Genomic DNA, 72,089 nt, shown 5'->3' with positions numbered 1-72,089 from the left:
TAGGACACTTGCTTTGTATATAAAGGAGTGATCCACCGTGAAGTAAAGGGGGACAGAATCTTTGCAACAGTGGACTAAGCAGACCGTGATCTAACTGAACCACTATACTTCTCTTGTGTTATTTATTTTTCCAGTCTTTTACTAAGTATTTGTGTTCTCGGTTTGAGTACTCGTCCTTCTGGGTTGAATACTCGCACTTGTTCAATATTTCTTATTATTATTATAATTCATTCTTGGTGTTGTAAAATTCCTTCAACAACATAGCGGCTGGCTAAAGACCAGTAAAAAAAATGGGATGGACCCGTTTATTTATTAAAGACCATTGGATTTAAATCAGTGGTTTTGATTTTTTCTTAAATCCTCAGATATTTTTTAAAAGTAATAAAATTTGGGTATTAATGTCTTTTGTTTAGCTATACCTGTAATACCCAGAATTAAGAAAATGATTAGCAAAATCCTAATTAGATAATTATGAGTTAATTGAGGAATTATATTATTATTTAGTTCAATATATGTGAAATTAGATGAAATTTAACATGTTAAAGACCCCGTTGGTGAGCCAGGGGCATTTTGGTAATTATGACCCGAGAAGGGTAAATTGTTGAGATTAATTTAATTACGTGCTTAATAAAACTATATTATTATATAGTATGCCTGTGTTGTCTTTTCAGGTGTGTTCTGACAGGTTGGCGCGGTATAGTCACACCCGGGAATTTCGGGCCGAACCGGGTTCGGGCCTGAAATGTAAATTGAATTGATTATTTGGTATTTTATTTGATATGTGATAATCTGAAATTTATTTGGCAATATTTGAGTGTGAAATGGCATTTATGCCCTTGAAAGTGAATAGGTATGTTTTATAAGCCCTAGGGGCAAAATGGTCATTTGACCATAAGGGGTTTACTTTGAATTAAATGATTTTTGGAAGGAAAAGGATTTATTTTTCTGGTTTAATCTCTCTCTCACCCGAACCCTCTCTTTCCCTAAAGCCCTTTTGGTTTTCAAAGTTAAATTGTTGAGAATTGCTTGAAGTTGGGTGTGAATTGGAGCTTTGGATTGTGGTTTCTTGAGCTTGAAGTCTAGGTAACTTCTTGCTGAGTTTTTATTGAATTTTAATTAGTGGAATCTTGCTGAAATTGTTATGGAAAAACATGATTTAAGTTGTATCTTGCCTTGTGATTGCATGTTCTTAAGTGTGATTATAATCTTGATGAATTGAGGGTGTTAATCTTTGGATTTAAGTTCCTGAGCATGGATTTTGTTCTAGGGTTTTTTTCTAGCATTGAATCATGTGTTATTGTGATGTTGTGTTGGCTGGAAAAATTATAGAGATAGTTGAAGGTGATGCTCTTGTTCAAAGAGTTGGATGTGCCATGTTTGTGCTTGATTTGAGTTGGTTTTTGGCAATTTGAAATCTGGAATTTTAATGCATGTAATATGTTAAAATGAGTATCTTTTATGTGTGAATAATCCTATAGGTCAATTTGTGAATTGGTTGAGAATTTGGGGTGATTAGGTTGAGATTTCTTGCTGAAAATTCGAAGTTTGCTTGCTGGTTTCTGGGTTCTGCACCCAGATGCCGCGGCCTGCCCCTTGTTGTTGGAACCTGGGTTTTGTCCCAGGTGTCGCGACATGGTCTGGGCATGCCGCGACCCGCCCTCGTGTTTTTGGGCAGTTTGTGTTGAATTTTCAAATATGCATAACTTTGTGATCCGAACTCCGATTCGGGAGTTCTTTATATCGTTGGAAAGCTCGTTCCAAGCTCTGTATGATTATCTGAGTTATAAATGCCATGCTTGAATTTTTTATGAGTTGAAAATCAGGGGTTAACCCTAAGTGTGAATTATCCCGGATTTGTGTGACTAGGATTACCGGCACCTGATCAGGAGCACTCGGGGATTCAGAATCTCCTTCTATAGCTGGACAACAGGTAAGACAGTAGTTTGCACGTAGAGTATGCGCAGTGGCGCTTATGTGAATATGATATACGTTAGTTATGATAACCGGGATTAGGGTTATTACCCTAATAGGAACGGTTCGTTAGCCTAGGGTTATTACCTTAGTGGAATATGTGTATAAATTCCATGCATGTTAATTAAAATGAAATTTAAGGATTATGCGCTCAAGGCATAATCAGGTTGGACTCGGTACTCATAATCGAGATGAACCACTTCTAAAGCCTTAATGTATTTAGACGTGTGAGAGCAACACGTGGGTCTACGTCACGTAGATTTAATTATATGTGTGAGGGCAACACATAGGTCTACGCCACGTAGACATAAATGGGCATGTTGATATAGTGATCAGGTATGTGCTATACAGACATATATGTGATTGAGCATATTATATTTGTTATGATTTATACTGTCTTGCTGGGCTTGGATCACGGGTGCTCTACTTGCAGGAAAGGGTAAGGCATTAGCTGATCAGCCATGAGTTTCAGGAGCAGACGAAGAATGTACATGTTCACGCCACTTCAGACCAAGCGGGTTATGGGTCTAACAGGGTTGACTTTTGTATTCGGTTTTACCGCTTAGGTCGGCTAGTAAGAAAGAACTTGTAATAATTTTGTAAATATTTTTGGGATCCCAACTATGTTTGAAAAGTTTAAATATATTACAAGTTTATTTTCAGTCTGTTTAATATAAAAGTTTAAATTCTGCGCTATTTTAATTAGTAATCCCGGTTAGGGGATTAGGGTTTCATAAGCATTCTTGGGTAGCGTGCCTAATTATTTAGGGCGTTACAATTTAGTATCAGAGTGCCAAGGTTTTTAAACTTCCTGTAGACCGGCCGAACATGTACATTCGTCGTCAGAGATAAGCTCGACTCATGGTGCAGTAAGTATTGAGAGTAAATACTTGACTGTATGTGTGATCATCTGTTTACTGCTTTCCATTTTAGGCAGTATGCAAGCATCTAGAGTATGTATGTGTTATGTGATGCCATGCTATAAATGCTAATTGTTTATGTAATTATGTATGAGGATAATAGATGAGTTAGGGTTTAAGGCATTAAGTGCGTAAGAGTGGTATCGGTGCTTAACTCGCTGGGGTTGTTGATTTCAGGGGTACTACTAATGGACCCTCTGCAATCATCCAGACCATAGGGCGAGCAAGTAGAGCCCGGGGCTACCCGAACCGATCCACCAGCACCGCCTCCACCTCCGCAAAATCTGGGGGATAATGCGGAGGCTGTTAATGCTAATCCTCCTGCTGATTGGCAGCAGATGTTTCATGAAATGCGGAGTGTGATACTTCGTCAAGAAGAAGAGTTGCAACGTTTGAGGCAACAAGCTGTCCCAGGTAATCAAGGGTTACCACCAGCTCCTGTGCCAGTGGTGGGTAATCAAGGGTTTGTTATGCCGCATCGGGACTCTGTGTTCGAGCAGTTTGTGAAGCTGCAACCTCTGGTTTTTCTGGGAGGTATCGACATTATTAAGGCCGATCAGTGGATGAGCACGGTTACCCGGATCCTCGATAATATGGGGGTGACGGGAACTGAGAGGGTAAATTGTGCGGCTTTTATGTTTCAAGATCATGCCCGCGTCTGGTGGGACATAGTGAATCAAACCCGGGATGTCAGTGTGATGACATGGGATGAGTTTAAGAAACTTTTTGAGGAAAAGTTCTATAATGTGGCTGTACGGACTTCACACCAGGAAGACTTTGTGAAGTTGACTCAAGGGAAGATGTCGGTGGCTGAATATACTCTTGAATTTGACCGGTTATCTAAATTTGCTGGTGATTTGGTGCCTACCGATTTTACCAGGAAGCAAAAGTATGTTCGAGGACTGAATGCTACAATCAGTCGAGACTTGAAAATTACCACATCCCATGACACTCTGTATAAGAGAGTGGTAGACTTGGCCTTAATCGCTGAAGAGGCCGAGCAGCAAGTGATGAAAGAGCAGGCTCTAAAGGATGCCGCCATGGCATCAAACCCTCCTGCTGGTGGTAATGTCAGTAAGGGGATCGACAGTAGCAACCCTGAGCACAAGCGGAAGGCTGAGGCTTCCAGAGCTTCAGGAGGAAATAGAAAGTTTTGGGAAACCAGAGGTGGCCGTCAAGGCCGCGGGTCCTCATTCCGGTCATACCCCGAGTGCCCTAAATGTAAGAAGCATCATCCTGGTGAGTGCCGAGCCAAGGCATGTTTCCAGTGTGGCGTGGTGGGCCACTTTATCAGGGACTATCCCCAAGCTAAGAGAGAAGAGCCTAAGAAGAATGTTCCTCAGAACCCGGGGCGACTTTTCACTATAACTCAGGCAGATGCTGATGCTAGTCCGTCAGTTGTGACAGGTCAGTTATCTATTAATGGTTGTGCTTATACTGTGTTATTTGATTCGGGAGCTACTCATTCGTATGTATCGAGTAGAGTGATAGAAAGTTTACATAAGCCATGTGATATTTATGCTTCCGGGTTTGGAACCCTGTTACCCTCGGGAGACCTGATAGTATCCACAAGGTGGATTCGGTCCTTGTCTTTTTGGATTGACGGTTGTGAATTGACCGTCAATCTAATTGAACTGCAATTATCTGATTTTGACATAATCCTAGGAATGGATTTTCTGTCTAAGTATGGAGCAATGATCGACTGTAAACGGAAGATGGTGGTGTTTGAGCCCGAGAGTGCTAACCCAGCATCCCACGAAGATGCCAAAAGAATTCTCAACATCACATTGTCCAACCATCCCACGAAGGATTCTTGGCTATGGCTTCCGGAACCTAATGGAAAAGTTAGTATAAGATCAGCCTATACGACGATTAAAAATCTTCATGTTAATGCACACAACAATGAGAAGTGGAGAATCATATCGGGAGCTAAAATTCATAATCGATTGAAAATGCTATGGTGGAAGATTCTTTCCGATATCCTCCTCACAAGAGGTAAACTACTCTCTCTCTCTCTCTCTCTCTCTCTCTCTCTCTCTCTCTCTCTCTCTCTCTCTCTCTCTCTCTCTCTCTCTCTCTCTTTGATACACATGACCCAATGTGTTTGCTTTGCTCTATGGAAGTGGAAACTTCGTTTCACCTCTTCTGAGATTGCTATTTCGCTAGAGCCATTTGGTTCAGTTGCACATGGCAAACTAGAACCACGAAGGCTAATATTGAGAATTGGGACATGTGGATCGAGTGGTTCAAAAAGGATGATCATAGACCAAAAGATACCAAGGTCCAAATATTTTTGGGTTGAAAGGAAAGAAATAATAGTGTCCATGATGGTAAAGCCACTCCCATCAACCTTCTACTACACCAGATAAACATCAGACTCTCGGAGCTGCTTCAGGATCAGGAAGTCTCCACAACTACTTTATCTAATTGGCTTCCTCCATCGGCTGGATGGAGTATGTGCAACACAGACGTGGCTATAAACGACCTACAGTCTTCTGGTGCTGCACTTTTCCGAAATGAGGATGGGATTATCACATGCATACACACCATGCATATTACCTATTGTGACCTGTTGGCTGGTGAAATTTCTACCCTCTGCTGGGATGCGGAAATTGCAGTAAAACTTGATCTCAAACATGTTATTTTTTAGTGTGACTCAGCAGGCGTCGAGTCGGCAATTTCAGGTAAAAGCATTGATGTTTCAGAATTGAATCACAACATCCAGGATTTAGTGGTTAAATTCCATGATATAGGCAACAAACTTGACTTCTGGGAGATTAGCTGGATCTCGAGAAAGTTCAACTGTGCATCCCATGGTGTGGCTCAATGGGCAATTCGATCATGCCATTATGGGGAAATCGATTTGTCCAATTTTAACAGCTCCTTGCTTGACTACAAGACAGACGACTGATTCGACTCTTCTTAGTTTATTTTGGTTTTTGTTTTTTTTTGTTTTCTTTTGCTTTATTGGAACTGGTTGTTCTGTTAGTGAGTTTGCTCTAGGTAGTCTCTTGCAATGGTCTCGTATTTTCTATTCCCTGGTTGCTCTTTTGATGCAACAACTATCAAAAAAAAAAAAAAAAAAAACAAAGACAATCCTCTCTCTCTTCTTTTAATAAATAAATGAGAAAACAAATTTCATTAAATCAAACGAGCCAGCAGAGTAATCTAAAGGAATTTTTAGTATCTAATATAAATGATTATTATTAGAGATTATCCTTTATCCTTTTAATATTTGTAATTTAATTATTATTATTAGAGATTATTTATTAATATAAATGATTAAGCAAATACAATAAAAATTTCCACTAAAAATAACAATTTTATTTTAGTTTTATAAATTATAAATGATTACAGCTAATCTGAGTAGTCATTATGCCTAGAATATTTTTTTTCAGAGAAATATGTATATATATATTTGTATAACCTCAACATTTGGTTATAAAATTAAGTATATGTAGTATTTTGGTAGGTCGAAAAATGGAAGGATGAGAACCAAACATATCATTGGATAGAGGTATAGTTTTGACTTAAATTAAACGTTATCCAAATATATAACACCTACCAATGGATATGCCACTTAATAAATTCGCATATAATTTAAATTTCTATACCTACCTCTTACTCACATAACGTGATTTCCAAATAATATAAAATCACAACAATAAAACAATATATATTTTTATATCTATAACCTATATAAAAGTGAGAATAGCTTTTTGGGCTTTCACTAATTGAATTACACAATTAGCCCTCACTATATATTCAATTATGAAAAATTTAAACTAAGCAATTGAAACATGTACACTACTTATTTCTTTTTCTTCTAAACTAAGCTTCCCCTTTAATTAACATTTTATCTTTTGTGAATATTTGTAAAAATGATCATTTTGTCTTATATTATCAATAAGTATATTTTTAAATAAATAATGCTTCTTTATTTTTTTAAGCTAATTTTACTAATAATTATTATTAATATAACCATGCCTATATATATATATTAATAAGCATACAATATAATAAAAGAGAATTATGTGTATATATAATTAAATTGAGATAATATATATATATTTTGTGATTTAGGATTATTCTTTTTTTTTTAAAAAAAAAAACCATATATTCCCTTTTAGTATTAGAAATAATATTAAATTTTAAAAATAATACTATTATATCATTAATTAAAACGGAAGACTAAAAATAATTTTTTAATATCAATAACTAATAACTATTATTTTAAAAATTAATATATTTTTATAATCCTTTAAAAAATAAAAAATTATTTTGTAATCTTTTATTTAAAATTCTTTCTTTAAAAAATTAAGTTCACTTAAACAAATCAGATTTAAGTTTCTTCATATTATCAATCATATTCATATTCTTTACATACTAAATTGCTATTCTCAAAACATAAGAAATGAAGGTGCAAATTTCTTATCTAAATCAACAATAATATATTTCAGGTTGGCTTTTTTTAATTATTAGAAAAAAAAAAATTAATTAATTTTTTAAGAAGAGACATAATTTAGTAGTGGTCAATGTTTATGAGAAAAGTAATTAATTTACAACGATACATAAACTGTGAAACGATAAAAAAGAACAAAAGTTAACAAAAGTACTATATTTCTGTAAATAGAAGAGTTTACAAAATTTTGTCACCATGATGTATATTTTAGAGGATACAATTTAATAATGTTATAAATTTCGTAAATAAAATATTAATTATTTTTTTAAAATAGTTGTGCTTAGATATTTTTCGATGCCACACGTGCGAAGCACGTGAGACTCCACTAGTAATAATAATAATACACTAATAATGTATCACTGGTTAGTTACCAAGTTGGTAATGGGTAGTTGGTTGGTACTTTGTTATTATGATTTGTTCATTAATATGATATTTATCTATTCAATGATAAATAATCCTTTTCCAACTTTGTTAATAATAAAACCGACTGTGGCTACTTCAGTGGTAAAAGAGAAATTGGAAAATGAGAAAAGGCATGAGTTTGAATCGAACACCTCTAAGTTAATTAGTAAATTGTAATACCCTTATGTTAGACTTAAAATAAAACTTTCTTAATAATAAACTCCTTACATAATTTCAATTTTAATGTATAGTTATATGACCTACAAGTTATTATTTGAGCAAAATTATATATTTAAAATTGAAGTAATTATAATTATAGACGCTGAAAAATAGTCAATACCATTTTTTTAAATTGGCGTGATGAATAATGAATTTAAGTAAATAATTTAGAAAGACACATAAAATTTATAGTAGCTCACTCTCCATGTTGCAATGGTAATGGAGCTACGTCTACTTCGAGTTTTTATTTCTCACAAGAATTACAGGAAAATAGTTAAGTGTGGATGCTCTAATTTCTAGAGAGAGAAATGCTTCGACATTATGGGTACTTTTATGAATGTGCAAAATGAGCTAGAGGAGCTCTCCTATAAGAGGTCATATTAAAATAATAATAAAATATTCTAAAAAATATGAAAAAAAATACGTTTAGGATATGTTTGACCATTGATGATGATCTAACGGTAAATTGACTCTGAAGGTCGGTCATCAATTTCTGGAGATTGAGTCCCGTCTGAAGGATCCATTTCGAGTAAGTTGTAGCTTAAATTCAAAACTCTCTTGAGGATAAAATTTAGAGTTGATAGCTTCAGAAATGGGATTGGAGTATGAGACATGACTTGATAGAGCATTAAAATAGTTTCGAAACGCAAGTTGAATCGCATCAATCAGATCAATATTGAGTGAGTTATGACCGTTTTACTGAAGGTTGTTCTGTTCCCTACACTCGAGTTGACATCCAGCGCCTAAGTTGACATATGACGTCAACCTGGATACTGGGTAAGTGGAAAAACGTGTTAGGGGTGTATTTTCTGAGGCCTAAGTTGTTTTTTTTGACATCACTTAGCTAGTTTTTGTGTTCTAGTGAAACTACCCTATTTCTAAGTAAGTGATTTTTCTAGAAAATTAAAAATATAAAGTAGTGAATTTGACTCTTTTGACTTCATAGCTCTTGGTCCCTATGAAAAACTAGATGAATGGTCGAGACGGAATCAGAATTAGATAAGCAAAAACCAACGCACCAGACCGTATGTCAACCTGAGCGCTGGGTGCTCTTTTCGAAGCTTTCGGGATGTCATTTTGATACTTCTAAGGTTCTTAAAATTGAGGACGAAGTATCCTACTCCTATTTTTGATCATTTTGGAGAGAATGCTCGGAGTAGAATTTGTAATTAGATGATCGAAACCAGCGCACCAGGTTGATTGTTAACAGTGACAAACCTAGTTATATTATTGTGGGGGCTATAGCCCCCACTAACAAAAATATTGTCTTTTAAAATATTAAATGTAAAGTTTTTAATTTGATAATTATGAAATAAAATAGTAGAAAGCCCCCACAGAATTAAATAAATCTAGTAATAGTAGTTATAATGTAAGTATAAATATTTTTTTAATGATAAATAAACCCCCATAAGGTAAAAAATTTGGGTCCATCATTGATTGTCAACAAGGGTGATAAGCTCAATTTTGATGCCCTTGGAATTATTATTTTCTCCCCGAGTTTACTTGTATCTTCATTATTTTTTATGACAGAAAAATGCCTGGAATATTTTTTTAGAAAGATGATTGGAAACAACCCAGGTTGACAAAATATCAACCTGGGCACTAGGTCCAATTTCAGGCTATCAAATGTTTCCATTTGATTCCCGAAAATACTTGTATCTTAATCCTTGACAAAAATAGAGAATATGCCAGAAGACTTTTTGGAAAAACTCATCAGAATTGGCCCAAGTTGACAAAAATGTCAACTTGGGCATTAGGCCCTCATTTTGGCCTCCAAGTGGGTCTATTTCTTCCCTGAAAGCACCTGTTTCCCCATTTCTTATGAAGATGAAGAAAATGCTCGAGAGGGTTTTTCTATTTGATGCTTGGAAGTGTTCGAGGTTGACAATGTGTCAACTTGAACGTTGGGTGCCTGAGGCACCTGGTGCTCAAAAACGTAAGTTCTCCGAATTTGATTCTGATGCATCACATATGTTCGTGAAATGTCTAGTTCATGCCCCTTTACAAAGTTTGACCCATTTTCACTAAGACAGTCCCCTAAATGGAAACCCAAATTGGGTTGTCAACCTGGGTGCTGGGGAAACCCTAGGCACCTAGGATGATTTATGTGGTGATGTCTCATGTATTTTCAGCTTCCAGGCATTGGAGTTGGATGTTTCATGTCTTCATGGTACATAATATTGAAAGATAGTGAGTTGGTGTTAGGGTTTATGCCGTAAAAAGTCTATAAAGACAATACTGATTATTAATAAAGAGTTGAACAATTTGATATCTACTTGAATGTTAAATTATTAATATTTATTACTGAATAATTTATATATAAATATTAGAAAATACCTTATTCATATATGAGTCTGTCGCTTGTAGCTGTACAGAGAACTAAGACCACTTAGCTATGAATAAATCAATCAGTATCATATTAAAGTTATGGAATATTTAATCAATAGTTGCTAGTATGGTTCACTAATGCTCATTCTTCGGTGCAAGTAATCTCAGTTCAGATTACGGATGTAGTATGACATCAAAGTGAAGGTGTTCTATATTATAGAGATTATATATGACAATGATCGATATGAATGAAGTTGTCTTTATCTAACATGTTTTTTACTATAAAGATCTAATTTATATCATAACGATGATCAATAGTAGATTGACCTAAATCTTGAGTAATCATGAACTCCTGTTCATGTTATTAGCTTTTTTGATTTACTCATTAAAGATTTTGAGAGAAGATGATTCTTACAACTTCTGTTTTGTGAAGCTGATATATATTGTGGATGGCTGGAAACATAATTTACAATTATGGAATCCTAATTAAATATGTTATTCAGTCTATCCCTACTTACTCTATGAATCTCTTTAAGCTTCTTATGTCTTTTATTCAAGAAATCCATAAACTTTGTGCTTACTTTTTGTGGGGTGGGAACTTGAATAAAAAGAAACGAAATTAGTGTACATAGGAAAAGTTGTGTTGGCATATGATGGTGGTTTGAGATTTAGGGATATGGCCTTGTTTAACTAGGCCCTTTTGGCTAAACAAACTACGAGATTGTATACAACTTCTGATACTCTGGTTGCTAGATTCTTGAAGGTCATCTGTTATCCTAATTCATCTTTCTTGTCTGCTGAAGCTTCTAAAAAGTCCTCCTTTATTTGGCGATCAATCTTTTGGGGAAAGAGATTTTTTAGGCTAGTAGTCACTGGCTTATTAGTGATGGCTCTCAAGTGTCTATTTATAATGATCGGTAAATTCCTAGTCTAGATGGTAATATGTATTGTTCGATTAGGTGTTTGCCTAATGATGCCACAATTGATTCATTAATCCTTCCCAATGGTTATTGGAATAGTTGTTTGATTACCAACATTTTGTTTTAAATGAGGCATGTGTTATTCTTACAATCCCCTCAGCTCAATTTCCAATGATCAGTTGGTTTGGAATTTTGAGAGCTCAGGCCTGTACTCAGTTAAGAGTGGCTATTGGCATATGACCCGTGTTCGTGTATTAAACAAGCTTCTAGTCTAGAGGTATTCCTAGTTTGTGGGATAAAGTCTGGCACCTTAATCTCCCACCTAAAGTGAAGCACTTCTTATAGAAAGTTGCCCACAACTAGCTTCCCACTTATGACAATCTAAAACACTATGGTATTCCGACAACCATTAATTGTCCTTTTTGATCTTTGGGGCCTGAAATATACTTCATGCTATTTGGGGATGCATCAATCTTACTTTAATTCGTGGCACTATTACCAATCAGTTACAGGTTCCTATTTTTTTCCTTGTGGGGATATTTATGAATTCTTCTATTTTTGTTTGGATAATATGTCATTTGTTTTATTTGAAAAGTTTATTATTTATCTTTGGAGAATATGGTATAGACAAAACAAATGGGTGAATGAAAAAGTTTACTTAAATGATAACCATATGTTTGATTGGAGCATGGATTATTTGGAGCGCTTCAAGTTGGCTAATTGTCATTCTAATCTCATGAGATAAATATTTTTGACAAGACATCTATTAAATGATTCAAACTATCTTTTGGGGTGGTTAAAATCAATTGTGACGCAAGTTTATGTAGTGACTTGGATAAAACTATTGCTGGGGTGATTATTCTGATAACTCAGGTTCTGTTCTTGCTTTCGGTACTTGGAATTGGAATGGTTGTTTCTCTCCTATTATTGCTGAAGCTTTGAGTATTTATCATGGCCTCCTGCTTGCTATCCGTCTTGGTTATCCAAAGTTGGAGTTGGAATCTAATTGCCTTATTGTTATTCATGCTCTTAAGAATAATAAGATTGATCAGTCCTACTTAGATTGTATTATTAGGGATAACCTTGCTCATTATAATAATTTTAATGGTATTTCTTTTCAATATTGTCTTACGATTGCTAATAGTATGGCACACTCTTTAGAAAAATTATCTCTCACATTGTCTTATCATTATGTTTGGTGGCATGGACACCCTGATTGTATAATTATTGCTCTTCAAACATACACTCATGATCAATGGTATTGTCTGGAACTCATGATCAATGCATAAAACAACTAAGTATTACAAATTCAATAAAAAAACTCTAAAAATATATTTAAATATTTTTTATTATATAGAAATAAATATAAATAATTTTAGTTTTGTAAATATATTAAATGTAATTTGATTGGATCGGTTTTAATTAGATTTTGAGATTGACATCCAATAACTGATCCAATCCAATTAGAATCCATCTTTTAACATCTAATTATCTAATTGTAATTAGATATCAAATCTTTTGTAATTGGATCAATTTGATTCAAATGGATTGGATTGGATCATGTCCACACCTAAATTTTGGGGAATAGATTCCCATGTACGAGTTATGCCCAATGGATGCTCTGTCAACATTTATAGAGAAATAGAGGGGTGATAGACTTTCCTTATCTGGTGCCTGGATCTAGACCTTGACCCAAGTCCAGACCCGAACCCTCGACCTCGACCAAGATCTCTGTTGGGGTTTATGCCCTGAAAAGCCTGCAAAGACATTTACTGATTATTAAATAAAGAGTTAAACATTTGATATATGTGTGAATTTAAGTTATTAATATTTATTATTGAATCATTTATATTAAATATTAGAAAATTCCTTATTCATATATGAGAATGTGGCTTGTAGTTGTATAGAGAACTAAGACCACTTTGCTATGAATAAAACAGTCAGCAATATATTAAATTTATGGAATCTTTAATCAATCGTCACTAGTACAGTTCACTGATGCCTGTTCTACGGTGCAATTAATCTTGGTTCGAATTACTGATAGTGAGACATCTAAGTGAAGGTGTTGTATATAATAGAGATTGTATATCACAAGGACTGATATGAATAAAGTTATCTTTATTAACATGTCATTTATTAAAAAGACCTAATTCATATCATAACGATGATCAATAGTAGATCGGCCTAAATCTTAAGTTATCATGAACTCTTGTTCATGTTATTAATTTCTTAGATTTACTCGTTAAAGTTTCTTAGAAAAGATGATTCTTACAGCTATTGTTTTAAGAATCTAATAATATGGATAGCTGGAAACATGATGTACAATTATGAAATCTAAACTTTCCTAATGGATCGAATGTTGGTTCCCTTTAAGTGTTAATTCTGGAACTAGAATGTTGTTCACAAATTCAGATGGGATCTTGAATTATACTTCCACTAGTAAATTAATGTTACTAAAGGATAAAGAAGTAATTAGAAGGATAAAATTGTATTTTGATCAAAACTAATTACGAACCAACACATGGAGGGCTAATTACTAGAATTAATTTTATCAATAGACACTGCAGTTAAACTCAGTAAATATAATTCTATAATTACTAAGAGTTCAATTTCATATTTATAGTGGAGTAATCATGGAATTAATAAATAAGAGATTATTTGATTGATGAGACTCAATAAATAATCTAGTTTATTGGATCTTAGAATTATAAGTCCATGGTCCCTGAATCGCCACCTTCAAAACACTATTAAGGATAGGGATAAAGAGTTGTATAAAGTTATTTAGAAAAATCTATTATGAATTGGAAAAATAGTAATTATTTATTTTTGTAATAAATAAATAATTTTTTTCAAAATAATTAAATAGGGAACAGACAAAAATTGTTCAGAAAAAATTTATCAAGATAAAAGTTGTTAGGACAAAAGACACCTACATTGTCCTAAAACAATGGTAGGCGCGTATACATTATGCTCTCCCTATGGATTTTTTCTTTTCTAGCTAATTAATTATTAAATTAATTCAATTAGGTAAATATCTAATTTGAAAAGTGGTTATAGATATTTCAACGTTGTTGAGATATTCTCTCAAGCAATTGAGAGATTCCCTCATAAATATCAGTAATTAAATTTGGTTATAGATATTTATTTATTTAAATAATTAAATATAATTTAATTAAAGGGATTTAACTACTATAAATAAGAGTCTGATTTGAGTAATCAAAATGACACTTCTCCCTTCTTGAACACTAGAATTTTTGAAATTCAAGAGAGAAAAAGGAAATTGATTTTTCTGTCAGTTGTTTGTTGAGAACTCAACAAGAACAATGTTATACACTTTATTCGAATAAGCCACACTATTCTTTATGTGTGGTGGATCAATTTGGAAGATATTTGTGTGAGTCTAATTACAATTTCTTCATCATTTGGATTAAGGAATATAACTTACGAGAAGTTTTGAGGATACCCTGATAGCCTTCAAGAGGTAAACTTTAAACTTATTATATAATTTTTTTTTAATGTACATACATCTAGAGATCTATTAGAACATGGTACGATGATAATAAGATAATATGAAACTCTTCTGTTGCGTACTTGATTTAGTACCATAAAACCAACAACCCTCGACCCCAGCCCTAGACTCGACCTCGGACCTTGGCCCAGACCCAAACCCATAATCGGACCCTGACTCGCAGCCTCGAACCCGGTTCAAACCTTGGCCCCAGACCCAGACCCAGACCCGAATCCCAGTCCCGAACCTAGAACTGGGTTTGTGAGAGAATATAAAAAAAAATAAAAAATAGAAAACAACATTTTGATTTTTAGTTTTTTTTTTAAAAAAACTTAATTTTCAAAAAAAAAAAAAATTGAAAAGTATGGCCAAACCTATTAGTTTTTAAAAATTGATTTCGATTTTTAAGATCTGAAAAAAAAAATTAAGTTATGAAGTCAAATACCTTATTAATTTTTCATGTGATGTAATCTGAAAAACAGTTTTTAAGTTATGAATTCAAACACCTCAATTAGTTTTTCATATAATGTAATTGGTGTGTAGAGATAACTTTATTAAGTTTGAGGTGTAACTTAGAGTACTCCCAACAACTTCTCCACTTTATCATTTAAAATATGTCATTAAAACTCTTCCTTTTTCTATTTTACAACACAATTTTATATTATATCACTTCATACATTAATTTCTTTAAACTACATCACGGAAAATCTACTTTTTAAAATTTTTATTATATTTTATTCATATAAAATATATAATATTAATATAAACATATCCTCATACATTAATAATTATTAAAACTCAAAACAATTAATAAATATGTTTAGAGCAATGAATAATATTCTATAAATGTAGTGTGTGAATAGTAAATTTTAAAGAAACTTTAAAATGAAAAAAGAGTTTAAAACATCTACTGTAACATATTATGAGTACATTTTTTTAAATTTTTAAAAGCTTCTCTATTTTAAAGAAATTGTTGTGAATGCTCTTAGTAAGTTGATAGGCATGCAATATAAATAGTACATATTCTTCATAACCATTCAAAGTAATTAAGCACATTATCTCTTCTCCTTTTGCTTCATAATGTATAGCTTCTCTGCATAGTTTTTCTTCTCTTTGTGCCACAAGGAAGGTAGATTCTCATCTTTTTCAGGAAGGCATTAAAAGAAAAAAAAAAATTAACAATCTATCAAATTTTTCTACAATCGATTAAATAAGTTTGACATAAAGTTAAATGATAGAATTTAATTTTATTATATTTGTATAATCTAAAGAGAAAATATTAACTTTAATTATAAAAGATATTAAAAAATTAGGTATGAATTTCAAGTTATCGATGTGGGAATAATTGCTAAATCAAACTAACTGAACCAATTATTGCCATCTTCCACCAAATGTTTTGTTGAAAATTCTGTGGGATGGACTCATATTTTATACACATCAATGAAAATTTAAATAAAGAGCGGTAACATAAAATATATATATATATATATATGAAACATTTTTTAATAGGTATTACTAAATAAATTTAACTATATATTAATTTTAAAAATATTAAATCATTAGATTGTGATCTAATGGCAAATAATAAAAGAAAATTTTAAATTTCTACACTTAAATTAGCTACTTAGTTAAAGAAAATATCAAAAAATACATATTTTTAGACTATATCAAAAATAAGTTTATATGACAAATATTTAAGTAAAACTCAATATTTTTTTATCATTTTTTTTGCCGAGCTTTTTTTTTATTATTTTTTTTCAGTCGATAGAACAATCTCAACGCATATAATAAAAAAATGAGAGATTTTTCTAATTAAATAGAAAAATTAAACATAAAAATTCAAATTTTTTAATATTATTCATTCATGAGTAACATTTATTAAAAATGCACTGTACATCGTAGAATCGTTGTATAATTTTGAATTACTAAACAACAAGACGTAAGACTTATAATTACAATTGTTAAACCTATCCTCAATTAGAAAAATTTATGGTCAAACCCATCATAATTTATTATAGAATTAATCTCTTTTTTTATTTATTATTTTGGTAAGAAAACCATCTTAGGTTCATTTCTATTGGCAAATTCACTATTTCGTTCTTTAAGTTTGTTAATCCCTTAGGTGTTCTTACACATCTCACCCTAATTGCCTAACGTAATAATTTAAATAGCTAGGTGGAAAATACAATCTAATTTTAAGTTTTGAAAATGAAATCATAATAAAATAAAACCATTAAACTGAAAAGAAAAAAAAAATTCTCTGCAATTTCGATGTACTAAGGAAACTATCACTTTTCCGGTCACTCACTCTCTCTTTCTCTAACTACGGGACTGAGTTAAGGTTAGAGTGTTGAGAGGAGAAAAGAGGGTGGTAGGGAACGTGAGGGTTGGATAATTTAGTGTTAATATTTTTGACTTTTACTTTATTAAGTGATATATATAGGTGACTATTTAATGGTTACATTTTCTGGTAATAATAGATTTCTAATAAATAAACATTCTTTTTATAGAATTAAATTAATTATCATTAACTATATACTTAAAAAAAATTAAAATTAATATATTTAATAGACTTTTTTAAGTAATTAGTGTTTATAAATGATTTTATTTTTACATTTAAATTCTATTTATAATTTCTTTAATATTTTTTTTTTTTTTTGACAAAGTAATTTAAATCACTCATGAATTTACGACGCCCACGTCCGCCACCGGCGCTGGAACCTCTTCGAACCAGGATAGCTCATCGTCTAACCGCAGAGCATGCTTTGCCAACCATGGGCCGCTAAAATCTTAGAGCGAGCCCCATGGGACAAAACTGCTCCCGGAAATTTAGACAATAAAGCTATAACATCTTCAAACAACGCTCCTAACTCAATAAATACTGAAGTTCCACCTGAAAAAAATATCAAAAAACAGCATAAAATTTTAATTAGAAAACTATTCGAATTGAAGAGAATCAACCAACCACCAAGACTAAGCAACTAGATCTCCCTATAAAAAACTAGAACTAGCCAAAGGAATTACCCTTTGGCTAGTAACAACTAAATTATAACATTCTACTTAATAACCTTCATAGGATCCCTATTCCTTACTCTTACTCTTTTAAAATCAAACATAAATAAAATTTTCCTTTTAATATCCATTATTCCTTAAATATTCAAAATATTATATACTAATTATTTTATTTTATCTCTTAAAAATATAACTTATTAATAGAATGAAACATGTCAAAATTCTTTAGTAAGTCAAATTATTTATCATTTTATTTATAGCGTAAAACATGGTATCTATAATCTTTATTCAACCTAAATTAAACTAAAATTGTATTAATATCCTTAAAACTTAAGATTGCACTTTTCACATTCAAAAGTATCATTTTCCTAACACCACTTCATCATACATTTAATTAATAATATTAAATTAATATTAATTAATCCAATTCGGTATTATGATATAATGCTTCCTTATTTATTATTTAAATAGATAACCTCTTAATTATTATACCATAAATTATTATAAAACTATTCATATTAGTATCTTCCTATACAACTAATAAGGCAATAATCTCAATCTTCATTAGCATTTACTTCCCATTTATTTCAATATCTTCCCAAAAATAAAAAATAAAATAAAACAAAGTATACTCAATTCACAATTAATGTCCCTACCTTTAATTTATTACAAAATCCCACATTTATAATTTATATACCAAATTAATATTATGTTATCTATAATATTATGTTATCTATAATAAATTCATATTTATAATTTATATACCCAAAATTAATATTATGTTATCTATAATAAACTAATAAGGCAATAATCTCATAATTATATACCATAATTGTTAGCTATTAAATTTTATAATATTTTTACAATTCATGATATCTTGTAATTTTAACCAATTACCCTAAATAATTAGGGATCAGCCATAAATCATGCGTGAAAACCTTAAAAGGCACCAAATCCATAAACAATGGCGCAGTTCATCCATCAAATTTGTACTTCCATTTCTTCCATCAAAAACTAATACCACTCATCCAGAAATTCTTTAAAAATACAAATAAATATAATAATTTTGGTACATTCCCAAAATATTGACAACAAACCAAATTTTATAATATTTGACTTCCCAAATATATCTGAACCAATATATTCTCATTAGACCATTAGTGTTTCCACCTCCCTTTATTACAAGATCCTCAAGATTCTTATTCTTCAATTTACTTAATTAATTATAATATTAGATTCTCAATACTAAAATTTTAAACACTTTCCTTTTATGCTGAAAATTCCTAAAAAATATAAACCAAAAGATAGCTAATAGGAATTAGCGTTTAAAGTAAACACTCTTAAGCATTATTTCAATTAAAAATATTCTTTAAAACATACCTTAACTAATAAATCTGTATAGTGCATAACTTATTAATTTTAAAATATTAATGTGTCAAAATTTTCTTATACATTCAATACCGAAAAACGTGAAAATGTAAACAAACTACCCTAAATAATTAGGGGCCCAACCATATAATAGGTGCTAAAGCCTTGTAAGGCGCCAAAGCCATAAATAATGGCGCAAAATAGAACAAAATCAATATAAAACAAACCTATAACAAAAAAAGAAAACATTGAAAAAAGAAAGAATAAAAAAGAGTTGTGAAACAAAAGAAAGAAAAAAACTCATTTACAGCAACAAACGATAGGCAAAGAAAATTGAAATAGAAAACTCTTAAGGTAACTTGAACAATGAATCTGATCAAGAGGTATTAAACTACAGAAAAGTTGCTTCAAAATCGTGATCACTGGTCCTTAATATAACCAATTCTTTCACGAATCACACAGATTATATCCAACAGTATATACACCAACTAAAACACTATCATAATTTCTTTAATATTTAAACCATTTGATTATAATATTTGCAATAAAATCTCTCTCTTTTTTTTTTTACAAAAAGTAAACTTCTATCTCTTCTAAAATCAATTTGATAAGCGGTAATTAACTATTTGGTACCCTGTAATTTTTAAAATACAAATTTAGTACCTTATATTTCTAATAATGATCACTTGGTACCCTTTATTTATAATTCCTACACATTTAGTACCATCACTTTGAATTTAGTAGACTTAAATTTCTAGTATGACTAGATTAATCCTCATTTAAATAATTCATATGATTTTAAATATTATATGATTTAATAAATAAAAAAAATTCTAATTGATTCAACTTCCACTTTTGTCCATCTAAAAAAACTTTCATTTATATCTTCATTGTTCTTTCCAGTTCATATAATGTAATTGGTGAGTAGAGATAATTTTATTAAGTTTGAGGTGTAACTTAGAATACTCCCAACAACTTTTCTACTCTATCATTTAAAATATGTCACTAAAATTCCAAAAATCTACTTTTTTAAAAAAAATTATTTATTTTATTCATATTAAATATATAATATTAATATATATACACATATCCCCATACATAAATAATTATTAAAACTCAAAATAATTAATAAATATGTTTAGATCAATGAATAATTTTCTACAAATGTAGAGCGTGAATAGTAAATTTTAAAAAAAAATTAAAATGAATAAAGAATTTAAAACATCTACTGTAACATATTTTTAGTACGCTTTTTAAAATTTTTTAAATTTTCTCTATTTTAGAGAAATTAATGTGAATGCTCTTAATAAATTGATAGGCATTCAATATAAATAGTACATATTCTTCATAACCATTCAAAGTAATTAAGCACATTATCTCTTCTCCTTTTGCTTCATAATGAACAACTTCTCTGCATAGCTTTTCTTCTCTTTTTGCTACAAGGAAGGTAGCTTCTCATCTTTTTCAAGAAAGAATTAAAAGTACAAGAAATTTTAACAATCTATCAAATTTGTCTACAATCGGTTAAAGAAGTTTGACATAAAGTTAAATGATAGAATTTAATTTTATTATATTTGTATGATCTAAAAAAAATATTAACTAAAGAACAGAAAATTATGTTTTATGAAGAAAAGAATCTAAGGCAGCTACAGAAAATTCTCAAAGAAAAACTAAGCAACCAAAAGAATAAGCAAGAACTAGAGAAGAGCACAAGAGTGCCATTGCAGACAATGCCAGAGAACAACATGGCTGTGGATGAAGTTCAAAAGGGAATTTAAGGAAACAAAACATTACATCTTTGGCGGGTAATTTGGAGTGTTGGCTTGTCAAGGATATTATTACAAATTCATTTTTGACATTTCAATTTGGAATGATATTACTATATTACATAAAAGAAAAAATATTAACTTCAATTATAAAAGATTAAAAAATTAGACATGAACTTCAAGTTATCGATGTGGGAATAATAGCTAAATCAAAGTCACTGAACCAATTATTGCCATCTTCCACCAAATGTTTTGTTAAAAATTCTGTGTAACATTTAATTAGAGATGATGGACTCATATTTTTATACACATTCAATGAAAATTTAAATAAAGAGCGGTATCATAAAAAATATATATAAATGTACATTATAGAAACGTTGTATAATTTTGAATTGCTAAACAACAAGACGTAAGACGTATAATTACAATTGTTAAATCTATCCTCAATTAGAAAAATTTATGGTCAAACCCATCATAATTTATTATAGAATTAATCTCTTTTTTTATTTATTATTTTGGTAAGAAAACTATCTTAGGTTCATTTCTATTGGCAAATTAACTATTTCGTTCTTTTAAGTCTGTTAATCTTCTTACACATCTCACCCTAATTGCCTAAGGTAATAATTTAAATAGCCAGGTGGAAAATACAATATTCTAATTTTAAGTTTTAAAAATTAAATCATAATAAAATAAAACCATTAAACTGAAAAGAGAAAAAAAATTAATTTCTATGCAATTTCTATGTACTAAGGAAACTATCATTTTTCCTGTCCTCACTCTCTCTTTCTCTAACTACGGGACTGAGTTAAGGTTAGAGTGCTGAGAGGAGAAAAGAGGGTGGTAGGGAACGTGAGGGTTGGATAATTTAGTGTTAATATATATATACATTAAAAAAAATCTTATAGATCATTTAACTTAATAGAAAGAGTAAATATGATTTACTTATCTCCTTTTTTAATTATTTAAACAGCCTATTCAAATTAATATACCACTTATCATATTTTGATCTTCTTTTACATACTCATTCTACTTGATAGGAGAATGGGAAGAAAGAAGAAGATAATTGTAGATTAAGAAGATATTGGAAGGAAAAATTCTTTTTACATACCCAAACCTTGGACCTCGACCCCGATTTTAGTCTTAGACCCATACTTAGAACTGGACACTAACTTGAGCCCTAGATCCAAATCCAGACCCGGACCTAGTTTTGAACCTCGGCCGCAGACCAAGAGTCAGACCCCAATCCCAAACCCAGACTCGGGTATGTGAGAGAAAATTTTTTAAAAAAAAATTAAATAGAAAATAACATTTTTATTTTTAGTGCATGTTTGACATCATATCTAAAAAAAATATTTTTTTGTTTTTTAAAACATATTTTTAAAAAAAAAAAAACAAATAGGCGTGTTTGGCCTTTGTTTTTTAAAAATAATTTTCAAAAAATAAAATTACAATAAACAACAATTTTGAGAACAACAAAATGTTATTTTCTGTGTTAGAAAATAATTTACTTTTTGTCAATATTTTTTTCCACTTTATCTAACGTTATTATACTCATCTTTTTCTAAATTTCTCAAAATATTTTCTCTCATCACTTTCTCTCTCCTCATTTTCTCTCTCATCAAGGTCCGAGTTTGGGATCAGGGTCAGGGTCAGGTCCGGGATCCAAGGTCAAGTCCAGGTCTCGGTTTGGGGTTGGAGTCGAGTCTAGATCAAGGTCGGTGTCAGGATCGGGGTCAAGTCTGGGGTCCAAGTGTTGAACCCAAAGGTGGGTGTTTAAATATGTATACTCACAAGTACACGAATCGTCTCATAATATAATATTCATATAAGTACGAGGTCGAATCCAAAGGAGTTGCCTAACATCAAAGAGAAATTATTTCAAACGAAACAATAATATTCTAACCTGGTTCCAAATATTTGATGAGATTGTTTTAGAAAAATAAAAGACAAGTAATAAAATGATTTGAAATAAAATTGAATGAATATAGAAATAGTTTTCAAATAAGATGTATAAAATAAGATTATTAAGATATTAGAATTCACAATATGCAAGTTCAGTAGTATTTATAAGTATATTGATTCCCAAGTTTTAGTTATAGTTAAAATAAATCACACTATATTTTCTAAAATATATTTTCTATTTAAGAACAAGTTATTTTTAAAAATCTATAATTTTTCTTCACTTACAAAATATATAATTTTTAAGCATTCATTGTGTTACGACCTAATAAAACTACAAAAAATTAATTATTTGTAGGCAAAATATAATACTTATGTTCTAAGAATTAGATGTACACAATTTAATGAAAGATATTTAATTATAGAGTACTATATTTTTACACATTGAAGAACTAAGTGAAATATGCTTTAACAATCAAGAATACATGATACTGAAGATAAAAAAATATATATTTTTGATAGAAAAATTCATGAAAAATGTTTGCACAAATGGAAAATCAACATACAAAAATAAATATCATCTAGTTATATTTTGATTCATCGTTATCTTAATAATCTTGAAAAAAAAAAGATTAGAAGTTCATAACTAGATAAAAATTTCAAAAGATAGATATACTTTCTTCAAGATATAAAAATAGTAGAAAGAAAATGGTGATAGAAAGAAATTGTAAAAGAGTGATCTATGAGATGAAAAGTTTAGAAGTGAAGAGTGGAAGAGTAGAGTAGTAAGAGAGATGTTGGTGTGAAAATGGTCTTACAACACTCTATTTATAGGAGAAATGAAGGAATTAAATTAATCAAAATAAAATACATAAATTGATTAATTTAATTACGGTTGAGAAGTGATAGGATAATTAGAGTAAATATAAGAGTATTGGAAAAATGAAATATTTGTTTGGATGGAAAAGTAGTGAAAAAGATAGGGTAAAAATAAAATATGATTGTTTATTAAGGTGAAATAAATTGGGAGGAGTAAATGAGTTTTTATGTGTAAAATGTTGGGAGAAAATATTGATTTTTGGCTTTTGTTAGTGTAGTTTTAGGATGAGAAATTAGCCAAATAACAACTCATTTTTTCCTTCTGTTTCTTCTCAACAGGTGCAATGTGGCTAATGGCTATTAGTTTGGAGTTGATAGAGATTACAGGCGGCGTGCGCTGGTTAGTGCAGAGCTGATGCTGGTGACCTAATGTGCACACGTGGTAGCTAGAGTATAACACCCTATTCCGCAGGAACACTACATGTGTGCTTTTATAAATTAGTTTATGATAATAAATTAACGGAAGGAGTCATTATATTTCGCTGCAATCAATGTAAGGCTTTCTTAAACCCTTATGTATTTATTTTATTGTTTAGAGAATTCATATTTAGGATGTTAATTCAACATACTTTTTTGTAAATCTAGATCTTAGTTAAATATTCCCAACAATTTATTGTGAGCCTGAGATCCCTGGCCGGCCCCCATGTCGCTAGTTGTCGAGATCTGGCAGTTTTTGTCGTTTGACCTTTGAGGAAAAGTCTATCCTCCCTCTGGAAAGGGAAGATCTTTCCTAGTTCCTAAGAACTAGGTTGATCCGCATATCGATAGACCCTCCCTAATCTATCAACAAATCTTCCTTGAAGTGGATCTCTGATGAGATCCTCACCTCTTCTATCGGTTCTCTATTTGAACCACCTTATTAAATTGCTGGCCTCTTTGTTGCGGCGATCTAACTCTGCCTGGTGAGACCGAAGGATCCGCTCTTGGTCATCTATCCATCTCAAGAATTTGCATCTCTGCTGAGTGAGTGCATCGCAATCAGTAGTGTCAAGGAATTTGTGTCTCTGCTGAGCGAATATATCGCAGTCAGCAGCACATGGTTCTTGAAGGGATTCATGTCTCTACTAAGCAAATATATTGCGGTCAGCAGTGTGTGGTTCTTCAATTAGGCCTGCATGGTCTACAACTTTTTAAAGTCTACCCAACTCAAGATCTTCTCCCAAGCCTAAGTGAAGCTGACCAATTTTTATATATATTACAATATGTATATTATAAATAGATATGAGAATCATTAACATATTTTAAACTATAATTCTATCATATACTACAATATTAAAATAAAATAATAATAATAATAACACAAAGGAAAGAGAAAAAAAAAATTCTCACCATATATAATCAGCCTCCAAATGAACATTCCCTAACCAATATTGTCAACTTGGACAAATCTCACACGCAATCAGCATTCCATTAAAGACTTAAGACTGAAGTTTTTATTTTTATTTTTGAGGGTTGTTACACATTTGATGCAATAATAAAGATATTGTATGAACATGTTGACATATTTATATATGAACAAATTTTGGGGTATAGGATTTGCTTTAAACCGTCATTGTAGACCAGCATTTCATTTCAGATGATTTTATTGATTTTTTTATTATTTTTGTTGGGAACTGATGAATAGTGTTCAAAGATTCATATCTAACACAAAATCACAATAGATCCTATAGAGAATACGCCCTTCAATCCCCACATGTTAGGAGATCAAGAACTAGATATCACTTCTTGATACTCTAATTAGCTTCTCCCAATTAAATATATACTTTATATAAAATGTGACACTAAATAATTCCTCATTATAAATCATTATACTTTTTAATACCCACAAGTGATTCAGTAGTATAAGTATAAATATGAGAATGATGGTTGTTTCAAACCTTTGAACAATCTATAATTTATAATACAATAACAGGAACATACAAAAAAAAATTGCTTAAATACACAACCAGCTAGGATACTCATAATCTGTAGCCATGACTCATGATCAACATGGGCTAGGTAGCTAGCTGTTGATTTGAATTGATTCCATGTATATATAATATACAAAAACAAATTCAATTGTAGTGTATAATTATGCATTGAATTTAAATGGCTAATTATGTACAGATGTACATAATAACAAATTGAGCCAAAAAAGATGTACAGATGTGACTCCACTACAACTAGCTAATTATAGTTTATTTTCTTTTTTTAAAAAAAAAAACGAAAGGAAAATATTAATTAATCAGAAAGAATAGAGTGATAAAAGAGAAGACACTTGGATTAGATTAAATTTGATTAGAATAGATTAGATTAGATTAGGCATAAAGTAATTGACAACTCGACGGAGCAAACCCACGAAAAGCATTCGGAGCTGGCACAACCTGCCACTCTACTTTTACAGTAATACCCTTTTTCCCTAACCCTTCTCCAACATCAACGTACAACTTCCCTATGCCTACGTACAACCCACTCGAAACAACGTATATCAATCCATCTAAGCCGATCGCACTGAAAGGTCGTCTAAGCGCGTCGCACGGGAACTTCTCCCCTTCCACGTATTGCCACGTGTCTTCATCCGGATTGTACACTTTCATCGGACAGTCTCCGTGTTCCGATATAACCAACAGCCTGTCCCCGACCACAACGCTCACCCCCGTCCACCCTTCTCTCATACCCGCCTTCATCTCCCGCCACGTGTCCGAATCTGGATCGTACGTTGATCCCCGCGGTGAAAACATGAACGGCCACGTCCATCCCTCCGTAACGCACAACTTTCCCCCCACCACCGCCGAGCTGTACCGCGCCAATGCCGCCGGCAGTTTGGCGGAGGCTTTCCACGTGTCGGTCACGTGATCGTACCTTTCTACGGAGGTGATGGCTTCACCGGTTGCATCGCTCCCTCCGACAGCGAAGATCTCGCCGTTGATTTCCCCGGCCTCGAAGTACGATCTCGGAGACAGCATCGGGGTTGCCTCCGACCATTGATTGGTGGACGCGTGGTAGACCACGGTACTCTGCATGGGGCTACATGTATCGGATCGCATCCCGCCTAAAACAAATAACTTGCCGTGACGTGGCAGCGAGGCACAGGCGAAGGAGGAGGGTGAAAGTGAAACGTCGTCGTTCGGTAAAGGCATAGAAGGGAGGACGAACCAACGTCCCGATCGAGGGTCGAGGGCCTGCCACTGCATCCTGGCCGTTGATTTTTTGAAGGCGAAAACGAAGATGAAAGGCAGCGAGAGAGAGAGATTCTTCTTGGAGAGGAGAAATCCAGGATGGGTTATGGCTTTGTTCCACGAAGCTGAAACGGAACGGACCAAAGTTTGATACGGATACGGAACTCGAAGTAGGCAGAGCTCAGCGACGTCGTTTGGTAATCCTGGAATCAAAGCCTCTGTAATTCCATTTTCTTCTTCTTCTTCTGAGATTTTCAAGGAGCTTTTTTTCGATGGAATTGGCATTTTTATTTTTAGTGGTGTGTGTGGAGTGGTGAGGAGGTGATGAGCTAAAATATTGGAGTTATAGTAAAACCCAAACAAACAAAAAAAACAAGGGAAGAGAAGAGGATCTACTTATAAAAAGGCATAGTAAGATGAGTGACGATTTATTTGGACTTAAAAAGGTGTTGTAGTAGCAGTGCTACTACTACTTTGGTAGGTTGCCTTTTTTTATTTATAAAAATAAATTATAAGGAAAGAAACAGGAGAAGAGATTAAATATTATATTATTTATAGATATCTGATTACGTGGCTTGAATTATTGCGACGTCAATGTACAAAGACTATTTTTTTTTATTTTGGTTAAATTGAAAAGATAAAAGTTTTTTTTTCTTAAAATAAAAAATAAATAATTCTAGAAGGCGGATTATAGGGAGGGAGATAAAAAAAACACCGGTAAATCCGAAAGAAGAAAAGACTTTGGGGTTTGGGAGTGGAGAAAGTGAATAGAAAATTTTGATAATGATGTCACCGGGCGGGAATCGAGTCGTGGTGACGTGGCATCCGCAACGTTACGAGCAGAAACCGCCGACGACCGGAGTTTGATTTGATGTTTGATTCTCTCTGTAATTTTTTATTTTGGGTTTGCTTTGCAAATAAGTTTTAATTAAAATGTAAGTGGTGGGTAGTGGTGGTGGTGGGCCTTTGGGATTAATGATTTGGTGAGAGGTAGATAGATCCAAGCATGATGTGGGTAATTATTATGATTATTATTATTATTATAAACCAATGCTCATACTCATCCTCTATATCTATTATTATAGTGGTAGTACCCGTGTACTACTACATTTTTATTTTTATTAAATAATTGGAAAATAAAGACAAATATAAGTTGTAAAGTTAAGTATATAATTGAGGATATATGTGTATATATATAAAAAAAAAAAAACTATGACAGATATACTAATAGTATGTGGTTGAGGAACCCCATAATATTCTGTACATACATAACACTACTTTTTTAATAAAAATAAATAATAAATATGAGTCGGACCAGTACTATCCGATACAAAAAAAATATGTGTTTAGGCACTACATAATACGATAAGTTAAAAAACACGACACGTAAACATAAATAAATTACCTCAAAAACATAATACCTTAAATTATTCAATAATTTAATAACAATAATAAATATGTCTTTATCAATTAAAATGACATTAATATTTAAATTATAATAATTATAATTATTTTTTATATAATTATATGTAATTATTATTGAAAACGTATAAAACTAATTAAAATTATAAAATACACATATATTTAAGTATTTGGCTCATTAATTATAATAAAAATATAAAATATGGAGTACAACTTCTAGCTTGTATAAGAAAATAGGTTGGTCTATTTAAGAAAAACGGGTCGATCAAAATAAAGAAAGATACAAATTCGAGCACGACATAAAATTACTGGACTTGCGGGTCTAGCCGTGCTTATCCTATGAAATTGTTGCACGGTACGGCACAACTCATATTTTTTTTATAGCACGATACGACATATCATATATATTTTTATGGCACGGTACTACATGTCTTATATTTTTTTATGGTCTGTATTGCACGACCCGTATTTTGAAAAGCACAAAAAAATATAGACCGAACTAGCACGACACGCACATATTTAGAGTTATGCTTGTACTCATAATTTTGAGACTCCCTTCAATTTTTTAAATGTTGAATTGAATTAGTTTTGTTTTGTTAGTCATTTTTTGAAGGTTTTTTTTTTTTACAATGAAACTAAGAAAGAGTAATTTGATTTAGTATGCTTAAATGTAAAACATAATTTTTAATATACCACTCATTTTTAATATATTTTCTTTCAAAAAATATCCTTACATTTCTAAAAGCCTCTCTCTCTCTCTCTTACTTTAAAACTCTCTCATCTAAGTCTTGTCATCTCTACCTCGAAGTCTTAAAATTTATGAGCTCAACCACCCTGAAATCCTGAAATTCTCACCCATCATCGAAAGTAAACATTATTACTTCTTTGAAATTAAAAAAAATAAATAATAACATAATTGTAAACAATAACATAAACTTATATAAAATAAAAACTATAAACTCTCATATATATAGAAAAAATTATATAAAAACACACGGAAAACAAAAATATTACCTATAAAACAGTGTCACCTTCATTAACGAAGTCACCATCTCTTATTGTCACCCGGGATAGATCCTGCATTTTGTTTTGGTCTTCTGGTTTATGTTCTGGTCTTTTGCTTTGGTCGTGTGTTTTTTTCTTATTGTTTGTTGTAGCTCTTGTGTCTTAAGGTTGTTGTTTGCTTTTTCTGGTTCTGGGACTTGTTTCGCTAGCCTTTGGTTGGTTTGATTTGCTGTATTTTCTTTTCTTGTTTTAATGAATCTGGTGCTTTCGCACCGTCCTTTTCACCAAAAAAAAAAAAGTCACCATCTCTAACATCTTGTAAACCGTCACCCTAATGAATAAAATGGATAATAAATAGAATGTAAATAAAAATAATGCAACATAATAAACACTAAATTATATTAACTCTTTTAAATAAAAAATAAGATAAATATAATATTACGAAAAAAAAAGTAACCAAACTGTAAACAACATAACACATATAAAGTAAACATGAATAGAACCTCTACAACTGTAGTGTCTCCTTCATTCACCAACACACCACCTTCAGAACCTTTTAAAATAGGGTCATGTTACACACAAATAATTACAAATGAGTAAAATGGAAACACACAAAGAAATAAAACTACTAAAAATTGCAATAACAATAAAAGTTATTAAGGAACAAACGTATTCACAACATACAGTTGGACAATATTTCACATTTTCATTATCCGGACCTACAACATCAACATCGATCTTTGATAAATTGACCCTGAAAATACAAACAATCACAAAAATTAAAAAATTTAAAACTTGCAATTATATAAAAAAAAAAACTAAAATTAATAAAAATAAAAATCACATTGACATCCTTCTCTGCCAAATCAATATTAACACCATATTTCAAACTTGATTTCTGCATTAAAAAACAAAAAAAAATTTAAATAATAATAAGACTACGAAAATATCAAAAAATAATTAAACACTCACATCATCACTATCACCACCACTATCATCACGAATATCCACCACACTTTGAGACGCTTTTAAATCATCAAACATTTCTTTCAAATCATTAAATTTCAAGTCCAAGTAAAATTGCAAACTTTCATCGATCTTAGAATCAATGTGTGAAATCATATTCAGTTCCAACTCTTTGGATCTACACCTAATATCTGATGTAATATCCTCAAAAGAACCATCACACTGTAATTGCTTTTGAATTACTTTTTTTATGTCTCTCTTTAACTCACTTAAAACAGAAGATTGCAAACCAATCGCACCACCTCGATCAACATCAGTATCAGAATCTTCCTTCTCAATAAACTCAAAACCAAAGAGATTAAGCATTGTTCTCTCTTAATCTGTAGCAAATATATATTCACCTTTCAGCTACCAAAAAACAACAAAAATTGTAAACACAATTAGTAATCAATAAAATAAAAAAAATAAACTAAAATATAAACAACAATATATAAAAAAACTAATAAAAATTGTACCTTAGGAGATAAAAAAAAAAAAACTTTCCTCTCAACAACACTATTATTGGGAAGACCTACATTCAACCATTTACAAATTCTATATTCGGGGTCACTATCATATTCACAAAAACTAACTTTTTGACAAAGAGGAATAGTTTCATAAATCCAAACAAGAAATGCATAAGGAAGACAAAGCAACTTATAAGTCCTCGAAAAATCTTTATCGATAACCTTTGCTTTCCCTTTACGCTTATCGATAACCTTAGAACCAATATATTTCCCTATTTTCTTTCTTCGGTACACCCCTCAAACCAATCCTCATGTTGTGTAATGTTTTTTTAAAAACTAATTTTCCCCAAGGAAAACTCTCATAATCACCAATCTCAACAATATTGAATATTTCATTAGGAACCTTCTTGGAATTAGGGCTGCTAAACAAACAATTAGAAACAAAATACAACACAACCATCTTAACAGCATAATCATCCAGCTTAATATCACTATACATGAATCTCTTCTCAACAGCACTAACTGTTACTTGCTGATCACTAAAATACTTGTCCACAAATACATTCTCCTTCTTTGCATAAGCACTCATATCAGAATCACCAACACATAATAAACCGATCACAACTGCAAACTCAGCCAAACTAAACTTAAAATTTTGAGAACCAAATTTGAACCACATTTCAGAAGGATTTTTCTAGTGCACCTCCCTATGCAAAGCAATGTGAATCAACTGAGTTTGCATTGTAATTGGATTCATGTCCAAAAAATATCCAAAAGATGTCTCACAAAACAGTTTTGCTTGAGAAGGAGTCAATTTACTATTGATATTGGCAATAACATGGTAATCATGATTAGAAAAAAAGATAATAATTCTTCCACCAACCCTATCCTCATGCTTGAAATATAACTCTCAGTCTTAAAAAATAAGAAATATAATTGACATACAAAAGTAAAATTATATTACAAATAAACAATAATGTAAACAAACCAGTTTACCATTTCAAAAATATTGAATAAAACAGAACATTAAGAACAAACATAATAACATTATAACAATAAAGAACACAATACAAACACAAAATCAAAAACTAAATAAAAACTTTAACATATACAAAGGCTAGAAACTTAATAACATAAACAAAATCGTCAACAAAAATAGAATTAAAAAAATAAACAATAATATATAGTAATCAGATTAACAACACACATACATAAACAACAATAAAAATATACAAACAAATAATTTCTTACAAATTTAAACTTAAAAATAGTAAAGTATATAATAAGAAAATAACGTCAAACCGAAAAAATAGCACGCAATAAATACACAAAAAAAAGTTAAAACAATTTAAAAAAAAAATAAGAAACAAAAAATAAGTAAACTAAATCATATACAAGAATATATTTAAATAGAATTAATACCTAAAAGAAATCAAACCAAAATAAAATCCTAAAATATACAAAAAGTATGATGAAAAAACTAGATCTTAAAGAAACAAACCCTAATGTAAACAAAAATAAAAATATAAAAGAAACTAACCCTAATGTAAACAAAATTGAGATCTCAGTTGAGTAAAAAACAAAAAAAAAACTAACAAAAGGAAAAACAACAATAAATAAAATAAAAAAAAAATTAGAAAAATAACAAACACAAAAAAATTAATAAAATAACAAAATGAAAAATTAAAATGTATACCTAATCAAAAAAATTACCGAAAACAAAATTGAAAAACTAAAAATTAAAAATTAAAAATAAACGCGTAGATAAAAAAAAAAAATCAATTAAATCAAATACGGTATCAAAAAACAGTAAACTTAACAAAAAATAAAAAGTTACGTAAAAAAAATAAATTAGATTAAAAAAGGCTCCAAATGTAAATATGCTAAAAAACTCTTATTATTATTTTGTGTTTGTCAAGTCAACCCACGTTTAACTTTTAAAACTAACCCGCAAAATCTCATATTACGTAAAAATCTGCTTTGTCACCCCTAATTGATGTAATTGTTATATTTTTTTTCCTATTATTTTGTGTTTATTATAGTTCTAGCAGTTCTCCTGCAATTTTTTTTTTTTTTGAGAAATTTTGATTAATTTATATAACCTAAATGAAGGTGTAATGTGTAAATATTCAATTTTTGTTGTTATATATACATATAAAATAATAGGCAGTCGAACAGCAAACTATTTCAACAATATTGTAATTTTTTCTAAATTTCTTAAAAAATTTAGAAATGGTCTACTTGAGCACAACGAACACCTATATATATACACAAAAAATAATATTATATTTTAAGTATTTCATTTAGATCGTACCCCACTATAAAAGTATTTTTTTTTTATATCAAATTAGATTAATGACTCCATATGCATTTAATAAAATATTAATTATACTATGATAGACTTAGAGTATGGTGTAGAATGTATTTACATAATGCACTATTTTTTTTGTAAAAAAGTTATATTTTTACGTTTAAATAATTTTTTTTATATTTTTACAGTATTCTATAGAAATAACACGAAAACAATAAGAAAACTAAATAAAAATAACATCTAAATAACAATAAAAAATAACATACAGATAACAAAAAATCAACAACAAATTAACAAGAGTACAACATAAAAAGATCGTATTTTCTGTAAATAAAATAAAAAAAATCGTTGAAATATTTAAAATTCCGTGAAACCATACTTCTGTAATTTTTTTTGTAATTTTTGTGTATGTGTAAAATAATCCCATTTTTATTTCATAAATGGGTATAAATATTATTTTGGTTTCAACATATACATAAAATGTATTTTTAATAGGTTAATTAAGATTTTTAACCACTGAAATTTGATATGTATTAAATTATACTTTTGAATTTTTTTGCGGTTAAAAATTCTTTATGAACTATTGAGATTGTTAGATTTAAGGACTATTGTCCAATTTCCTTCAATTTTACTAATTCATTGATTATTTATGTACAAAATCATGCTCTCCAAATATTAGTAACTACCAAATTATGTCCTTTAAATTTTGACATTTACCAATTTATATCACTAACTTTAATCCATGATAGATTTTCTTTACTAAAATTAGACAGAAGTCCTTAAATTTAATAATCTCAATAGCTAATTTTTTTTTTAACAACCTTAAAAATTTTAAAAACATAATTTAGTAAATATCAAATAACAAAAATCCCTCCTATCCATTGGGATGTTTATAACATTACTAAACAATTTGATTTGACCTCAAAATCAAATGACCTTTTATTCCTAAATTTTGTCCATAATTTTTTTTTTATGTGATGCACAGAGAAGTATGTATCAATTTTCAGAATAAATATTGATATGACGGTTAAGGACCACTGATATTTCAATTTGTTTATGGCCATACAGATCGTATCATGTAATCCATTATTTATATTCATAAATAATTATATATTTCAATGGCAATTTTACCGTGGAAACATTTATTGTGTTATTTTCAGTTAGGGTGCGTTTGGAAAGTCACAATGTAATTAGATTTGTGTGTAATTGGAGGTAATTACATAATTTGTCATGTTTGTCTGACCATGTAATTACATTGTAACTGTGTAATTAGAAGTAATTGAGGGGTTCCAATTACACTCTCCAATTCTCATGGCCCCCCATGAGAATTGGATTTAATTACACTAATTACTAAAAACTTTCCATATTAAACATTAGCTACTAAAAAATATTATTTTTCCATGTAATGCCCATATGACAGATGCGACTGCTATAGCAGTTTTAAAAGATAAAACAATCAATGGCATAGGGGAAAAAACTGCTATCAAAACAGCTAGTGGGGATTGGATAGCTCCAAAGAACCGTGTTTCTAAAGGCTCTGGTTCGACAAGAAGAGATAATGACAAGGGTGAGAAAGTGCTTAGAAATTCTTTTGAGATATTAACAGGGGGACAACATGAAGAAGTAAAGGGAGAGAATGACTTCAGCTTGTGTTGTTAATGGATTTTTGCAATATTAGTTGTTGGAATGTTAGGGGTTTGAATAAAAAGGAGAAGCAAGATAAAGTTGCTGAAGTTTGGAGAGATAATAAAGTTGGCATTGGAGCCCTAGTTGAGACCAAGATTAAGAGAAAAAATTAAAAAAAATGATGGCAAGTAGCTTTTTGTGTTGGGACTTTTATTCTAGCAATAAGGTGGAAGGTCGGATTCTCCTGCTTTGGAGGAAGAGTTTTGTTAATGTTGAAATCATTGAGGAATCCAAGCAACATGTGCATTGTCATATCAAAATGATAGGGCAGAAAAAAGATTACTTTGCTACCTTTATCTATGGAGCCAACACCATAGAAGGTAGAAGTGATCTTTGGACCGCCCTATCCATGATAAATGTGTCTAAAGCTTGGATCATCCTTGGTGACTTTAATGCGGTTTTTCATCATGATGACAGGCAGGGGGAATGTTATTAGTAACTCAGAGCTTGTTGACTTTAATAAATGGATTGCCCAGTCTTCGGTGGGGCCTATGAAGCGCACGGGTTCGAATTTCACTTGGTCCAATAAGCAGGATAATAGGATCTTCTCTCGAATAGATCATGTGTTTCACAACGAGGAGTGGGTTGATGATTTTCCGAATACTTCTGCCCATTTCTCTTGGGAGACCTGTTCTGATCATTGTCTTTGTGTGGTTCATTCGGTTGCTACAGAAAGTATTGGAAGCAAACCGTTTCAGTTCTATAATTTCTGGATTGATCATCAGGACTACAAGAACATTGTGCTTGATAGCTGGGGCAAGCCTCTTAGATGTGGTGGGTTGAAGGGGATTTATTTAAAAACCATGAGACTCAAACACAAGTTAAAAGCTTTCAACAGACACTCGATTGGAAATATTGGAGATGCTTATGAGAAGGCTAAGGACAACTACAAGGAGGCTCAGTTCCAATGTCAAGCTAACCCGAACAACAATCTTTTCCTTGAATTGGAGCAAGCGGCTGCTAGCCAATTTCACATCCAGGAGAAAATGTACTTGAACTTTCTCCACCAAAGAAGCAAGGTAAATTGGATTCAAAAAGGAGATGGTAACACAGCTTATTTTCATGCTATGTTGAAGAAACGGAAGGAAGATAGCAAGATTGTTTCTTTTACTACCGAGCAAGGGGTCCAAAATGATCACTTTCCAGACATTGTGCAACACTTTCTTGGCCATTTTAAAGGCATAATGGGAAAAGCCAAGCCTACCACCTTGGAGATACAAGCTGATTGCATAGCCATGGGCCCCAAATTCACCCTCGATCAGCAGGTTCATCTCTTAAAACCTTTTTCTCTCAAAGAAGTCAGAGCTGCGATGTTTAGTATCCCTAATACTAAATCTCCTGGCCCTGATGGATTTGGGTCGGGGTTTTTTAAGTCAGTGTGGCATGAGGTGGGAAAGGATATCCATAGGGCTATAACTCATTTTTTTTGACACTAATCAGTTCCCGGAAGAGCTCCATAGAACGACTCTCTCTCTCTCTCTCTCTTATCCCAAAGATTGATAGCCCTTCGAAAGCGATTGATTACCGTCCTATTGCCTGCTGCACTACTTTATACAACTGTGTTTCTAAACTGATTTGCTCTCGGCTTGCTAATGTGCTTCTTGCTTTAGTGAGTCAGAACCAAGGAGCTTTTGTCAAGGGTTGTTCCATTGCCTACAACATTCTAATTCTTCAAGACATTTTGAAGAACTACAGAAGGAAGAATTGCTCCCCCAGATGCACAATCAAAATTGATATCAGTAAAGCTTATGATACGGTTAATTGGGATTTTCTTGAAAAGCTTCTGGTGGCCTATTGTTTTCCTGCTAAGTTAGTCAACTGGATCATGAATTGGGTGAGGAATACTTCCTATTCTTTACAGCTAAATGGTAGAATCCAGGGTTCTTTTAAGGGAGAGTAGGGGCTCAGACAAGGGGATCCCATCTCTCCCCTCCTCTTTGTTCTTGTCATGGAGTATCTTTCTCGAAAGATCCAACAAGCAGCCAGAGAAAAGGATTTCAGGTACCATCCCTTTTGCAAAAAAATGAAACTTACTAATCTTTGTTTCGCAAATGATTTAGTCATCTTCTGTAAAGGGAGTGAGGGCTCTCTAAGTGCTATCAAGGCTATGCTTGATGAATTTAGCAAGACTTCAGGTCTTTCCATCAATTTTGCTAAATCTCAAGTTTTCTTTGGTGGAGTTTCCCAACCGGTTCCTCTTGCTCAAAAGATAAATCTTTCTATTGGTGAGTTCCCTCTTAAGTATCTTGGGATCCCTCTAAGACCAACAAAATGGAGGCTTGATGATTGTGGGTTGATCTTGAAAAAAATGACTCCATTCTTGGGCTAATAAGCATCTTTCTTATGTTGGCCGTGTTCAATTAGTCCAATCTACATTGATTGGATTAAGGAATTATTGGATGAGAGTCTTCCTCCTTCCTCAAAGTGTGATAAAAGAGATTGAGAAATTGTGTAGAGGTTTTCTTTGGGGATTGAAAGACAATCGGCCTAGAACTCACTTGATAAGTTGGGAGAGGGTGTGCCTCCCAAAAGCTCTTGGAGGGCTTGGGTTCAAGGATGGTTCTAAGTGGAACAAAGCTTCCTTAGCTAGATTTTTATGGGAGTTGATGAATAAAAAAGATTTGCTTTGGGTTAAGTGGATTAACTCAATTTATCTCAAAGGGAGTGATATTTGGTCTTATAGGATGAGCTTGGATACTAGTTGGTATTGGAGGAAGCTTTGTAGACTTCGCACTACTTTTTCCAAATCTGAAATTGTTGCTGCAGGTGGAGATAAGTTTAATGTGAGCAGGTTGTACAAAAGTATGCTACACCAGGATGCCTTCTCGGCTGCTAGTGCAATTTGGAGCAATTTAAATGTGCCAAAACATGCATTTCATCTTTGGCAAGCTGCTCAATCCAAGCTTCTGACAAGGGAATCGTTGAGCCGTTTGAACATACCTATTCCAAACAAAAAGTGTGTGGTTTGTGACAGTGAAATCGAGAGCCACCACCACCTCTTTTTCAGTTGCATCTTTTCCCATCAGGTGCTATCTATGCTCTTTAATTGGCTGGGGTTTGATGGTTGGTCAAGAAACTTTGATAGCTGGACGGTTTGACTGGGCAATACAAGGCCGAACATCGTGGATAATGTGAGAATTCTTTTATTGGTAGTCGTGGTTTACCACTTATGGAGCAATCGAAACACTTGCTTATTCTCTTTTTATTCTAACTCTATCATATGTATAGTGAACAAAATCAAAAGTGATGTGAAATATAGGCTCTTATTGATCAAAGATAGGAAAGGTTCTAGAGTGGAGAAGAATTTACTACAAAGATTGATTTGTAATTAGTAGGCTTTGTAGTTGTGCTTCTCTTTGATAAGTTTATTTGATTGTATTGGAGTGTTGATTAATGAAGTACTTTCTTCTTCTTGATCAAAAAAAAAAAAAAATATTTAAAATTATTTTTAAATTTCAATTTTTGTAATTAAATGTTAAAAAATTTAAACTGGAGATAATTTAACTGCTAATATCTCTACATATTTTATGCCATTATTAAAACTTAATTATTTTTAAATGAGATAAAATATATAAAAAAAAAAACACCACATTCTAAGTACATAGTTTTAGTGAATAAAACTATCAACCAAATAAGCCTATCTAGATTCATTCACCAATTAACTCTTTCTTGCAATTACTCAGTTTAGAGATGCAATAAATAATGGAAGATAATAATAAACATTACATGAAGCCTCCATTTATCAATCAAATAAGAGAATCCATTTTATAAAAGATATATTCAGATTGACAACCAAATCAAAAACCATTTATTTTTCAGATGTCATATGCTGAATGAAAACATTCAGAAATAATCCATTTAACATGATTTGTTCAATTATTAATTATGATAAATCCTACAAATAAACCAAGTCTTGACAACTGTTGACACCACTAGTTAGGTTTTATTATTATTAGTATAATTAATATTTTTATATAATTTAATGTAATAATTTTATCTTTATATACAAAACCCAAATAAAATAAATATAAATTTTAAATTATTTTTATCAATTGAATAAATATTATATAAATTTTTTTAATAAAAAGTATTATGTAAATTAAAAAATAAAATTAAAAATTATATAATATTTAAATTTTAAAATATTTTTTATCCAAAATCCTGCTTTTTTTTTTCTATAACCTAAAATAAAACTTATATAACCAAAAAGGGGCTACCCAATTTATATATTTATATGTTTGGATATTGCCTCAAATATGTAGAAGCGTTATTGTAACGTGAGATTTCCTCTAACAAACTCAACTGGTTGATAAATGCCAAGAGGAAAAAAGAAGAAAAATCCAAGTAAATTGAAATGATGAATAAAACTTGATAGAATGGGTATGATTAAACTCCATCCATTGTATCTTATAGAAGATAAATAAACAGTTTTTCAAGTAGTTAAAAAATAAAAAGTGAAACAATGAAATCGAAAATATTAAAAGTTATGAGGCACTCAGAATGAAAAGGACTTTGAATAAAGTTTGGTAGAATATCAAGGATCTTTCGATCTCATAACGATAAAACTCCTCACTGTGCCAAATTCGTAAAAAAAAACAAATATAAATTATCTCAAAAAATAAAAAGAGGAGTCATCAGAAGAATAGGATATTTATCATCAATGGAAAATCTCAGACGACCGTCGTGAGAAAAATGACATCCATATTCATCCTTTGCATACAAAAAAAAAAAAAAAAAAAAAAAAAGAAAAAAAAAACCTACAAAAAAAACCAAGCAGCTAGATTAGGGTTACAACTTACAAGAGATGGAGATGACAGTAGAGTTTAGTCGACTTTTATAGCATTCAGTTCAGTTACATTCAACACTTAAATTGTTTGGGCTTGGGCCGGATGAAAGTGAAGCTGATTGATTTTGGGCTCTTAACGAATGGAATGGATAAATAAGGCCCCTATAGTTGCTAGCTTTCTTTCTTTACCACTTTTGGGCTTGTATTTGGAGACTTGAAAAAATAGAGAAAATTGTACTCTATACCTTTTTTATATTGTGCTCTTTTATTTTTACCTTTTTTTTTTAAATTTATCATTTTTACCTCTTTTTTTAAACATTGTACCAATTTTACCCCTGTCACTTCAAGATACTCTCCATGTGATTCTCTTATGTAAGGGTATTTTGGGTACAATACATATAAAAAGAGGTATGTTTCAAATAAATATAAAATTAGAGGTAAATTTGATTAATTGATGAATAAAAGAGGCATTTTTCAACTTACCCCTTCTTTCTTTACCACTTTTGGGCTTGTATTTGGAGACTTGAAATAGACTACAATTGGGAAGATAAGTTGGCTAGAAAATTACTTTTTGTTTTGTCAAAATTTGAAATTTAACATAAAATTTGTCACGTCTTAGGTATAGGTGGGTTTTGGGCCTAAATTCAGACCTATAACTTGCAAAGCAATGACCATATAGAATAATAGAGAAAATTGTATTGTACACCCATTTTATTTTATCTATTTTAATTTTTACTATTTCCATATTCTTTAAGATATACCTACTTTTATAGATAATATCTCCATTATACTCTTTAAGTTGATGTAAATCATGTGCTATACTTAAGTGGAGGGCGAGGGTATGTTAGACAACTCACTCACAAAAATGGGTAGATTTTAATGAAATATAATATAAAAGTATTTTTGATTAATGGATACAAAAAAAGAGGTATTCTTCAACTTATCCCCTGATTCGAATTAAACGGATTAAGCATGATCCAACCCAATTAGAGAAATTGAAGAATACCTTTTCATTTTATACATTAATTAAATTTATCTCTAAATAAAATTTAATTCAAGTATACTTCTTTTTATGAATATTGTACTTAAATTATCCTCACACTCTCACATAATTAAGACATAATTTCAAACATAATAGATTTTTTTTAGATGAATGTATAGGTTTGTGCGAAAATTAGAATAAAATTTTAATTAGAGAAAAATAGAGAATATTGGGTGATTTAAAATAGTATATAATGTAACTTTCTTATTTATTTATCTTTTTTAAGAAAAAAAATGGAAAGAATAATTGGCACGTGGGTTCGATAAAAAATGTTGTTAAAAACAAGTGTGAAAAACGAAAATCTATTATTTTGGTATAAAAACTAGAAAAATTGGTATAAAAAAGGAAGATATTTCTCTAAACATAAGTTTGGAGTTGGACGATGGCATTTTTGTATGAAATTTGGTTAAGGGGGTCTGTAAAGCCCTAAACTAGGCGGTTATTACTTTTAACGAAATCTTTTATGTAATCACCGGTGGACAATTTTCCGGTGCCTCCCGTGTCCGTACCCAAAATCCCAGAAATCTTTCAGCTTTTCCATCCCGAAACGTATCGATAAAAATGGCGTTTAGAGGAAGAGAAATGATTAATAACATAATGAAAAAGGTAGGAGAGAAGAACTTGGCTCCGGGAGTGAAAGACTCTCTGAAAAAATATGTGCCCGACTCTAAAATCGTAATGGGTCGGGCCAAACGGGGCATATTCGCCGGTCGTCATATTCGATTCGGCAATAGCGTCAGTGAAGACGGAGGAAACAAGTTTGTTCTCATTTCTGTTTCTGTGTTTTCCTCAAATTGTTCTCTTTCTTTCCTTCCTCTTATTTTTGAGTGAGGGCATAGATAATAGTTATCTTTTCTTTTGCGAAAGGTTTTGATTTTACTTTTACTTTGTCAATATTAATTTGATGGTGCAGTTCAAGAACCATGTTGTGCATTGGATTTTCTCATTTTCATTTTAATTGGCTTTGAATTCGTAACTGTTGATTAAGTTTTGTGTTGGAGCAAATTAAAGGAAGAATTTTCTAAGTTTTTTTTATTTTTTTTAATGATTTGTTGTACAGAGTTTTCATTTTTGCTGATTAAGTATTAGAGAACCACCAATGTATTTAGGAAGTTGCTGTTGTGTTGTCAATTTCTATCAGTTAAATATGGATGGGTTCTGGAAGCATTCATCAAATGTCTTCAAACTTACTTTTTTTGTTGTTTTATATCTGATTTTGAATGTTTGTATGTATACTATGTGCTAGTCTTGCAAGGCCAAGTGGTATTTGACAAACCTTTCCATATAAATTGACTTGCATTCTAATTGAAATTTGCTCTTGATATTAGAATGTTTAACTAGTGTTGCTGCAAAAAGTGTAGTCTTCTGAAGTCTCAAGTTCATTGAAAATGAAGAGCTTGTTTGATCTTGATGATGGAAAATGTTATTTTGGAAGATTCAACTTGATGTATAATGCATTTACTTGTTCTATTTTTTCTTTATTTCTTCTTATCATGTTACTTCTTCTGATGTGAATCATTTGTTATACATGAATACAAATATTCTTCTTTGCAAATGTTATCCATCACTTGCTGTCATTTTTTGTTGTGTATCTTTATGTTTTGCCCAATATTCCAAGGATTTCTTTAGATAGTTTACATAGCATATATGAGTGTTGAATCCTAAACAGGATTATTTGCTTGATTTAACTTAGCACCATCAACTTCTGTTTTTGCTGAAATAATGAAAAGATGTTACTGCTTGGCTTCTTTTTTTTTTAACTACAGGACAAGGAGGACATGGAAGCCGAATGTCCAGGATAAGCGACTTTTTAGTTACATCCTAGACCGTCATATTCGAGTGAAAGTGACAACCCACGCCCTTCGTTGCATAGACAAGGCTGGTGGGATCGATGAGTACCTGCTGAAAACACCTTACCGCAAAATGGACACAGAAACAGGTCTCTTCTGGAAAACCAAAATTGAGAAGCTTTATGGAGAACTTGGGAACACTGAGGTCCTCTTCTTTTCACCTGAGGATGAAGCCAAGTTTGAACAGGAATTCAAAGAAATGAAGATAGCTGAGAGGGCAGCTCGTAGTGAAGCTAGGAGAAGGGCATCTGGTTGGCCAGATAAACTAAAGCAGATTGAAGGAGGAGCAGACACCAAAGAATGGAGATCACATGATGTTGGAGATCATGAGAATGAAAAATTTGCTAATTTGTAAGTCTTGCTTGATGTTGCTTAGACTTCAATCAGTTTTGTTTTTCCCTCCATAATTTAATCATAATTTTGTTGTGTTGTTGAGAAAACAAGTCAATATATTTTAGAAATAACAAGGATTTTGTTGTTGTATATATGTATATGAATCTTAAATATTTAATTTTAGTTCTATTTTGCAAATTTTTGATATGTCCTCTCTATAAGTTAAGCATGGTAGTAGGAAAAAAACAAGGATCAATTAGAATCTAAATAACAATAAAAGAAAAATCATTTACAAAACCAATTAGCTACTTAAAAGGTACGTATTTATGATCACACAAATAATAACATTTATTATTGTGGAGAGTGATAATTTAACAAAAAGCAGAAATCATAATCTCCATGATCCCCACAATAACGTTCATACCTCTCTTTCTTTTTTTCTTAAATAAAACAATATCTTTTGATGAGTCTCTCCTTCGTTTGTATACAAGTACTTGTCGATCCAATTGAACTGAAACCCAAGTTAACTAATAATTAACAAAAGAGTAATTAAGTAATAAAAATGCATGTATAAAGCGCATTATTACTTAATTAATTATTTAGATTCATAATCAATAACAGTCTCAAAGGCACCAACCAAAGCCTTAACCTTGTTCTTTCTCTTCTCCAAAAGCTTGCTTGCAGTCTCTTCTATTACATCATTGTAAGCTTGAGATTCCTTCTTCTTCCCCTGTCTCTTCACACCTTCAGCCTTTGTCACTTCCTTCACTATTAGTACATCTTCTTCTTCTTCTTCCTTGATCATCTTATGATCATGATCAATAATGTCAATAATTTTGTTTTCTTCATTATTATTATTATCATCAGGTTTTGACTCCTGATCACCTGCAATAATATCATCATCTTCATGATCAGCTAATAATTTGTTTTGATTCATATTCTCTTCACCATCTTCTGATAATAATAATAATTGATCAGTACTCTGATGATGATGCTGATCAATATTGTTATTATACTCTTCTTCTTGATCATCAGTAGTAGTAGTACCAGTACTTGTCTCTTCTATTCCATTATTATTATTGTTATTGTTACCAACAGTATCAGCTTTTACAACCAGTTCTTCTGAGACAGTGGAAATATCACAAGGTGGAGTTATGAGCTTATTAATTTCATGATCATGATTAATTTCCTCCTCGTGGTCGTGCTCATAATTATAATCGACAATATCAGTACTGACACTGCCACCATCATCTTCATCATCATCATCATCACGACTTATATTACTGTTATCTCCTGATTTGATCATGCTCAGCTGATCATTATCATCATGATCACCTGCTGGTGGAGTAGCTTTAATCATCAATTCTTGATCATGATCATCAACCTTAACAACTTTAGTAGAAGTAGTAGTCTTGTAATTAGTTGGAGCTTTTTCCTTCCTAACAAAACTTTCTGTGCTCTTTTTGGGGTTCTTGGCATACAATGTATGACTACTCTGAGGTTTTGTAGGTCTAGTAGTAGTCTTTGATGATGATGATGAGTGAAGATAGTTTCTGGTTTTGGATGATGAGAAAGATGAGGAGTTTGAGAGAACTGCTCTGTGTGAATTATTATTAATAGGTGATGGAGGAGGCTTATTATCAAAAGACCTTCTTCTGTTGAGGGTTGGTTTGTTATTGTTATTCTTCGGGTACTGTTTATTAGTTATGGAATTGGAAGTGGGGTTAGGGAGAGAGCTCTTTGTTGGTTTGAGATAGTTAGGGACTTGTTTCTGATTAGGAGTACTATTATTACTAGTATCTGTTGAAGCCATTAAAGAAGATGAAGCTTTTTGAGTAGAATTACTGCTATTATTATTTGTTCTGGGGTTGGAATTTGTAGAAGGCAGTGTCCTCTTCCCAGGCACATGATTATTACTACTATCTCTTTTCACTTTTGTAGTTGCCATAATAAAAAAGATGTTTGATTATATGTATGTGATCACAGAAACCTGCATTTATATTTACATAGAGAAGAACAAAGAATGAAAATCATTATGAGAAAAACATATGGTAGTTAATTAGTTATACTTACTAGACAAGTGTTTTTTTTTTATCAACATGTAAATTGTTAATTAAGTAAAGGATGATTCTATTGAATATTCTATCAGTAATTTGTATAAGTTGTGTATAGTATTTGAGTATATATATAACATATTTTGATAAACTAGAAGTCATTTAACAATTAAATAATTGTCATTTAATAAAAATAAGGATGGAGGTCAAAGTAAGCATTGATATCAAACATGTGTTAAAGCTGCAAAATGAGCACTACTAATACTATTTATGGTCAATTTCAACCACCACTTATAAATAAATGGACATTAATCATTATTAAATTTGGTGAGTTTGAAACTTTGAAGAAAATTCAGTCTAAATTAATGATGCAATTCATTTAACTGAGTAGTAGATTCATGATTTTACATCACCTTTCGGTAACAACTTCAATGCATTCTTATTAGATTAGATTTAACATTTTTAATTTAATTTGATTAACAATTACATACATAATTATGATAAAAAAAACAATTATACTCAATAGTCAGTATTATCAAAAAGAATTGTAAATATGTACTTGCTGCTTGGTTTATATTTTTCAAGTTTTTCAAAATATACATATGGTGCCATCACGTGCACGCAGGGCCGGCCCTGAAACAAAGTGGGCCATAGGGAAAAAAAAAATTTTGGGCCCTTATGTTAAAAAAAAATGTGATATTTTTCAAAATCGGTAAAAAAAATGTATAATTTTAAAAGAAGAAAAAAAATTTTGGGCCTCTGGGCTGGGTGGGCCTTAGGCACAGGCCTAGCCCGCCTATGCCCAGGGCCGGGCCTGCGTGCACGTGACAATTTTATAAGATAACTCCAGCACGGCATACAAATCTAATAATTTCATACCGTGTTCGAATTCGTGCCTAGTACTCTAATCCTCACTAGTCACACATTAGAGTTTCACAATTATTCCAACACCAACATGAGTTGTTGCTACAGTAAAATAATCAAAATTTTCATTTCGAAACTAAATTTGATATTATTACAAGTTTAGTTAGTAGGTACTAGTGTACATAGTGCTCAACATAATGTATAACACTATTTGTTTTAAACATTATATAGTTATGTATTAGGTAACTGATTGACAATATCTGCAAACTTGAAAAATATATATTACATTTGAGATAATATTTGATATTGTATTCCAATAAATAATAACGTTTAAAGATGTAAATTTTTTATAACGATAAATATATTATATATATTTTGTATCTATTAAAGTTTATTGAAAATATTAATTTATATGTTTTATTCTTCCATAATAATATTACAATATTTTTTTTTTTGGAAAAAAAACTATATATTGTTATACCAAATTTAATACGAGTATTTTAGCTCATAATTTTTTTTTATTATTAAAGCTTTAAAATACATTAATCACATTTTATGTAGTAATCCATTTAAGATGTTTTGAGTAAAATCCTACCTAATAGTAAATATTATTGGATAATGCTGTATTAAAAATAACTTTATGTAGAATATTTTTTTTTTAATATGTGTCATTATTTTATTTTATGTCCATTAAATATTATTTCTTTATTTATTTTTGGCTAATTAGAATTTTTGTCCCCTAAACTTTGACATGTACCAAATCATGCCCTAAACTTTTGAGGTTGTTGAAAATGCCCCCTAAACTATTGAGATTGTTGGATTTAAGGACTTTTGTCTAATTTCATTCAATTTTACTATTTCAGTTATTGCTTGTGTACTAAACCATGCTCCCCAGATTTTGATATCTACCAAATCATGTCCTCTGAACTTTCATCCATGTTAGACTTTTTTACTAAAATTAGAAAAAAGTCCTTAAATCCAACAATTTCAATAGTTCAGGGAGCATTTTTAACGACCTTAAAAGTTCAGGGGGCATGATTTGGTAAATGTCAAAGTTCAGGGGGCAAAAATCCTAATTAGCCTTTATTTTTTTACTTAAAAACACTATCATTCTCTTTAAAAAAAATTATCATTCACTTCTCTCTTCTTCTCCTCCCTCTTTTTCTCGAATGGGAATGAATGGTATGGTATTGATTCCCATACAATTGTTTACTAAATTTTGGAAAGGAGAAAATTAGTGGGACCCACACAAATTAGGAAGAAAACAAAGGGAAAGGTTCTCCCCCATTTTTGTAAGGAATGTCTTTCCCTTTCCTTACTTAATTTATTTTAATTTTAATTTTATTAATTAAAAATGAAAAAGACAAATATACTTCTTAAAAATCTATAAACAGAAAATAATTACATGTTCTAATAATGGCAATTTTATCAAATTAAAGCATTCCGATTACTTATCCTAGTTATGTAAACAAAATAATATGATTCTGGTTTTCTTTCCGAACAGTTTAGTAAACATCATAATAAAATATTGTTTCCGATTATTTTCTATTTTAAATCGATATTGATTATTCTGATTCCAATTACAGTTTAGTAAACGCGCCATAAAAATTCTTAAAACTTACTTATCAAAGAACCTAAATTATTATAACCAAAACTAAGAATTTTGAAATTTTTTAAAAATAAAAATAGAGGTTGAGACTCAAAAATTCTCTCATAGCGAAGTTAAAGAACAATGCAAAAAAATATTTTGTACATCTCTCCTCTAAGATCATATTCACCAAAAAATAATATTTTTTGTGGGTGAGTATTTTGACAAATAATTATAAAAAAAATATATAAGGAAATAAAATTAAATATGTTCATAAAATGAAACAATGACACTTATTTAAAAAATGACTCTATATAACGTCATTTTCAATATTTTTATTAAAGCATTATCCAATATTATTTATATGGAATTGAAATTTTAATTAGAATTAGATTTTAGACTCCATTATTTTATTTTAGAATGCAAAACTATTCAACAATCATGCTGTTTTAGTTTGATCTTATTTGGTATGTATATGTACACATATCATTATTTTATTATAATTCTCAAATATAATTAGAAAAACATAAATAAAGGAAAAAGAAAAGATAAAAAGGAAAGAGTTGGATTATCTTCCATGGGTCTGGGTGTTACCATTTATAATGGGCCCCAAACATACCCTTCATTGGGCTGGATGTTCTTTATGTCTCCTCCTTTTAATCTTTATTATTAATTGCACTCAAAAATGCCTTTATAAATTTAATTAATAAAGTATGTAAAGAGAACCCCAAATAAATGTCTTTTCGAAAAAAAAAAAAAATGTAAATTTTTGTTATGATGATATCATGGAATTTCAATGGAACCTTTATTATTAATATATATATATATATATGTGTGTGTTAAATCATGAGAACAAATGTCATTGAATGCTCCACTAATCTAATAGCATCCAAAAACCAGCAATGAAAATGATGATTAGAAGGAAAGTACTTATAAAAATAATGAATGGCATGAATATTGATAATTGGCACAATCTGTCTTGCATTAAGAATTAATATGCATATTTCTATCTCTCTCTCTACAATTATAATAACACAATAGAAACAAATGAAGCAAAAACACCATACAAAACAATTTTTAAAATAATAATAATTAAGAAAAAGAAAAGACAGAAACACAAGTTATACGCATATGCATATGCATTGTGCAAAAGATCAATAGAGTAGAATTGTAGGGAAACATATATATATATATATCTATATAGATGAGTAAATTAATCAAAAGAAAAAGAAACGTACCTTAGTTGATGAAATTTCCCTCAAGAAAAGAAGATTATGTATGGAATGGCAAGAGTAAAAAGTAAGAGAGATCGAGGAAGAAAAAAAAAAGAGTTGTGGAAGATGACAAATTTATATGTGTATATATGAAGGAAAATAAAGATTGGGAATTAATGAATGAATATTTTGAAAGACAAATAAATAATAATAATAAGGTTTTTCTTGGGGGTTATTGTTTTTAGTTTAAAATAATAATAATAATAATAATAATGACGAATTAGAGGGATGGATACCGTTATTAACGCACAACTCAGAGGTTGTGGGAAGCCATATTCAGTTATTCAATAATAAGTTAATACCAAACATTTGTTTCATTGAAGAAAGAGACATTTGAGGAGAGATGTACGTTTGTTAATATTGACCATTTCAATCCAATTATATATATAGATTATTATATGTTATTGTTGTAATAATTAATAATGTTAATGTATATATGATACCTTAATAATGTGTTGTTATTTTATAATTTGGTAGAGTAGTACTCCTTTCCTTTTATTATGATGGGAATATGTATATATGTTTTCCGATGATGTTAAAAATACATCATATAGTTTTAGCTGCAAATTAATTAAGTTATCAATCTAATGATATAGTAGTCACATACAGTTACAACATCGAATCCATTTACAATAATGACCTTAAAATTTTATAAGTTTATAAGTGCAAAAGGTTGGTATCTTTGTTGTATAACTTTATTATTATTAATTAATAAGAATTTAAATGTCAATTAAAAAAGTTATAACACAATTACTATAAATTTGTTATTAAATTCGGATGTGGGGGTAATAACATCAAATGGAAAGTTTCATACTAACCAACAATTTATCATGGGTAAATTAAATGTTAAATAACAAGAAGAAAAAATTAAAAGGGTAAAAAAAAAATAAGAGAATTAACTCATGTACTATTTTTATTTTTTTTTTAAACGTACGGTTTGGATTGCTTCAGTAATTTCCATGTGGACTGTTATACGGATTTTAGTTGCAATTAATTTAAGTTTCTCTGTTAGTTACTATAAAGGTTTTTGCGTAGAATTCCCTAAAAAAGAAAAATTATTATAAAGTGTAAAAATAGAAAAACTAAAAAAAAAATATATTATATCACGAAAGAAAGAAATATTAGATTACTCTTTAATATCTGAAATAAAAGGCTAATTACTTATTATAGACTTGATATCTTAACCAAATTATTGATTTTGATATGTGACCCTCTATTTCATGCTAACGATTATTGTTATTCACGTTGTCCTATAGTCTTTATGGAATATATTTATATAATATTAGATATGCACATTTTTTTCAATTATTTATTGCAATAATATTGTCATTCTTAATAACATCTTATATGAAAAATATTAATCTCACACCTATAATAACTGTTTTATTTGTCAAGTACTCAAGTGCAACTTTTCCTTTTTTAATTTGTTTTATAAGAGAGTTTTTATATCTTAGAGATATATTATAATTAAATAGATTTAACTTTTATTGACTATTCCTTTGCATCTCTTTTTGTCAACCCTAATTTTTTAGAATATGATTTATTATTAGTTAAAGCTATTCGTGCATGCAGCTAGGCATAAAATGAATATGATCATAAAGATTGTACATATAACATATATATAGGGACCAAAATACTATTTGTAAAGTGATTTGTTATAGTTATAAGAAAATACTAGATCAATTTATATTTTTTTTTCAAACTTTTGATAGGGCCAGCCGGCCAGGGCAAGCCCCCATCTCCCAAAACCTAGCTCCATTATGTATAAATATTCGTATATATAAATACTACAATAAATAAATAAATAAATAATTAGCGGTATAAATTTTAATGTCTATTTTGCAACCAAGATACGTTATAAACGATAAAATGTTAGGTTATTAATAAATGTTTTTGTTCTTGTTTTTTGTAGTTTCAACTTTATTTTTAAGACACATTAACGTCAGTTTGAAAATTGACGTTACTAACAACAATTATCATCCATAATAAATTGATGTTGAAAACTTATTCTAATTAACGATGTTAGTTTTTGTATTGATTGCGCTTAGGAATACTGACACGAAAGGTTTTTCTTGGTGTACATAAATTAGGGTCGGTAAATACTATTTTGGACCTTGTGTTTTGTAAAAGTTACTGATTGGATCATCTGTTTTGTTGAATGATAAATTGGACTTTGTATTTAAATTTCTCAAAATGATACAAAATAGTATCCTAAGCTAATTTTTTTATCAAAATAAAACTTGATACTAATTTTATCTAAAGGTGTTATAACAACAATATTTATATTTTATGTATGATCTGTTCATGCTGGAAAACTAATTGGTTATTATAAGAAAAAATTGACAAAAATTGAGCTCGAGTAATATTTTATACTATTTCTAAAAATATATATAGGGTCTAATTTGTTATTTAACAAAAAAAATAACCTAATTTATAAGTTTTGTAAAATATAAAATTCAAAATGATATTAACCCATTAAATTATTACTTAATTTTTAGAATATTGTTATATATGAGACACCATAAAGACAAATTATTCATTATTATTATTTTTTTAAAATCACACATTATTCATTATTGAAGTAATTTAATAACGGTATCTATATATTTTAATTTATAATATTATATGTTACTATTGGATATCGTAAAGTATGTTTCGCACTACAAAAAATAATTACTTTTAGTGATTATTTTTTAGTTATAATATAAATTTTTTGTGACTAAATGTGATTTTTAGTCACAACAAAAAGATACTTGTGACTAAAACATGACTACAAGTTGTCACTAATTTAGCTTTAGTCACAACAAGTATTGTGACTAAAAACACATTTAGTCACAACAAATTGTAATTTTTGTGACTAATATTTTTAACTAATCACGGACTTTTTAGTCACAATATAGGAATAATAATTTATAATTAGTCACAAGTTTGATTGTGACTAAAAGTAAGATTTTTTGTAGTGTCGATTCATGTAAAATTTTTAAATTGTTTAGGGTAAGCATTTATGGATGAGAAATGTTTAAAATGTACCACTTGGTGTTATATTGATGTTATTAGTGTAATTAAATATTAAATTTTATATATTTTTTTTTAAAAAATAAATTTTATATAATTTTTTTTTAAAAAGAAATTTTATATAATTTAATTTAATAACTATTATAAAATATTATTAACTATTTATAAAAAACCATTATATATGCTAGGCACCACTACCAATCATGTTCTTAATATGTGTTATTAATTACAATATTTTAAAAGGCTATATTATTATCTGGTTTTGCATTAATTTGCACCATTTGGAATTGGAAAACCAACTTTAAACATGTTGGTTTAGGTAAGCTTTTAAAGCCGTTTGGTGGTGGAGACTTTGTCCACACGATGTCGTTTGATAGAAGAAAAAAGCTTGATTGTCATTTTTCTTATTTTAATAGTTGATAATTAATTAATGGATAAAAAAATATGTGAAAAATGTTGTCCAATTTGTGACACGACAGCAGCACAGCCCCATTACCACCTCATAAAAGCATATAATAATATAAGTTAATAATAAAAAAAAGCTTATGTTAATCAATCCTTGCCTTCCCTACCAACCAAACAAAAAAGTTTAGTTGTGATTGAGAACCCTCAATTTTAAACTAATAAAGATAATTATAAATTAAATTAAATTAAATTAAAATAAATAAATAAATAAAGGTCTCTTCACACAAGTGGTGGCCGGGCGGTGGTGGAAGCTACTCTTCATACATAATATATGGTCCTTTCTTTGGGTGACATGTGGCAAACATGCAGCTCTTAGCCATTATAATATAAGAAATTATAAGAGAAATACTAAAACGTACCGTGGTGTCTAGTACTTTCCTATGTGTTAATATTGCTATTTGTTTAATTAAGTATCAGGTCTCATATAATTTAATACAATAACTCTTAGGGAGTATCGCTAGTCAATCGCAATACGACATGTCGAGAAGGTGTTAAACACCACTAGTACTTAAATAACAATGCTCAAATAAATTATAAATATACCAATATCATTATCATTTATATAAATATTATGTATATAAAAACACAACACGCTTGAGTTGTGTGTGTACGTAAATTTTTCTATCCTTTCACTTTTTTGGTTGCATGATCTTCACTATTAATAATAAAATGATTGGATTTAGATTAGATTAAATGAGATTAGAAATATCATTTTATTTAGGCTAATTAGTAATTTTTCCTCCCGAACTTTGACATGTACTAAATCGTGCCCCTTGAACTTTTTTTGCCGTTAAAAATTCCCCTCGAACTATTGAGATTGTTAAATTTAAGGACTTTTATATAATTTTAGTAAAAAAATTGTAACATGGATGAAAATTCATGGGGCGTGATTTAGTACATATTAAAGTTTGAGGGATGTGATTTGATAGATATCAAAGTCTGGGGAGCATGACTTAGTACATAAACAATCACTGAACAGTAAAATTGAATGAAATTAGACAAAAGTCCTTAAACTTAACAATTTCAATAGTTCGAGGGGAATTTCTAACGGCCAAAAAAGTTCAAGGGGCACGATTTAGTACATGTCAAAGTTCGAGGGGAAAAATTGCTAATTAACCTTTTATTTATAATATATTTATATTAAAAATATTGTTATTGGACACTGGTGGTGCCTAACATCTCTAAATATGTCAGTTTTACGATTAACTAGCGATATTCCTTAAAAATTATTATATCAAACTATATAGAATTCAATACTTAATTAGACTAATAACAATAATAACACATAGTATTTTTTAGTATTTCTCTTATATTAATATCAAATTTATTATATATGTACTTAACGAGTGCCACAAAAATAGTTAAATGAGATAAATCATTTTTAGAATTTGTCAAAAAGAGATCTTACAGAATTAAAAAGGGGACCTCACAATATTTAAGAAGATCACACTATCAACATCTTAAGTGCAAACACACACCGAATTAACAGAAGTAACAATTAAACATTCAAGCTATAATAATACTGAAAATTACATGAAATATGGGATTTCATAACAAAGTTAGAAAAATATGGCATTTTTAGATTTGCCACTTTTCTATGGTATTTTTTCACATTTAAGTTTTTTATGGTATTTAATATGCCATATTTTTATAAACTTATTATCTAATCTCATATTTTATGTTTTTGTTTTTAGCTTAATTAGTTTTATTTATTTTTTTAATTTATTTTACACTTACATTTTAGGGTTTCTTTTTATTTGAAAAATTTACACCAAATACTACATTTTTTTTCAAACATTACATTTTTAATTTGACAAGAACATTTTACTTTTATACTTTTATTAATTTTTTTTTTCTTTTTTACTTATTGAAACTTCAAAAAGTTTTTTTTTTTTTGTCTTTTTTATATTTTTTAGTCAATTTTGGCTCTCTTTTTTCTTTTCAACTTTTAAGTCAGTTGCTACTTTTTTTTTTCTTTCTTTCGCTTATCTCTCTCTATTTTTTTTTTTCTAATTTCTCTTTGTGTCTCTCTTTTTTTTTCAATTTTTTTCTCAACCTAATTTTTTTCTCTTAATATATATAATAAGTGTACATTTTTATATTTCATTTTTTTTTTACAAAAATTAAACTTGTTTTTTTATTTAAACTACTATTCGTTTTTTTTTGTTAAAAACTAATTATTCCATTAAAAACAGCTGAAAAAAAAACCAGTTTCATCAGTATCATCCTGAAAAAAAAAATATAAAAAATCATAATCTAAAAAGAATTCAAACTTTAAAAACTAGTTTCATCAACATTGAAAGAAACTAATAATTTCATTTAAAGAATACAAAAAATAGTTTCATCAACAAGATAATGAAAAAAATTACAATCTAAAGACAATACTAACTTTAAAAACCAGTTTCATCAATATTAAAATAAACGAATTATTTCATTAAAAGAGGCAAAAAAAAAAATAGTTTCAACAATAACATAATAAAAAATACACAATGCCTAATAACTAAACTTTTACAAATTAACGATACTAAATTTAAAAACCAGTTTCGAACATATAAAATTTATATCAATACCTAATAATCAAACTTCTAACTTCATTCTTTATTTTGGCATTTAATTTTGTTGCTCCTCAAATCGCCCAATATACGTGGACCAGTCAGGAAGGGACACGTGGATCAAATTACTTGAGAAGAACTGCTAAGTCTTTGTATGACACCAGGAAGCGTTATTCGCATGGGTCCCGGAAGATGCACCCGGAGTACAAGATACTCCCGGAAGCGAGCATAGCTCTAAGGCACTCCGGGATGTGTCAGATCTCTCCCGAGACATCAAGTCGCATTTAATGCTGCATGGGAGGAAGCGTGTTGGGACTGTACACGCAATAAAGTCCGATCAAGACATCCCCCAAACAACAGAAAGGCTACAAGAATGATCATTTAAGTCTAGCGACGGCTACTCTGCGAAGAGTCACGTCAATCATAAGACAAAAAGGACATTCTCCATAAAAACCCTACAGCACCTAGGGATTTGACCATGCATCACCCATGGTATACTCATCGGAAATGCCCAACTTTATGGATACTTACAGACACATGTGTAAGTACAATTCTAGGGATTGCCCCACTAAAACACTATAAATACCCCCTCAAAGCTCATTTAATGGGGTCGGAAAAATCTTGGCTGCTCAAGAGCAAACAGAGAAAAAACTCACCAAGAACATTCCTTGTATTAAAGAGAGAAACATTCTCCCAAGTGTAAGATCTGTATTAAAGACATCCATAAATATCAGTGGCTCGTGGACTAAGGCTCATTAACGCCCCAACCACGTAAAAAGTCTTCATCTCGCTTTCGTACAGCTCATTATTATACTCATATTTTATTGGTTGCCGAAAACCTCGGTCAACATTTTGGTGCTTTCATTGAGAGCTGAGGAAAGCTGCTTCGCAACAAGCATTTAACTTCACAACAATGGTGGAGACGAGAGCTACACGTCACCCTCGCCCTCTAGAAGACGCTCAAGATCCCAATGAAGAGGATGTAGCCTCGAGGGCAGCAGAGGAGTCCGAGGAAGAAGTTCCAGATGAAAACCACGAGGAACACCTCGACGAATACGCTTACGATGATGGAAGCTACCAAGAGTTGGTGCTCCTCAGACAAAAAGCCATCGATCACGAAGCTGAGATCGAAGCTCAGAAAGTGCAAAATCAAAAGATGCATGAGGTGATGCTAGCCATGCAAAAAGCCATGGAGGCAGCTGGCATTCACGTGCATCCCAAGGCAATGGCCGCTGGACTCGATGGGGAGCCAGCTACGTCTTCGCCCAATTCCCAGCAGCAAAGGCCTAGGGAACCTAGCCCTATAAGGCACCCTGCTGAGGAAAACCAAACAAAAAACCCTACTTCTGCCCCTGGTCGGAAGAAAAAGGCGCAGGATCCGCGTAAGGTCCGCTCAGATTTCCCTAAAGGGAAAGGTCCGCAGAGGGGCAAGCCCCAAAGAGGGAGTCTTGGCCCTCAGGATCGAGGGGACCGAAAGAGCGTTTCCGTGCACCAGGAACCGGGGGGTAGAGGAAGAGGAGGACAGAGATGTCCACCCGTTGATTTGAGAAATCAAATCAATGGGAATCAAGGTGACCTCCGGGATCACCTTGATCAAAAAAGATACAGACCCGAAGTCTCCTCGGGTACTGTAAACGAATGGATTATGGCAGAGCTTGCCATCCTTCGAAAAGATATTGCCCGAGTCTCCCGGAGGCAGAAGGGAGATGACTCCGACTCGGACAGTGAGGACCGGGAGCCCTGCGCCAAGCATATCCTGGAGGCGGAGCTCCCTAAAAACTTCAAAATGCCCGAAATGGCGGCATACACTGGGAACTCCGACCCCAGTGATCACCTGTCACGATTCAACCGAGTCATGACAGTCATGCGGGTCAGCAATGACGCCAAGTGCCTATGCTTCCCCCTCACTCTGAGCGGTTCGGCGGAGGAGTGGTTCAAGAAACTAGAACCAGGATCGGTGGGATGTTGGAACAAACTCCAAACCAACTTCCGGAGGCAATTTGTCGCCGCCAGGAAGGTCAATTTGGAAGTTAGTGCCTTGACTAACATCAAGCAACTACCCACCGAGACTTTGAAAAATTACATCAAGAGGTTCCGAGAGGAAGCCTCGAAGACCAAGAAGGTTGACGACGGACAACAGCTTGCGCTTCTCCAAGGTGAATCCGTACTGGGACTCCCTTCTGGAACGAATTACAGCAAGAAGGCGCTGCTAGCCTTCAGGACTTCCAGAAGCGAGTCCAAAAATATATTAACCTCGAAGAAGCCCAGATCGTGGCTTACGGGGGCTATTATCCAACCGGGATAGCAGGATACATGCCAGGAGTATCGCCCTCGGGTACTGTCCCGACCGCGACCCCTCCAGTTAGTGGCATACAGTTTTCTGCCACTCCCGGGTACAACCAAGGGCAAGCACTGCCCCCGGCGTCTTCCCATTACGGCAATCCGTCCGGGGTGAATGGACGGGCTCCTTCACAGGCTGCCCCAACCGCTAGCTTAACAGGCCCTACTCAAGGGTCTAGAAGCAAGAGGTCTTCCAAGGGCAGCACCCGAACGGGAGAGAAGCGCCAGAAGAAGGGGTATACACCCCAATACACCCAGTACACAGAGCTCACGGACTCTCAGGAACGTGTCTATTTTGCCACAAGGCAAAATACGCATTACCGGAGACCCCAGCCATTGTACGGTGGACGGCTCCCGGAGAGATCCGAGCAAGAGGTGCGAATATCACAACGACATCGGCCACAGCACCAACGAGTGTAAAAATCTCAAAGATGAGATTGAGAATCTGATCCGGTTGGGCCACCTCTATGAGTGGATCAAGAATAGGTTACCCCACCTTAACCCGGGGATGGTGGCCGGGGGCATGCCTTCGGGAACACCAGGGGGTACAGCAGGAGTATTGCCTCCAGCTGCTCCCGCAGGTGACACCCAGCATATACCCGGACTACCGCCCCGGCCTAATGGACGGGTAGCCATGATCTCCGGAGGTCCCCATATCGGAGGAAACACTCGGAAGGAGCGAAAGAGATATGCCGAGGCCGCAAGGCACAGTGAAGTGTGGGAGGTCACTCAACTCCCAGCTCAAAGGCCTCGGCTAATGGACCAACCCATAACGTTCACGGAAGAAGACGCCAAGACGGTGCGTTTTCCTCATCACGACCCGCTGGTCATAGAGACCCCCATTGCAAATAAAGTGGTGGCCAGGGTCCTGATTGATAATGGAAGCTCCGTGAACTTGCTCTTCAAGGAGGCCTTCACTGCGATAGGGTTGACCGACCGGGACCTCTCTCCTAGCGGATCGCAGCTCACAGGGTTTAACGGGACAACTCTAATCCCGATGGGAAAAGTCAGGCTCCCAGTTACCCTGTGCCCGGACACTCCACAGAGCACGTTTAAGTATTGCACCTTCGTGGTGGTAGACTGTCCAACAGCCTACAACGCAATCTTAGGCCGACCGGCCCTCGTCGACTTCGGTGCAATAACTTTTATCCGACACCTATGCCTAAAATTTCCTACCCAGGAAGCCGGAGTCGGAACGGTGAGGGGAAACCAAGGAGAGGCCAGGCAATGTTACAACGTTGCCACCCACTTGCCGCGTTGCTCATGGTCCGGGGGCCCCCCGAAGTAGAGAAGGCTGAAGAAGACGAGTTGGATCCTCGTATAGGATCCGAAAGGGTCGTAGAACCAATGGAGGACGTCGAAGAGATACCAGTGTGCGACGACGACTCCACCAAAGTACTCCGGATAGGGAGAGGCCTAGATCCGGAGGAAAAGGATAAAATAATAAAAACACTGAAGGGCGCCATTGATGTCTTTGCATGGCGCCAAGAGGACATGACCGGCATCAGCCCTCATGTCATCACCCACGTCCTCAACGTCAACCCGGACATGCCCCCTATACAACAAAAGAGATGCCCGCTTGACTCGGCGAAAGCCGAGGCCTTAGAGAAAGAGGTGGATAAACTTTTGTCCAACAGCATGATCCGCGACGTATACTATCCGGAATGGCTAGCCAATCCGGTCCTGGTGCCCAAGCCGAACGGAACTTGGCGGGTTTGCATAGATTTCACAGATCTAAACAAAGCCTGCCCAAAGGACTGCTTTCCGCTGCCCAGGATTGACCAGATGGTGGACGCCACCTCCGGATTTAAACTACTATCTTTCATGGATGCCTATGCTGGGTACAATCAAATAAAGATGCATACGGCAGACCAGGAGTGCACTAGCTTCAGGACCGATAAGGGGGTATACTGTTACCTAGTCATGCCTTTCGGACTGAAAAACGCCGGAGCAACCTATCAAAGAATGGTTAACCGGATGTTCAAAAGCCTCCTGGGACGAAACATGGAAGTATATGTAGACGACATGCTCGTCAAATCCAAAGCATGCAATAGCCATGCAAACGACTTAGAAGAATGTTTCGAAGTCGTCCGGAGATACGGCATGAAGCTCAATCCGAAGAAGTGTACCTTCGGAGTCAAGTCGGGAAAATTCCTGGGCTTCATAGTCAGCCAAAGGGGGATCGAGGCGAACCCGGAGAAAATTCAAGCTCTCTTGGACATGCCATCCCCCAGGAAACATAAGGAAGTGCATACCCTTCTTCAACATACTGAAGAAATGCCAAAAGTTCGAATGGACAGACGAATGCGAGGAGGCATTCAAAAGGTTAAAAGACCATATGGCAAAACCTCCTATCCTATCAAAGCCCGTCCTTGAAGAAGACTTGTTCCTTTACTTGGCGGTCTCCGAACATGCGGTCAGTGCTGCATTGGTCCGGGAGGAAGATCCAGCATCCCGTGTACTATGTTAGTAAACGCATGATAGGGGCCGAGACAAGGTACCCGGTCATCGAAAAGCTAGTATTCTGCCTCCTGATGGCATCACGGAAGTTGAGACCATACTTCCAAGCCCATCCAATCAGAGTTTTGACCAATCATCCACTCCGGCAAGTCCTCCAGAAACCTGAAGCCTCCGGAAGACTCCTCAAATGGGCAATGGAACTGAGTCAGTTTGACTTGCATTACGTGCCCCGGATTTCTGTAAAAGGCCAAGCCTTGGCAGACTTCATCACCGAATGTAATGAAGCCGAGGCAACAGCCAATACTCCGGAGCCACCCATCCCCACTTGGAGAGTATTCGTGGATGGAGCTTCAAACGAAAACGGTTCGGGAGCCGGAGTAGCTATGATATCACCCACTGGGTTGCGGCTCCAGGCAGCACTCCGATTTAACTTTACAGCTTCGAACAATGAAGCCGAATATGAGGCCCTAATAGCAGGGCTAAAATTGGCTAAAGCTGTAGGAGCCAAGAGGGTGGAAATCTACAGTGATTCCCAGCTGGTCGTAAACCAAGTATCCGGAGAATACCAAACCCGCGGCGAAAGGATGGCCGCGTACGTAGCAATAGTCCGAGAACTGCTCCACGAGTTCACGGACTACAAAATAGAAAGAATCCCCCGAGAAAAGAACGCTCATGCGGACTGTCTGGCTAAGTTAGCCTCGGATAGTGAGATCGAAGAGCTGGGGGTAGTACCCGTGGAACGCTTGGCAGAGCCAAGCATCAAAGTAAAAGAGACCACACAAACGGTTGGGCAAGAACCCAGCTGGATGGTCCCCATCATAAAATACATAACCACAGGTGAGTTGCCCCAAGAGAGGGCACTGTCTCGAAAGATTCAGTATCAGGCTCATCGTTATGTAATGATGGACCAAATTCTCTACCGGAGAGGACTCAGCATGCCTTATTTAAGGTGTGTATCGGACCCTGAAGCTAGACAAATCATGCTGGAGGTCCACGAAGGGTTCTGTGGAGATCATACGGGAGGACCCAGCCTCTCAAAGAAAATATTGAGGCAGGGATACTTCTGGCCAACAATGAAAAAAGATTGTATAGACTATGTCCAAAAGTGTGACTCGTGCCAAAGGTACGCGAACATACCGAGAGCTCCTCCAAATGAGATCACGCTGATGACAAGCCCCTGGCCCTTCGCGGTCTGGGGCATAGATCTCATCGGGTCTCTACCTACGGGAAAAGGAGGAGTAAAGTATGCAATAGTAGCAGTAGACTACTTCACCAAATGGACAGAGGCTGAGCCTATGAAGACAATAACCGCTAAGACGGCGTTGGACTTTGTTATCAAAAACATAGTGTGTCGATACGGCTTACCTCACAAAATAGTCTCAGACAATGGAAAGCAATTTGATTGCGAGGAATTTACTAACTTCTGCAACCGACACGGAGTAGTGAAAAGCTTCGGCGGTAGCCGGCCTCAAACAAACGGCCAAAGTGAGGCAATCAATAAAATCCTAAAGGTCACCTTGAAAAAGAAGCCGTGGCTTGTAAAAATAACTCGGCACCGAAGAATTGCCAAGGGTATTGTGGGCCTACGGACGACCCCCAACCACAACCGGTCACTCGCCGTTCTCAATGGCATACGGTTGTGAAGCAATGGTCCCGGTGGAAACATTATTCCCATCCCACGGAGAACGACTTATGATCCGCCACCAATCGTGCCCCGCTCCAAGAAGCTCGGATCAAGTCGAAGAACTCCGGGATGAGTCCCAAATACGGATGGCTGCTTATCAAAAGAAGGTGACCAAGTATTTTAACTCCAAGGTTAAAAACAGAAAATTCGCTATCGGTGACATGGTCCTAAGAAGGGTCTTCCTGCACCACCCAAGAACCCGAGTGGGGGTACTTGGACCAAATTGGGAAGGACCATATGAAATCGAGGACGAAATCGGCCCGGCACTTACAAACCGAAAAGAATGGACAGAACTACTGTCCCAAGAGCCTGGAATGCCGATCACCTCAGAAAATACTACCAGTAGCGAATTAAACTTAGCTTTTGTTCAAAGGGTTTGTACCGTCCAAATGTATGCCTCCTCTATATTAAATAAAACTGAGTGCCTTAAAAACAAAGTTTCTATGCCACTCAGGGGGGTACTAGGGTATACCGCACGGACAAACAAAAACAAGCTAAGTAAAATATCCTGACCCAAAGGGCAGGTCAAGCTAAGTAAAACATCCTGACCCAAAGGGCAGGTTAAGCTAAGAAAAATATCCTGACCCAAAGGGCAGGTCAAAAACATGCGCAAAAATAAAAGGCGTAAGTATGAAATCCTGAGCCAAAGGACAGGTTGAAATATATAAAGTGTGGAAAAAAGATCGCACATATATATAAAAAAAAATATATATATAATAAAATATCCTAACCCGAAGGTTAGGTCATACACATATAAATGGCCCGGGGACAGGCCTTAAATTGTCTCCCCTTTAAATAAAGGCTGCCGCCTGTAAGTAAACTGTTCTAAGGCAGCAGCAAGTATGTACAAAGAAAAAAAAAGAGTTATGAAAAGAACGGGTACAATCTGGGTCAATAATAGGGCAGCTCAGTCAGCCCGTGGCGGAAGACGAGGTCCGATCCGTGCCTCAAGCTCAGCATCAAGTCTCTTCTTCTTCTCCCGAAATTTGGCAATCATGTCCTCGGGTTTGGGATAGAAAGAAAGCTTGATGCTCTGATCGTTGGTGGCCCAAGCCATGTAGACACCATCATCAAAGCGCTTCGGGCACCGGGCACAGGAGACGGGAGAAAGGAGCTCGGCCCTCTTGGCCTTCCTAATAGACTGATCTTTATAGTCCCGAAGCTCCTTCAACTCCGCAGCCAGAGCGGCCTTGGATTCAATATCCGACTGGTGAGTCTCCTCTAGAGACTTCACCTTGGCGGCCATTTCGTCCAAAGCCTCCCTGGCCTCCCGAAGGTCCCGCCTAGCCTTCTCGGCAGCCTCAGTTTGAGCCCTTAGCTCCTCCTGATGATGGGCCTCCATCCTGCCCCTCCGCTGGGCCTCGGCCTGGATCATGTCCTCCGCCTGAGCCTCCCTCCGGATGGCCTCCTCCTCCCTGGCCTTGGCCCTCTCTTCCTTAGCCTTGGCCGCTGCCTCCTGGCGCTCGGCGGCCTCCTGGTAGATCTGCCTCTCCGCAGTAAGGTCTTGGAGGACCTTCTTGACGTCGTTCATGTCCCCAAAATCGGACAGAGCGAAGCCATGGCTTATGATATTCTTGGAGAGGCGACCAGCCTCAGCTGCAAGCTGAGCCATAACGGGATGTAAGGAAAAATTCCTCAAAGGAAGAAAACAAAATACAAATACCAAAAAGGAAACGTAAGAAATTGCAAAGTACTTACCACTGTGAGGGAATGGCTGAGGTCCTGGACTTGGAAGATAGAGTTCAGGGAAGCGCAAGTGGCAAACCGCTTGGGCGCACAGCGTGTAAGCTGAGAGGCGAACTCACCGGTCATTTCCGCGGCAAAAGGAGCCAGAGTGGGCCCTAAGAGGGGACGGAACCAGTCTGCCAAAGGATCCAGGTTGAGGTTCCACGGATCATGATAGTCCGGATGGTTAATGCTCGCCTCAACCTCCGCTCGCAGAATTCTCCTAAGGGCCTCCACATCGGCATATCCCCGGGAGTACTCGTCCATAGCGTAGTTGTGCTTGGCTATGCGCAGCTCCTGCCTTGCCTCATCCCCCGGAATCGGGGTAAGCTCAATGCGAGGAGGAGCAGGATTTTCCTCCATTGGAGACACCCCGCCGTCTAGGCCATGAGCGGGAGTGTCGGCCCTCCGAGGCCTCTTCGGCTCGTCTTGGGCAATCATCTTGCCCTTGCGCTTGCGGATCAGAGCCACTTCAGACTCCTCCTCGTCCTCCTCTGCTACCACTGGGAGAGCTTGAGGGTCTCCAGCACCCTCGGCGGCTTCCTCCGAGAAGTCCCACCTTTTCCCCTGGCCTTCTCCCGGAAGCACCTCCTCGTCATCCACCAAGTCGATGGTTTCGGGAGGAGCGCCGGAAGAAACCTTCAAGGAAGGGGCCGGAGGAGAGGGGGTGAAAGCCGGAGGAGCCACCGGAGTATGGACCCCAGCCAGCCGTTCCAGGATGGCATCCATGGAGGTACCTGTTCCAATAAAACAAGCAAGTGTTAAAAGTCCGTGAGAAACTACTTACAAAGAGGTGCAGCAAATAAACTACTCCTACCCGGACTCCCTAGTTCGGCCCTAGCAAAGTCCTGAACTTTAATGCTGGCAGCATCATCTCCAAGATAACTGTCCGAGGGCCGAAACCAGCTGGATGCTATGTAAGCCGACGGACCTAAGGGAATAGGTTCCGGAGGGCCGGGGCCCATCCGGGACCGACCTAGGTAATCTCCTAAGTTTGTAAAATAAAACTCCTTCAAATGATCCCCCCACCGGGTCGACGGCATCTTAAACCTACGGAGACGCTCGTCGAACCCTATGGGCCTACGACTGGTATATTCGTCAACAGAAGGGACATATTGAATTATCAAAGGAGACTTACCACCAGCACCAGAAGTGCTTGCACCAGGAGCGCCCGAGTTTGGTTCGGGGACTGAAGGCTGAGGCCGGGAAGTCTGGTTCTCGGAAGAACCTTCAAGACGGAGGGGTCCCCCGGCGGAAGGACCTCCAATCTCTTCTTGAAGAATCTTGTCAAAAAATTTTGCCTCGGACTTCCCGCCGATGGCTTGGCTCCTCCGCACCACCGGGCTCCCCACGCGGAGCCCTCTCCCAGAGGCAGCCTGGGCACTGGAATACGCCTTCTCCTGGGCCTTCCGGTAGAGATAATCTTGGTACTTCTTCTCTGTCGTAGCAATAAGCTCATCCCGGAAGGCCTTCTCCGCGACTGGCGCCCTCACGTTAGGGCAGATAACCTTGGAAAGGTTGGAGTCATCCACGGATTGGTGAGAAAGGATGAGTTTGGCCTTTCTACAATTCTCCGTGGTGACCAAGCCCCCGACGTCAAGATCGGCATGGTCGTAAGAGGCGAAGGCTTGGGCCCTTCGAAGGAACGCCTGAGTAGTGAGCGTCCGCTGGTAGGGTGGGATCCGCACCCACTCCGTGAGCAGCTCCAGATGGTCCACGGCCCTAAAGCCGGAGGAGAAGAAAAATCGGTGGCGGTACTCCTTAACATGAGTCTGCCTATTATACGGAACCACCCCTTCGTTAGCAGGGTGGATCCGGAACCCATAAAAACCGTCCTTAAGTTTGTCCCCTTTCTTGGGGACGGATACAAGTTCGTAAAAATACAAAATCTCCGCCGGGCTGGGAGACCCCCAGCCGCGCGCGGCATAAAAAATAAATAAGCCTGAGAGCAGGCGGTATGCTTGAGGAATAAGTTGGTATGGCGCAAGGCCGACAAATACAAGAAAGTCAACAAAATAGTCCTGGAGCGGGAGCATTGCCCCGGCCATCAGATGGGTCTGACTCCAAGCCCCAAAGCCATCATAGTTGAGGTTGGGTGTCTCCGAGTCACGGGGAGGCCGGTGGAAGGTCCCTGAGGTAGAGGGTTTGATTCCAGCTACGTTAATGATGTTCCCCAGCTGGTGAGGGCAGGTCAGGGTCGATCGAAGCTCGGCCGCCTCCCAGCCAGTGGCGCGGGACTTGTACCCTTCCTGGGTAACAGGTCCCAGAGAAACCTCCTCCAGGGTGGCAATACTCTTCCCCTTCTTCTTCGAGGACTTTGAGCCAGAAGCAGACATGATATGCTCTGAGAAAAACGAAAAGAAAAAACCCAGCAGTTAGGCCCCATATCAAACCCTAAACAAGAAAAAAAGGGAGTGGGGGTCCCCTAACCGCTGGAAAGAGGCCCCCTCCGGACACGTGTCACCTGGGGAACTCGAAAGAGAATCCCTGAACAAGTGTCGGGTGCAGTAAAATCACAGTAAAAGTGGTTTTGCAAAAAGAAAAAGAAAAAGGCTTCCTATGCCCTAAGCAAATGCTAAACGAAGGATGCACGGCCTTCTTCAAACAAAACTGTACGACTACAACTAATACAGTGAAACGTAAGAGCAGAACTCAAAGAGCTCAAACACTCACACTCCAGAAATCTCTGAGTACGAACCTAGAAAACAAACAAAATAAATGTAAGCATGCTAGTGTCTAAAGATGCGAAAAACTTACAGATGATTGTTGAACTGGGGGTACTGGGTATGGTTGAGCGAGAGTTGAGAAGCACTGGCGAAATCGAACACTGGAAGGTTACAGAAAATGTTCAAGTGTTAAGACGGTTTGTGCTACTTTGAGGAAATTTTCTCTCTGAGAAATTCAAGCAAGAATGGTAAGGGATGGAAAGTAACCGAAATGAAGGAAAGGTGGTGGCTTTTATAGGCAAAAATGCATGAGGAACAGGCGTCTTCACCTACCAATCGTACGGTTGGGGAAACGCACGATTCGAATTCCCAAGAGATCAACGGGCTAGATCAATCTACCATTAAGGCGGTGCAAACGTTTGAGTATCCGCCTGACGCCATCAATGCGCCGCATCAATCATGGGGCGTGAAACGAATCGGCCTCTGCAAAAGTGAATCACTGCATTTAATGCCATTATTAGACACACCTTCACGCGCCCCACGTCGTATCGTAAGACCGAGGAGGCGGCTGGAAACATTCCTACGAACAAACGTATTACCGCATTAAATAACCTCATTTAATGTGCCCCCCACGCGCTCGAGACTCGAGCTGGGGAAACGAGGAGTCAACTGGAGACACTTAGACAAGCCTTGGTTTATTTTTACTAAGTAAACAAGGCTTGGGGGGTAAATGTTGCTCCTCAAATCGCCCAATATACGTGGACCAGTCAGGAAGGGACACGTGGATCAAATTACTTGAGAAGAACTGCTAAGTCTTTGTATGACACCAGGAAGCGTTATTCGCATGGGTCCCGGAAGATGCACCCGGAGTACAAGATACTCCCGGAAGCGAGCATAGCTCTAAGGCACTCCGGGATGTGTCAGATCTCTCCCGAGACATCAAGTCGCATTTAATGCTGCATGGGAGGAAGCGTGTTGGGACTGTACACGCAATAAAGTCTGACGGCACATCCCCCAAACAGCAGCGCTACAGTAATGATCATTTAAGTCTAGCGACGGCTACTCTGCGAAGAGTCACGTCAATCATAAGACAAAAAGGACATTCTCCATAAAAACCCTACAGCACCTAGGGATTTGACCATGCATCACCCATGGTATACTCATCGGAAATGCCCAACTTTATGGATACTTACAGACACATGTGTAAGTACAATTCTAGGGATTGCCCCACTAAAACACTATAAATACCCCCTCAAAGCTCATTTAATGGGGTCGGAAAAATCTTGGCTGCTCAAGAGCAAACAGAGAAAAAACTCACCAAGAACATTCCTTGTATTAAAGAGAGAAACATTCTCCCAAGTGTAAGATCTGTATTAAAGACATCCATAAATATCAGTGGCTCGTGGACTAAGGCTCATTAACGCCCCAACCACGTAAAAAGTCTTCATCTCGCTTTCGTACAGCTCATTATTATACTCATATTTTATTGGTTGCCGAAAACCTCGGTCAACAAATTTTTTATTTGCTTGCTCAAAAATTAGAGTTAATTTAAACATACAATATGCAGCAAATATAACAAAGAGAATCACAAATTAAAATCAAAGAGAAAAAAAAGAAACAAAGAAAATTAAAGAGACAAAAGTGCAATAAAAACCATAAAAGAATAACAAAAAAAAAACAGTGGAATGTGAGAAACCAGTTAGTAAAACAACCAAAATAAAAACAAACAAATAAAAACCAGTTTCTTGAGATAAATTAATAAAAAATTGAATAAAACTCAATTATGAACAACAATAAAAAAAAATTAATTACTTAAAAAAACCAGTTATGAAAATAATAAAATAATATGTATGTCAGAAACTGATTAATTAAAATAAAATAAAAATTGTTGTTCAAATATCATACAATAATAAAACTGGTTTTATACAAACGAAAAAAATATATAATAATATCATAAAAATTGAGCAACCCCATTACAGAATAGTTAAAACATGTGAAACCAGTTTCGACATGTGAAACCAGTTTTGACGTTATAAAAAATCATAACAAAATACAAATGTTAATAATAAAGTTAATTGAAATCAGTTTCATCAGACAATCAAATAAAAACATACACACACACAAATATACAAAAAAAAAAATACTAATCATAAATATAATCAAAACAACACAAAATGCCTACCAATAATTTAATAACAAAATATAATTGTAAGTTTCCAACCTAGAAACAAAATAATAAAAAAGTAACTTGAAAAAAAATTCTAATAACATAATAAAATTATTTTTTTTATTCTTTTAATGAAATTAATAGTTTCTTTCAATGTTGATGAAATTGATTTTTAAAGTTTATATTATCTTTAGATTATAATTTTTTATATTGTTTTTTCTTCAGGATGATGTTGATGAAACTGGTTTTTTTTTTTTCTGTTGCTTTTAATGAAATAATTAGTTCTTAACAAAAAAACAAAGAAAAAAAATAGTAGTTTAAATAAAAAAAAAACAAGTTTAATTTCTGTAAAAAAAAAAATAATATCTATAGTTGAGATCATTTTTTATTTATTTTAGTATTTTATTTTTTTAAAAAAGAAAAAATAAATAAAAAGAAACACAAATTTTAAGTTTTTTATGGCATTACTCAAGACTTTTTCCCATATTTGTAAGTTTTTTAAAAAAATGCCATATTTAGTGTAATTAAGTTTTTATGCCATATATATCAAAACTTATCTTTATTTTCCCATATTTTTGTAAATAGCCCATAATAATATGCCTATTATATTTGTAACTATCTTAAACTATATTTTGTATCATTCACCTATTATATCCTAATCCACCTAAAGACTGATCTCAATAAAAATACAAAGCAAAAATATTTTTTAAAAAAAAACTAGACTAAGCAGGTCGAGTTCATATTTGAAGGGAAATTTACATATTATACTAGTTTTTGTTATTTTTTTACAAAAATACTGTCAGGCGGTATCTTTTACTTTTAGACTGTTGTTTTATAAGTTTTATACTGCAGTATACTGTGTTAAGTTTTCACTAGTATTCTACTGAAGTTTTTTAGTTGTTCTACTGTTGTTTTGAGTTGTTCTGTTTTGTATTCTACTGGTGTTTTATAAAAATACAATATTTTTGAAAACTTTTCCGTGTGACGGTATTTTTATAAAAATTAACCTAAATTCCAGTATTTTTATAAATTTTCCTATTTGAGCTACTATAATTAATTTCTTTGTCTATTTTATATTATTTACAAACTAATCACATACATTATTATATTATATTTTTTGAGTACTCACTATTTTAAATGAGTACTCTATAAATTTAGTGTCATCTAAAATCATCTTCAATGGTAGCATGCTTTAAAGATGCTAAAAATTTACACATCATCTTAAAATATAATATTTTATTTTATCTCTCTTCTATATTATTTTTGGCACTCTTACTTCTAAAAATACTCTAATGTATAGCGCTCTTTAAAAATGTTATAATTATGATCTCACATATTATTATTTAATATATATCTTAATTTTTAGCTACAATAACTTTTTAGCTTCAATTTTTTATTAAAAAATAATGAATAACATTAACGCAACAACATAGCATCCATGCAAATTTTTAGAATGACATCCCCTTCTCTCCAATCATACGCGGACCTAGGGGTGTTAAGGGAGGGCTAAAGCCCACCCTGAGATTTGAAAATATATTAATATACAATGTTTGTTTTCATATATATATATATATATATATATATATAGTAGTTAAATAGAATAATTGGTTAAGATGCTATAAATTTACAAGGGAGACCATGTTTATGTTTTGAATCCCATTGCCCCTTTTTTCTATGTGTATTTACTTTTTAATTATTAGGAAAAAAAAAATGAAATATAAGGTTCAAATTAGGTTAAACTTATGACCACTACAATAGGAGGATGTTGCTAAATCATCATTCCACTTAAATTTAGCTATTTATTTATTGTTTTGAATTATATTAAATGTATAACTAAACCCATCCTAAAATTTAATCTTGGGTCTGCCATTGTCTCCAATGGTATAACATCTCAATATTTTGTTACATAATATGTCCACATCACCAAATATTCTCTAAAGTCTTACCATTGAAAATACTCTAAATTCCTTCTACTAACAATTAAATTCTTTTTCATTATTTTTTTAATGAATCAAAAAAATTACATATCGATCTTTGTCATATATAATCTCTATTATATACAGCACCTTCACTTAGATGTCATACTACATAAGCAATCCAAATCTAGATTGCTTGCGCCGAATAACAGGTGTCAATGAACCACACTAATAATCATTGATTAAAGATTCTAAAATTTTAATGTGTTGCTGACTGTTTTATTCATAAATAAGTGATCTTAATTCTCCATACAATATAGGTCACAGTCTCATGTATGAATAAAGAATTTTTCGATATTTATATGTAAATTATTCAATCACTACAACAAAAGGGATTTTTTATCCCACTTTTTACATTTGATAAAATAAACAGTGGGATAAAAATTTTTGATCTCACTCTTATCCAATAATGGACTTGTTAGTTTTTTTAAATTTTAGTTTTAGTTTTTTTATTGCTTGAGGACAATCACTAATTTAAGTTTAGGGGTGTGATGAGTGCACATTTGTACACTCATTCACAAATAAATTAGTATTTATTTCTTAAATTTTATATAGATTTAATTTGCTTTTTGTAGTTGTGCAGTTTTGAGTTTTGAAGACGATAATAATATAAATTTAGTACACAACTATAATAATTAAAATATATGTCAAAGTCGAAAAGCAAAACATGATAAAAAAAAAAAAGTCAAAATAAAAAACTAGTGTTACCGGCTACATGTCAAAATGTGGTATTTCACCTTTTTTGTATGACCACTCTAAACAGTGTGGATTTAGATAGTTTCACTGATTTAGTTTGGAGCATTTGTCGCCTAATTACAAGTTTTTTAAAAGGTGTTTTACAATGCAATTTGAAAATTTATTGGTCCTTCCTTTTTGAGTTCATTCATATTAGGGTTAACTTTATCTTTCGATGTAATCAACTTGGATATATATACTTAAGGCTAATTAGGATTTTTGTCCCTGAACTTTGACATGTACCAAATCATGCTCTTGAACTTTTAAGGTCATTGATAATGCCCCTGAACTATTAAGATTGTTGGATTTAAAGACTTTTGTCTAATTTTATTCAATTTTACTATTTCAATGATTGTTTATGTACTAAACCATGTTCCCCAGACTTTGATATCTACCAAATCATGCCCTTCGAACTTTGACATGTACTAAATTATGTCCTCTGAACTTTCATCCATGTTAGACTTTTTTACTAAAATTAAAAAAAGTGCTTAAATCTAACAATCTCAATAGTTCAGGAGCATTTTCAATAACCTTAAAAGTTCAGGGGGCAAAAATCCTAATTAGCAATACTTAAAAGATAAAAAAAAAAATTAGTTGCTTTCTCTCTTGCTTTTCTAATTAGGTTATTCTGATTTTACAAGTATTAAAATTTAATGAATAAAGTTCTTCTTATTAAAAATAAAAAATTATTGAAGGTGTAATACTGTAAGCATTAATTTGTACTTATTATTAGTGTTCTAATGAAAGGAAAATGATGGTGGTTCCCACGACTTTACAGACACGTGTAACTACAATCACCTGTTGCGCGGTCTATATATTTACACCTTATCTTATCACAACACTACAATTATATATTTGTTATAAAAAAATAACACTACAATTTAATATAACAAAAAAAAAACGTACTTAATAAAAAAAATGTCTAACATAATTAAAATTTATACTTTTTATTTTAAAAAATAACTTATTCTATCCCTTCAATTAAGAATTATTTTCTCTTTTTCAAAGCTCGCTCTCTCTACCATCTATACTAGCTACGGTTGCGCCACCACCATTGTTGTCTTGCCATTGATGTCGCCATCTCCAATTAACATTTAAACACGAATTCGTTATTTTTTTCTTATGTTTTAATGATTAAAAATCAAATCCAAAACTAACTTTAAAAATATTCACTTAAAACATTGATTTAAGGTTTGAAACTCGATTGTATATATGATTTAACATTTAACGATGTTTGACGATGTTGTTGCGATAGTGGCAATTAAAATGTTTTTTAGTATATATTTATATAATATATATAAACACATGATTAATAATGGTGTCATAAAAACTTAATTTTATATTCTATATACTAATTTATAGTTATACATACATTCTAGATGTGTAGATACATTTTTTTAGAAAGATATTACCTCAAATCCATTCAAGAAAAAATAAAATAAATATTAGCTCAAATTGACATCCTGGTAAATAATAGTTATGCATCACTAAAGTTCTAACCAGATTTCATCCCAAAACTATCATTAGCATCGCTTTTTGCCAAAGAATCAATTTTTTATGGAAGCATCATCCATTACACTTGAGGGAAAAAAATAGTACACAAACAAATGTATTTATATATTACAAGATTCGATGCATGAGAAGAATAAGAAGATGATTACAACTCAAAAAGCAAGAACAAATAATAAGAAGAGAAGTACTCTCAATAGGCTCAAACAAGATTTAAAGTCCTTTGTCCTGAAAACATTTCCTCAGTTACATGAACACTAGAGAAACTCAAAAAATGCTCATTAATTAAGATTTAT

At 33.3% G+C, this 72,089-nt stretch overlaps 3 protein-coding genes across 3 annotated transcripts; 1 reads left to right on the top strand and 2 right to left on the bottom strand.

The window, feature by feature from the left end:
• Positions 1 to 25,916: 25,916 nt before the first annotated feature.
• On the bottom strand, positions 25,917 to 27,333 carry LOC115700135 (F-box protein AFR). The gene has a single exon (XM_030627698.2). The coding sequence runs from the start codon at positions 27,095 to 27,097 to the stop codon at positions 25,952 to 25,954; it is 1,146 nt and encodes a 381-aa protein (XP_030483558.1). The 5' UTR covers positions 27,098 to 27,333; the 3' UTR covers positions 25,917 to 25,951.
• A 13,534-nt stretch (positions 27,334 to 40,867) lies between these two features.
• Positions 40,868 to 42,917, top strand: LOC115700130 (uncharacterized). The gene is made up of 2 exons (XM_030627695.2): positions 40,868 to 41,294; positions 42,303 to 42,917. The coding sequence occupies exons 1-2, from the start codon at positions 41,098 to 41,100 to the stop codon at positions 42,739 to 42,741; spliced, it is 636 nt and encodes a 211-aa protein (XP_030483555.1). The 5' UTR covers positions 40,868 to 41,097; the 3' UTR covers positions 42,742 to 42,917.
• Positions 42,918 to 43,007: 90 nt separating this feature from the next.
• Positions 43,008 to 50,413, bottom strand: LOC115700115 (uncharacterized). The gene is made up of 2 exons (XM_030627684.2): positions 48,464 to 50,413; positions 43,008 to 44,709 (listed from the first exon to the last, which is right to left on the bottom strand). Exon 2 carries the CDS (start codon positions 44,665 to 44,667, stop codon positions 43,315 to 43,317), a length of 1,353 nt encoding a protein of 450 aa, XP_030483544.1. The 5' UTR covers positions 44,668 to 44,709; positions 48,464 to 50,413; the 3' UTR covers positions 43,008 to 43,314.
• Positions 50,414 to 72,089: the final 21,676 nt, after the last annotated feature.

The sequence above is a fragment of the Cannabis sativa genome, chromosome X, assembly GCF_029168945.1.
Source record: "Cannabis sativa cultivar Pink pepper isolate KNU-18-1 chromosome X, ASM2916894v1, whole genome shotgun sequence".
In the NCBI taxonomy this organism is placed as follows: Eukaryota; Viridiplantae; Streptophyta; class Magnoliopsida; order Rosales; family Cannabaceae; genus Cannabis; species Cannabis sativa.
This window is presented reverse-complemented; position numbering and strand designations above follow the sequence as displayed.

Coding starts and splice junctions, on each gene's coding strand:
- LOC115700130 (XM_030627695.2), top strand. CDS start 41,098: ATGGCGTTTAGAGGAAGAGAAATGATTAATAACATAATGAAAAAGGTA. Junction 41,295..42,302: donor AGTGAAGACGGAGGAAACAA/GTTTGTTCTCAT, acceptor TTTTAACTACAG/GACAAGGAGGACATGGAAGC.
- LOC115700115 (XM_030627684.2), bottom strand. CDS start 44,667: ATGGCAACTACAAAAGTGAAAAGAGATAGTAGTAATAATCATGTGCCT.
- LOC115700135 (XM_030627698.2), bottom strand. CDS start 27,097: ATGCCAATTCCATCGAAAAAAAGCTCCTTGAAAATCTCAGAAGAAGAA.